We start from the raw sequence: 72,089 nt of genomic DNA on the forward strand, positions 1-72,089 counted from the left end.
TTTCAACCGAGAGTACTGTTAATGTATGCAGCACTTTAAACGTTTTGTTAGAGAACATAGGGCCTGATTTATACTTTTTTAGCACACCATTTAGTGTTATTTTTTTATGCAAAAGCGGTGCAAACCTACAAAATATAATTGAATTTTGTAAGTTTGTGCCACTTTTACGTACAAAAATTACACAAATGTGGTGCTAAAAAAGTATAAATCAGGCCCTTAATACCCTAAAAAGCTTTATATATTAATATACAATTCCATTTAATAAAAGAATGCAATTTTATAATAATATGCGCAAAGATTTGCAGGAATTAATTTGCTCAAAAAAGTCATTTGTACTTTTAAAAGGGACATAGTCCCTCCCTCACATTGGAATATTTAAAATATACTTGACTGGCGCCACATTTGTGATGTGATTTTGCTTTTGTTGTGTTTTGATGTACTTAGCTACTTTGTGAAACATTGTTGTGCGGCTGTATAAGTGTGCAAGTATGTTATTCCAGTGTATTTTGCCAGGGTGTTCTGTTGTGCTGCAGTATTTTGTGCTGTTGTAATTGGGTTAAGTGTGTTAATGTGGTATTTTGAGTTATGCTACTGCATTGTTCTGTGCTGCATCATGGTTTTATGTTTCTGTGTAGTGTTGTTAGGTTTTTTTGCTGTGTTGTGTTATTGTGTTACATTTTGTTGTGGTGCTTGTGTGTTGTGTTGTATTTGTGCATATTTGTGTTTCTGTGTTGTGTTATGGTTCTGTTGTTGTGCGGTACTTGGGGTGTTGTGTTGCAAACTGTTCCTATGTTTTGTTGTGTCCTGTAATTGTTTTTGTTATTTTGCTTTAATTTTATGTAATGTAGTGTGTTGTTCTCTGTTGTTACTTTAGTGAACTTAACAGCTGCTGCTAAATTTCCATTCATAGAAGCACATTGCCTTAAATTCCTGTTACAAACAACCATTTACTGCTGTGTAAAGTGGTAACATCCAGTTGTTTGGTTTTTTTCAGCTATTTAATACACAGCAGAGGCAAAAACTAGGCAATTTCATGTCCCTGGATGTAAGTTAAGGAACTGCTTGCTCCAAAAACCTTTTACTGTAATGTGTGACAAGCAAATTTGTGCATATTGTTGTGTGCCATTTTTTTGTGGTGGTGATGTGTTCTGCTGTTTAATGTGCTGCTGTTTTTTGTGCTGCATTATTGAAATGTGATTTTGTTGAGTTGTATTGTGGTTGTTGTGTACATTCTGTTTTAACTCTTTTGTTGTCATGTACACTGTTATGTTTTCATTTGTTTTGTTATGTTGCTTAGTATATGTTACTGATTTATGTTCAGATGTTTACTATAGATATGTCAACAAGTGTTGCTACTTTCCAGCCAAAAGTAGCACATTCCCTGAAAGCTCCTGTGACAAACATCCATTCAGTTTACCACTGTTTATGGTGCTAAAGTTGTGCTGCTTGAGCTCTTAACTACTTAAGACTCTAGCAGTCAAAAATCATGACACAACCTGTGTCTTGTAATAGCAATTGCAGTGCTCAGTTTATGTAACACAGCCCTAGGTGCAGGGGCGTAGTTTCAGGGTGGGTGTTTGCAGTGTTGCACCCCCTTAATAAATGTATGTTCGGTTCAGTATTTGAGTACAGCTGCTGTCAGTCAGGAATGGTGAGGTATCTGTCGAATTTCAGAAGGCATTGTTTTACTTCAAACACAGACAAACATATAAACACACCCACTCCCCCCTCTCTGTTTTGAAATTCTTCAAAATTGTTGGTTGTTTTACCACATATTGCATTTTCTCTCACTTAGTACCCCCACCAATCCATAATCTTCTCCCTTTCCACTGCCTCTAAAGACCCCCTCATGCGCCCTTCCTGTCTATATTGTAAGTTAACAAGCTATCCCAGAGTAATTGTTGGGAAATCTGAAGCTCACGTCCCCACTCTCAGTGGCCAAGCCATGCCCCTGCCTAGATGCTTAGTTTATGTGCTCTGGCCCACCATGCACTGGAGTCAATGTATTTATGCTGTCCTAGAAAAACTTATTAAAACTGCATTTGCTGTAAATGTCTCTCCTTGAATTGAGCCAAGGTAGGCATTGGACCTCAAATAAAGAACAAGAAACAGTGATAAATAACCAACATGTCATTTCTCAATAAAAAAATGTGTAACCATTTCTAAAAAAAACATCTTAAAGAAAAAGATGTCTTGATTCAAAAGTGAACAGGAGTGGCATGGTCAGTGGCAAAGCAGAAATTAGTCAAGGCCTCAAAGTTCAATTAGTTGAACAACAAAATAATCAGTTAGGTGACAGGACTGCACAGCTCTAAATCAGCTCTGAGAGTTTTTTTTAGAAATAGGGTCTCTAGTTGGCAGTCAGTATACACCCTGTCCAAGCAGAGACCCTCACTCTATCCAGGGTAAGGGAGATACACAGCTCAGATAATCCCTGCTCACCCCTTTGGTTGCCTGGCACAAGCAGTCAGGCTTATTTCAGAGGCAATGTGTAAAGTATTTGTACAAATAAACACAGTAACACAGTGAAACCACGACAAAAACGCTTAGTAACACAAAAGCTTCAATTGGGTGCTATCACAGCGTAGTGACAGAGTTGCTCCCAACAATCCGATGCCCATGACGCCGGTCATGGAGTCGCATGGACCTCCAGATACAGTACCTTTGATAATGAGGAAACAAGTTGGCTTATGGAGTCAGGCAGGTGAGGTGTTGCTGGCGCCGGTTCCTTACAGCAGAGCAGGGAGATGAATCCGTGTGGATGCAAAGCACCAGCTCCTTATGCTCCAGCGGGTCAAGATGCGGTGGGGCGACCTCTCGGGGTCATGGTCATGCCACAAGGCTGCAGGTGCCACAGCGGAGTCGAATGTTACGAACGTCGGTGACACAGCACTCAGGACTCACAAAGTGACGGGATGTCAGCGGGGCTGCGGGGGCATCGGGCCTGTAGAGTCGGATGCGGTCTTTGCACTCCAGCGGTGACCATGGCTTCGGGTGCAGGCAACATCATGGAGTCAGTCAGCGGCATCAGTCCTGGAGTCGTCCAGAGCCGGTGCACCTAGTTCTTCTTGTTTTTGGGCCAGCTTTCACTCCCAATTGCCCAGAAATCGGAATAGGCACCACCTGGCGAGATAGGGCCCACAGCAAATGAACACAGAGGCTGGTAGGTGAAGTATGTGCTGTCCCTGAGACTTCTTAACAGGAGGCAAGCTCAGTCCAAGCCCTTGGAGAAACTTGATAAGCAGGATACACAGCAAAGTCCACCCTTTGTTCTCATTAAGGCAGACGCAGCAACTGCAGGGAAAGCCGGCAAAGCACGCACAGCAAAGGGGCAGTACTCCTTATACAGATCTTCAGCTTTTCTCCTTGGCAGAGGTTCCTTTTGATCCAGAAGTGTTCTAAAAATTTGGGGTTTTGTGTCCATGACTTATAGTCATTTCTGCCTTTGAAGGAGGCAAACTTCAAAGAAAAATCTCTGTTGTTCACAATATCCACAGGCCTGGCCCGACACATGCCAGGGAGTAGGAGACTCCATTGTGTGAGGACAGGACCATCCCTTGCAGGTGCAGGTGTCAGCTCCCCCCTCTCTACTCTAGCCGAGGAAGACTCATCAGGATATCCAGGTCACTGTCTAGAGGGAATTCACAACCAGCCAACTGACAACTTTCAGTCTGACCCAGACGTGAATTCCACAGGCAGGCAGAGGAACAGAATGGCCAAGCAACAAAATGCCCACTTTCTAAGAGTGGCATTTTCAAACTGACAATCTAAAAAAACAATTCTAGAGATGTATTTTTCAATTGTGAGTTCAGAGACCCCAAACTCCAGAACTCTATCTGCTCCCAATGGGAAACTGCACTTAAACGATATTTAAAGGCAGTCCCCATGTTAACCCATGGGAGAGATACGCCTTGCAATAGCGAAAATTTAATTTGCCTGTATTTCACCATAAATACACTGCACCGTGCCAATTGGGCTACCTGAGGCCTACCTTAGGGGTGGCTAAGATGTAGTAAAAGGCAAGGTTTGGGCCTGACAAGTGGGTACAGTGCAAGACTGCAAACACAGACACTGCAGTGGCAGGTCTGAGCCATGTTTACAGGGCTACTCATGTGGGTGGTAAAATCAGTGCTGCAGGGGCAATAGTAACATTTGATTTATCTAGGCACCTCCAATGCACTTTACTTTACTGGTCACCAGTGGTAAAGTACCCGGAGTACCAAAAGCTAGCAAAACAAACTCAGCACACAGTCAAAAATACAGGAAGCAGAGGCAAAAAGACATGGGAAACCACACCAAGGATGCCAGGTCTAACAGGGTTCACACTGGGTACTCTAAATTTTGTGTTAAATATTTTTCCACAAGTAATCACAGAGACAAGATGAGAACCGCTCTTTACAAAGGATAACATCCGAGACTGCGATTCCCTAATAAAACAAAAAGTAAAAAAGAAATGAGCATTAGCAAAGCCAATATGTCTAGCAATGCCTGCCAAACTTTTCGCTTTGTCAGTGCTTGAATTTTTGTCAAAACGTTTCCAAATATTATTGTTGAGGAGCTTCCGGGTCTTATTGATCTAAAAAGCATGTCTAACAGCGGAATTATTTTTAGTCACAAAAAAGTTCATATTGCCATTGTATTCTTTGGCACTGAAGGGAATTCTTTGTGTGGGAATGTGCTCTTTGTGAAAGTGTAGAGTGCTGCCACTCACAGTGACTGAAGCGGTTAGCCCACTGCCGATTCTGTGTGCTCTATTGGGTGGGGGAAAATGTTAATGATACAATAACAGGCCAATGGATGAAGAGGTGTAGATGTATTCAACATATTTTTGTAGCAAAATCAAAAGGTATTTGCTAACGCCAAACCTACAAAGCATTATCTGAAGTCATAAGGCCCTGAATAGGGAATGTAGATATTTTAAATTAATGTCCATCCATCCTAGTTTAAACCGTCCTTTTTCAGATAGCTCTACCTATGGTGACAATCAAGGTTATAGGACTAGATTACTTGAATCCATTCCTGGGTTCCTTAGGTATTTCATCTGTTCCTGGTAAACCTGACTGTTGTCACAGGTAGCTTTATTTATCTAAGTTACTTTCTGATGCTGCTTATTAAAACACCTACAAGCAGTGCTATGCTGTAACTTTATGGAACATTCTACAACACCCGTACGCCCACAGCCTTGCCTTCAGGCGTATAGTACCCACAGGCTATACATTCTACAGTCAATACTAAAGAGAAAATAAAATTAAGGATTAAATTAAGGATACTGTTAAAAAATGGAGAGGACACAATATAATAACGACTAGAAAATCAGTATGCAACTGGAAAAATCAATAATATCTCATAATGTTCTAAAATCACTAAGGCACGGAAAATCCATAAAAATTTCAGCTATACGCTCAGCCCAGGACATGTACTCAGGAAGAAGTGAACAAAGTGTTCCCCACCCATGTTTTCAGAAAACTGAGAAATTAGATAAAACAGTGAGAATGCTGATGGTCCCCTGGGTGACTGACCCCAGGCCTCAACAGTGGGAACATCAGCTCACAACCAACTCAACCTCTAAAATAAATCCTTTATACTACCACACTGAAATCTAGCTGAATAGCACCTTAATTACAATAATGCCCTCCTCATAGGGGACCTAAACAACAAATGCCACATGCAAGTAATACAGTGCACGGCAGTCAATAACATCTTCACCCCAAAGAAGGCACCCTGCCTCCTCACATCTATGAACAACATACTGGTCCTTAGATTGGGCTTGAATAGATTTCAGTGTGGTCTGCCTGACAAATACATGTTAAAGAGCACACAATCCAAATATCTAGGAAATGATTGAGTGCTACCATATTGTCAAGGCACTGTGCTTCACCGTAGGTGGGTTCAGGGCATGGGGAAGACCAGTTGCCAAGGATAGGAGACAAATTGTTGCCTACTATTACACAAAGGCATGACACTGACTTACTTTCAGTGGCAGCTGCCACAGATATCAAGGGGAGGGGTGGGGGGACGACAGGGATCGGGGGAATAAATTAAATTTAAAAAAAAACGTACTGTTCGTCGCCGCCACTGCTACTGCCATCCTCTCATGCCGCATCGCTCATCCTCCTTTCCTGTTCTGGTGTCCCAGCATTTGCTGGGACACCAGAAGAAGCTCCCCAGAAATCCTGGTGCTGCTTACATGCTAAACATTGCATGTAAGCAGCATCAGGACTGGTCTGAGCAGCGGTGACTGCCGCTCAGACACAACCCTGGGGCCTGCGCAGTTAAACTTATGTGCGCATGTGCTTTTGGATGGTCGTCTTGGGCCGTCTAAACACACACGTACACTTAGAGCACGCAATTCATCATCCCCCTTCCCACCTTCCGTGACACAGCCCCACCCCACCCTCCCTGCACCTGCTAGATGACCCTGCAGCAGAAAAATAAAACGATATTCAAATATCGTTTTTATTTTTCTGCTGCTGGCTCTTAGCCAGTGGGGCGGAGCCCCCACTGCTCACTTTAAGAAAATCTGTCTTTCATCTGTGTTTCCCCTGAAATCTTTAGACTTGTGGCCTCTAGGTAGTTTGGGCCTAAAAACACACGTCCTAGCTGCATGTAACCTTCCAAACATGGAAACTGTTTCCCTAAACCAGCTGTAATCTGCACACATTTAGACTCTAATGACGACCTTAAGCGCTATTGAGCACATCAGATAATAACAATGCCACAGAACACGTTATTTTTCTGTGGGATAAATAGCACCTGTTATGGGGAATACCATGCACATTCGGGTGTTTAACACACCAAAATTTGAATGATAAGGTAAATACAATGTGCTTCTTCCCTGTTAAATTGCTGCAGGTTTCACCTGCCGAAACGTAACCAGCTTTGAGTTATTTAATACATCTGAGAATTCAAATACCCTTAATTTATAATTCCAAACCGTGCATAAACAGGGGTTTATGAAGGAGTGAGAATATACTGTCCACATCATAATCAGCCCCTTAGTGTAAGCTGTTTAAAAGTGAATTTCCATATGTGAAACAGCAGAGGACGCTTTCACTTCTCATATTTGGAGTGAACCCCACAACATAAGTGGAGAAGAACCTATGTAAGGATACAGGCAAGACTAAAGTGAAAATGAATTCCTTTTTTTAAATGACCACTTTGTAAGCCATTTAAACGTGATGCAGAGCTGTATGCTAGTGCAACTAAAACGCATAAATGAACCTATTGCAATATTTGTGCCAACAGCAGAAGGCTTTTAAAAATGAAAAACCTTTTATTGGTTTTGAACAAACACAGACATAAAATACATATTTGCACTGTGGTGCTGGGGCAATTTTTAGAATGGGAGAGCTGCCCTTAATGTAATCTGAATGAAGTCATAGGAACTGTCAGAAATGCAAGCGTCACTGGAACAAACAAGAGTAGCAAATTTGCAGTGCCAGTTCAGCAGAATGGTAAGAGTTGTAATATGTAGATAGTGTGATTTTTGAGCACAGGTGAGGTAGAGAACTGTCATTTACAGACAGCACATTTTCAGTTGAAATGGCCACTAACTTTGCATAGACATGCAGTTTTACAAGTAAAACTGTGTAGCTCAAAAAAGATAATGCATAAAATCAGTTTTCAGCAAATATTTAACATTTGCACATTATGAAGTAAAGGGTCATGATTTGTTTTGATCCTATTAAAGTCTTTGATTCCATCACAGTTCAGAATTACAAAAGATGGGTTTCATTTGTGTTTTCCCAATTTCTGACATAATTTGAGTATAGTTCATTTCCCAGTAGTTAAATGTTGTGTGTTAGAAAAAAACTGACATCCTACAGCCTTTCTTGTAACCTCCTGTACCCCAGCAGGATTGTCACCCAGATCATTTTTACAAAATTCTCCCACTTTGCAGCCAGACAAATAAAAGTAAACGCCAGTTTCCAAATAAGAAGCAATATGTCAGAGAACAGAGACTGACATTTTACGTTTGTCTTTGTACTGCAACAAAGGTGACAAGATAAACTCAAATTTTTAAGGCATCTTTATGGCACATTCTCCTTCTGAACTTAAACATGATTATTTCTGGGGATGCTACAGCAACCCTCTCCAACTTCCAGCGTCCATGCATTCACATCTTGTAGATACACTGTTAATACATGTGGTAATCACCTCAATCGCAAAACCACAGTTAATGCTGTCAAGAAGTGATCCGGTCAGCACCGAACAAAGACTAGTGAAGACTGCTATCCAGTGGCTCCATATCTTTACTAGGGGTGGGCGGAATATGTTTTTCCTCCCACGGAATTGGCGGAAATGTAGCAAATCCACATTACTCTTGTAAAGCGGAGTTCAGGCCAAATTGTACTACATGGCAGAATATTTTCTCGCACATGGCCCCATAAAGGTAAGCTGGTGAGTGAGATTTTGAGTCCTCTATCGTGATTTCCGGTTGCTAGGAGGACACCCGGCAAGATTTTTCTAACATGGGCTGTGATGACCAGCCTAAGTGTAAATATTAAGAGCCATCTCTTGCCTTCAGTAACGGTTTGAATACAGTCTTCAATCACTCAACTTCATCTGTAAAGAAATCTATTCTTTTTAACAAACCAGAGAATTGACTGTTCACATCTGAATTAAAGCAGGTCCTACAAACTATAATTAAAACAATACAAAAAGTGTCAATATTTTAGGCCAAGGTCTCTTACTATGAAAATCAGATTCAAGAGACCACAAACTCTCCAAGTGCCCTGCTTAAGGGTGTTAGAGGGCTGGCCAAACCCATTGTGTATGTCTAGTACTGTACCGTCCTCTCAAGGACTTGTAAAAACGTGCTGATTTTTCTAATAACAAAAAATAACAACATTCTGCGGCTCTAGAACAACCTTCAAAGTGACTCAAGCCACTATAATCAAGTAGAGATGAACACAGTGATACTGAAGAAAACAGTATTGGTGGAGGTAATCTCTCCTCTCCAAATTCTCAAACTAGCCAGTTGCTTGCCTCTATTAAATCAGGACCTTTAGTCAACAAATGTCTTTCCATAGTGTTACATGCCATGTGCCCCACGGTCACTGCAGCCTTTTCTTCGCTCTTGATTGCCTTTTTCTCCCAAGTCCTGCAATTCACTAACATATATAAATGATTTAGGTTTAAGATTGACTAGTAAATGTGTAAAGGTTTTGGTATTATGGAGAGAAGTGAATAACAAATTTTACTTAGCGCTGGCCCTGGAAGTGGTCAAACGGATCTCTTGTTAAAGATAGCTTACGTTCTAGTTATAGTGCTTCTTTTTCTTCTGGGCATATAGTTATGGGTATCTGACAAAACCCAGACAGAGGTACTAGATAGGTTGAATGTGGCTACACATTCACATGTGGCTTTCTAGACCAGTTTTGTTTGGAATTGAATGGCTCCAGGGGATTTAGTATCCAGAGACCCCATAAATGAGTGGATTGCTTTTCTTGTGCCTCATTTAGTTGAAGGAATCATTTACAAAGAAACCATCTCTAAGGAGCTGCTGGTTCATTGAAGATATGTTAAAATCTACAAGCTGGAATGACTAAATAAACATACCAGGCATTCTTTATAGAATTTTGGCTACCTGCAGAGGCAGGAAAAACATATGATGTGATAAGAGTAGGGCAGGTTATTATGAGACTATGAGGAAGAAAGACTAATGGCCTAATTACAAGTACGGATGTCCTAAGACTGCCATACTCGCGATGGTGGTCCGACCCGCTGCAATCTTGACGGTCTAATCACCAGATTACAATACTGGTGGTCAGACCACCAGGAGATCGCCATCACCACCACTACCACCAGGATCATGGAAGATGACAGGTTGGCGGCAGTGCAAGTTGTGGTCAACCACGGCAATGCTGATGGTGATTGCGACTTGCCTTTCCGCTAGCCTTTCCATGGCGGGACCACCTCGTGAAAAGGCTGGTGGAAACGCAAAGCCCAGACCACAAAGAGGCCCCTGCATTGCCCATGACCATTTTGTGGGCAGTGCAGAGGTCCCCCTGTCAACACCCTCGGAATGAGCGCTGTCTACATGATAGTGCAGTGGCATTGGCCTTGGCTCTCCCTGAGAGCTGAAGCCAATGCTGCTGTGGTGTCGGTGCCAGCTGGCCCAGAGGGGACATCATAATACAGTGGTTGAGTACTTAGAAGTACTTACAGTTATTGCAATTACTAACAGGACACATACACATTTAGTAATGTTTTCAAGTATGTGTAGGAATAGTATTTTGTACTGGAAGAATACCCTAGGTCTGTGCTTAACAGCATGTAAGCACAGACCTAATTCAAAAGACTAACAAAGCACTATAGACAGTCACTATAAATAAGAAAATGCACAGTCAGTTTGTAAATATTGAAAACAATGTGACCCTGGAAAAGAAAAAAGAAAAAAATACCAATACTCAAGATGCAGAATAAGATATAAAGAAACAGCAAAAAACACAATTGAATAAAAACCTCAACTAATAACCTGTTCATAAGAAGGATTATAAAACTTAAAAATATTTTATAAAATAATAAAAAAGAGGGTAGTAGACAAAAGTCAAAAATGTATATACGAAGAGGTAAATTAAAAATCTTAGCTGCCGTGACTGTTCTATAACATTTAAGGATTGTCAAATTCTGATTTCTAAATCCTCTGGTACCAATTGAAATCTTTGAAATATCAGTCAAATATTTAGCACAGCCTCGGCATAAGGTTGTTTGAAAGTGTAGCTTGACTTCAGCGAGTTCCTATTGTTAATGAAGAGATTGAGAAAAAATATAGCGCTTGTTAGACTTGGCATCCTTGGTGTGGGCTCCCCTGTCTTTTTTGCCTCTGCTACCTATGTTTTGACTGTGTTCTGGACTCTGTTTTTGCTGTTTTTGGGCACTTTACCACTGCTGACCAATGCTAAAGTGCAAGTGCTCCTGTGTACATTGTATGTGTAAATGGCTTTTCCATGATTGGCACATTTGATTTTCTAGTAAATCCCAAGTAAAGTGCACTATAGGTACCCAGGTCCTTTAAATCAAATGCTAGTAGTGGACTTGCAGTGCTGGTTGTGCCGCCCACATGAGTAGCCCTGTAAATATGGCTCAGACCTGCCACTGCCGTGTCTGTGTATGCAGTTTTAAACTGCCAATTCGACCTGGCAAGTGTACCCACTGGTCAAGCCCAAACCTTCCCTTTTTATACATGAAAGGCACACTAAGGTAAGACCTAGGAAGCCCCATGGGCAGGGTGCAGTGTGCAGTGTATGTAAAAGGTGGGACATGTACTGATGTGTTTTACATTTCAGAACAGTGAAATACTGCCAAATTTGTTTTTCACTGTTACAAGGCCTGTCTCTCTCATAGGTTAACATGGGGGCTGCCTTTAAATATTCATGAAGTGCAGGTTCCCTTTGAGAGCAGATAGAAATAAGGAGTTTAAGGTCTCTGAGCGCACAATTTAAAAATACATCTGTTAGTGAAATTAATTTTTAGATTGTTAGTCAGGGCAATGGAGATACACACTTAGATAACCCCTGCTCGTCCCCTTGGTAGCTTGGCACAAGCAGTCACACTTATCTCAGAAGCAAAGTGTAAAGTATTTGTACCAGCACACATAGTAATACAGTAAAAACACTACAAAATGGACACCACACCAGTTTAGTAAAATAGGCAATATTTATCTAAATCAAACAAGATCAAAACGACAAAAATCCAACATACAGAAATCAAATTTTGAATTTTCAAAACAATAAGAGTCTTACTCCATAGAAAACAATGGAAGAGATTTTATACAAAGTACCTGGTGAATGAAGACCTCTCCATAGCCCCCTCAATCAGAGCAATCTGCCAATATCCAGAGGTCACGTCAAAAGTACTAAGATATTTGCCAGCCCCTTACCGATCAATGAACTCATCAGCTTGGGGGAATGGGATGCGCGTCAGTCTTAGTGACCGCATTGAGTCCCCGGTATTCCACACAGAACCTGAGTTCTGGAGTGGCACCAGGAGGAGCAGCCTTTGGGACCACCACCACAGGGCTTGCCTAAGGGCTACTGGAGAACTCAATTACCCCAAGGGCTAACATTTTGGATACCTCATCCTTTATGTTGGCACTAACGTTGTCAGTCACTCTGTAAATCTTATGTTTAAAAGAAGGACTGTCCCCGGTGCCCACACAATGTACACACAGATGAGTGGCCCATGAGATCAAGGAAAAGAGAGAGGCAAACTGCCCCAACACTTGGCGACAGTCCCTCTGTTGCTCTGGGGTCAGGGAGAGGGAGAGGTTCACACCCTCCACTGAACCATCTTTCTCATTGGCAGGCAGGAGGTCAGGAAGAGGCTCACTCTCTTCCTCCACCCCATCATCTGTTGCCAAGAGCATTGTTACCTCTGTCCTCTCAAGATGAGGCTTGGTCAGTTGACATGTAGGACCCTCAAAGGGTTATTGGGAGTCCGCAAGTTTACCAGATAGGTGACATCACTCTTGCACTCCACTATCTCAAATGGCCCAGTCCACTTATCTTAGAGAGACCTACGATCCACTGGGGCCATCGCCCAAATCTATTGGCCAGGCTGGAACTCAACCAGAGTGCCATTCTGGTTGTATCAGTGCTTCATATCGCCTCAGCTTGCTTCCAGGTTCTCTTGGGCAAGCTTACTGAAGCGGGCTGTCTGGTTCCTAAAAGCCAGCATGTAACTGAATACATCCTGGGGGCCTTACTAGAGGCCTTCCTCAAGCCTTCCCTAACCAGACTCAAAGGTCCCTTGACAGGGTGGCAATACAGTAACTCAAAAGGGCTAAATCCAAGACTCTTTTGGGGCACCTCCCTGTGTCCCACTTACACCTCAAGGGTTCTGACAGGCCCATGATCATGCCCTTCAAGGTGTGGTTGAATCTCTCAACCAGAGTGTCACTTCGGGGGTGGTAAGGAGTGGTAAACTTATATGTAACTCCACACTTTTTTCATAGGGACTTCATATAGATTGATATGAAGTTGGTACCCCTATCAGCTACCACCTCCTTGGAGAACCCCATGCGGATAAAAAAACCCACCAAAGCACTTCCTATCACAGGGGAGGTGATTGACCTCAAACGAATGGCTTCTGGGTACCGTGTGGCATGGTCCACCAAGACCAGGATGAACATGTTACCCATGGCTGCCTTCGGATCCAGCGGCCCCCATATGTCAATACCACCGCTTTCAAAGGGGGTGATGACCAGAGGAAAAGGTTTGGTGGGGAGCCTTACATTTCCTCCCTCTCTTGCCACTTGCCTGACACGCTTGGCAAGACCTACAGTGTGCATCTGACTGCCTGCGCATTTGGGGCCAGTAGAAGTGGGTGACAAGCCGTTCAAAGGTCTTGTCCTGCCCCAAATGACCAGCTAAAGGCACAACATTAGCCAGACCCAGTAGGAAGGCTCTGAAGCACTGGGGTACTACCAGCACACGAAGATTCCTTGCTGGGTCGCAAATACACACAACCTGGCCTGAGGTTGTGCAGCACTTACATATACCTACCAACCCCATTAATTTCTGACCACTAGACACCTGGATGAGTCCCGACAGGTGTGGCTTGTGACAATACCATCATGTTTTCTAACCCAGAGATCCCTATAAAGGCCACTTAGTTGGGTGAGGGTGGTCTTTCTCCCTCAATAAACCTTATGGGGTGGTGACATGTTTCCAAACAACCCAATGGTGATTTCTATGTTTTTAACCAGCATTTTGCTTTTATTAAATGTCTACATTTCCCAAGCACATACCTCTCAGTTAATCAGCTATGGCCACTATGCCTTCATAGTAATCTCACACATGTCTGAAATCCCTATGCTCAGAAGACCCAGAGGAACAAACCTTGGGGTCCGGTTTTGGCATGGATACGTTCCTATGCAAGGGAGATTGGTGTGAATTATGATGTTTTGCAAAACGAATTCTAAAACTCTGACAAATACCATGTTCAGGGAAATCCCTCTGTGATCCAATCGGGGTGATGGAGGCATGGCACACAGTAAAAGAAACCTTTTGATGTGTAGCTATCTAAATTATATAGTTGTTGTATGTTTCCATACGGTCCAGTGATGATATCTGTAATGAAAAGATAGGTACCCTACACAGGCATTTTGCTTGTAGCTGCTTGATGAATTTTGATAATGCACTGCACCCTGTGTACTGATTGTGGCCACACTAAACCCACAGAAAACCCATGTATGTTGTATATTGTTTAGTCCTATGTCCATGGGGTGGTTTTATATGCTGATGAAACATCAGCAGTGTTTCATCAGCATATGAAACCACCCTATGGCCATAGGACTAAACAGTTATAGCTTAATGGGCCCTGTAAACATTAGATAATGTTTGACTCAGTGAAGAGCCCTGTGGCACTTCATAGTTTATCTCTTTTGATTTTGCACAAGTAAGTCATAGACAATCAGTGATAATTTCACGTTTCAAATAGGTGGCTGGATGGGGCTCAATACACACCCACAAAAGAAGGAACCAAAGTATGGTGACACCCTCTTGATATGTCATCCCTCGTTCTTCTTTACAGGAGAGCTGAAGGGCACTATGCGGAAGCCCCTAAAATACTTTGTAGTATCTATTTTCTTCTACATGGAGACTTGTGATGTTTGTGAAACCCCAAACCACACCCTAACTAGTGGATGTCATGCAATTATCATTATGGCCCTCATTGTGACATTGGCGGTAAATTCTGAATATATCGCCACAGTGACTGCGCCAACCTACCACACGGAGGCAAACATCCGTCTGCCAGAAATTGACAAATACACACAAAACGTACAGAAAACAGCCACAACCACAACCACAAATCTGCCAGACACATAAACTGTCACAACTACCACCCATTCCGTTACGCCACCAATACTACGCCCTCCAAATAATGACCCACGAATCACCACAGCGGACATTTAACGGCGGTAAACCATTGGCGGTGAACACTGCCGCAATGGATATGGCCACCCAAATCTAAAACAAAACAACATTGGCCAGAACAAAAAAGCCACACCTGACAGAAATACACACACCCCACCCACCCACCAACAGCACTATAAAACACATACCCACATCACCCACAATCCTATGCTAACACGACAAGACGGCTACACTTTGCAATGCAAATCCAAAAGAGAATTGCACACACATATCACAACTTCCAATTCATCCGACACACAGCACACACCACGGACCCCACCACATCACACATCACTCTCTGCACAACCTACACATACCACACAACACCCATGTCCCCAAAAAGGCACCCCCATTTCACTGATGATGATTTGGGGGTTGAGAAAATAGTCAGGGTAGAGCCACAGCTGTTTGGAGCACAGGTACAGCACATATCCATTGCCAGGAAGATGGAGCTATGGCGGAGGATCGTGGACAGGGTGAACGCTGTGGTACTACATCCATGCACAAGGGATGAAATAAGGAAGAGGGGGAACTACCTACAGGGGAAGGTGCATTCCATTGCAGCAAGGCACCAGCTCGCCATCCAGAGGAATGGTGGTGACCCCCACCTTCTCCCCCACAACTGACAGCATGGGAGGAGCAAATCTTGGCAATCCTGCATCCTGAGGGACTCACTGGAGTAGGTGGAGGACTGGACACTGGTGAGTCAACATTTACTATCTATCACCCCCCCAAGCCTGCATGCCATCCTGACCCCCCACCCTGACTCCCATCACCCCACTCCATCCCACACAATGCACCACCCCAATTAACAAACCTACATGCCAAGCCCTGCATGCCATACCCACTGCATGCACATCCCTTCCAGCCCTGCATTTACACCCACCACCAATGCATGCACAGCATGGTGAACTAACAATCCCACAATCCATCACTATTTACAAACAAAGGAGGCAGGGTAACAGCAACAATATGGGGGAAGCTAGTGATGCAGAATATGTCACAAACATGTTGCTTAATACACCACTTACATTCCCACAGGTGCCCCAGCCAATCTCAGCGGCGAGGAGGTGCCACGGCTACCCAGTCCCCCACCAGAAGATGCCCCCATTGATGACAACAACTCTGGAGCTCTCGATCTGGATGAACTACCTAGCCCATCAGGGACCACTGGTCAGTCTGCTACCCCAGCCCACACCCAGTCCATTACAGAGCCTCCCCCACCACCCATCGTCCCGAGACCTCTGTCCCCAGGACACATCAATCAGTAGTGTGTCCACCTGTACAGGGACCCCAGTCCACACCTCACAGGCAAGACAATGAGGGTCCTGGGGTCAGTGGGAGTGGGCACACTGTTCAGGGGACACAGGCAAAGGGGGCCAGGAACGGTCGGAGGACAGCTGTGCACCAGGGGGAGCACGGCCTAGGGAACCGACTGCCCAGGAGGCACTCACTAATGTCCTGGGGGCTTACCAACAATCCGAGGACAAGATAGGTCAGGTGATAAACATCATGCAGGAGAACCAGCGGCTGCAGGGGGAACACCACCAGGAGATCAAGCAATAATTGCAGGCCCTGAACACCACTATGGTCTCCATTGCAGGGGTGCTGGGTGATATGGCCAACATCATGAGGGACTACACAGCACACCAGGAGGCCCATTCCACTAGCCAGTGTACTGACCAGCCCCCCACATCTGCTGCAGCTAGTGGACAGGATGCCCTGCCATAGCACCCACAGGCCACCAGCACCCCTGCCCCCACAGAAGATGAACCACCCCACAAACGGTCCCTGCGAGCCAGACAGACACCAGATACAATTGCCAAGACCAAGACCACCACCAGGAAATAAGGCCCCCCTGAATGTCCCCTTGTGTTCCACTGTGTCACCTTGTCCACTTTGAACTGCCAGTGTTCTCCTTCCTAGGCGCCTTGGATACTGGACCTGTGCTACAAACAGTTGGGCCCACAACACTGGAATATTCCCGACCATCAACCCAGTCCATTGCACCTTGCATTGTATACAACTCTTTAATAAACTCCCTTGGACACAACTTGAGTAATAGTGCTTTATCTGAAGGAAATGTACAATGTATTGAACTGTAATAAACTGCATGATCCTGTGTAACTGTCCAGTAATTTGTTGATCCATCCTACAAATGTGCCTCAACAGTCTGCACACATCACAGCATTACACTGTTGTAATCACACCAACATTTGCAATAAGGGAAGGCATAGGTGACAGTCAGGTGGGATGAAAAGGTAATGACTTGCATTATTGGCATTATGCTACAGCCACACAGCACAACACTGAAATGGAGAAATGTTTAGTTCAACAGTCTTATCTGAGTGTCATTAGAAGTACTGTTGGATCATATGTGTCCTGTTGTCCACATACTCCTCCTTTTCCTCCTTCTCACTGTCCTCAGTGTCCACAGCTGCCACAGCTGCATTGTCACCCCCCTCCTCCTGCAGATAGGGCACATGCCGTCTGAGGACCAAATTGTGCAACATGCAGCACACAACAATCCTGCAGACCTTCTCAGGGGAGTAGCATAGGGATCCACCTGTCAGATGTAGGCACCTGAACCTAGCCATCAGGAGCCCAAAGATCCGTTCAACAATCCTCCTGGTACGCCCATGAGCATCACTGTACCTATTCTCAGACCCTGTTCTTGGTTTTCTAATGGGGGTGAGGAGCCAGGACAGGTTTGAGTATCCAGAATCACCTGCAAGAAGTGAGGGACACACATTAGCCATGCACAATGACATGAGGTATGGCTCATGAAGGCATACACTGACATACATTGGGTGGGGACTCAGGCTCACATATGAGCCACACTCTGTGCCTCTGTAGTTGTGCCATCAGCTGTGGGACACTGCTGTTCCTCAGGACAAAGGTATCATGCACCGGGCCAGGATACTTGGCAGTAACGTGGGAGATGTACTGGCCAGCAAGGCACACCAGCTGGACAATGAGAAGTGGAAACTCTTCCTATTCCTGTACACCTGTTCATTGGCCCTGGGGGGGGGGGGGGGGGGGGGGACTAAGGCATTATGCCGTCGAGGGCCACAATAACATGTGGTATATGTCCCATTGCATAGAATCCAGCCTTCACAGTGGGTAAATCATCTATCTGAGGAAATGTGATGTAGCTGCATATGTGTTTGAGCAAGGCAGCTAAAACCCTTGCAAGCACAATAGAGAACATTGGCTGTGACACTCCTGCTGCCAAGCCCACTGTCACCTGGAAAGAGCTAGTTGCCAGAAAATGGAGCACTGAGAGTACCTGCACAAGACGGGGTATTACTGTGGTGCAACGGATAGCAGGTAGCAGATCAGGCTCCAATTGGGCACACAACTCTGTGATTGTGGCTCTGTCCAGACGATAGGTGAGTATGATATGCCTGTCCTCCAGTGTAGCCAAGTCCACAAGGGGTCTGTACACGGGTGCTCGCCGCCCCCTCTTATTCCTTTGTAGTGGTTCGTACCTAAATGACCCAAAAGTAAAAATGGAGTGACAAAAGGAACCATGTACAAACTACAACAGTGTACATAGAGCATGCTTGTATGTTGAACACTACAATTGTCTAGGTGTGTACATTTGATTACAATGACACACTTATTAATCTGTACATGTGTACTAGCACTAGAAAATGGCAACCGCCTGCATGCAGGGACAGGTGGAAGTGACCTCACTCCGCCGGCTTTTGCGTCATGGTGGGAGGCGGTCTGCACCACCATGCAATTCTTTATTGGATAACATGGCCCTCTATGGAGTACGGGAACCAATGATGATCAACTCCGGCGGTGACGGTATTCACCGCCACGGACCTGACCGCCATTTTATTGCTACCACTTCACTTGATTCCTGACCTTCCACAGGACAACATCTTCACTGCGTGTGCTGCTGTGACATGTGTCTGGAACATCCCATGGCCCGTGAAACAGGGGAAAGGGCCCCAACCTTCCCGTCGGAGGAGTTGGAGAGGCTTGTGGAGGGGGGCCTACCCCTGTATGGGCAGTTGTATGGGCCTCCAGACTAACAGGTGAGTACCCCATGGGTACGTTGCATGCAACATGGCTGCCCTCTAGATGTGTGTGCTGGGAGTGTGTCATTTGAGGGGGTATAGCTGATGGCAGTGTTAATGCAGGGGTACAGGTCATGAGTGTGCCTGAGGAAGGGCAAATGCAGTTTGTAGGCCATATGTGTGACAGGCTGGATTGTCTGGTTCATGGTGTCTCACTGTTTGTGTTTCCTCTGCAGGTCAGTGCCCATCAGAAGGGGCTCAGGCATGCCATCGCCAAGGACGTGCCTCTATAGCAGGTGGAGCACCCACTGCAGGAAACGGTGGGAGGACCTGAGATGCTAGTCCCGGAAGACCACGGAGGCCCAGCTAGGGATGGCCTCCCAATGAGGGAGGGTTGCCCATTGGCACCTGACCCCCGATGGCCAGCATACTGGCGGTGGCCTACCCAGAGCTGGATGGGCACTTGAGGGCATCACAGCAGCCACAAGGGGGTGAGTACAGTGTGTTTGACAACCATCTCTGTTGCCTGGCATGGGATTTGGGTGTGGGGTAATAGTCAGTGGATGCCCCAATATGCCAGTTTAGACACTGCTGCATGGTCCAACTTGGGTTAATAGGGTGAAATGCATGCTTTTGATAGCTAGGTAGCTGGCTTTCCATGGCAGACAGGGCTTAGTTGGTCCCAGTTGATGTGCAGCTGGCAGTGTTTGGCTCCTGCTGTGGTACTTAGACAATGGTTTGCCAGTGTGGCACATACTGCTCATTCTCAGTCTCAGCGTGTGACAGTGATGTGTATGCCATCTGTGCTGTTGGTGCTGTGATTGACCCTGTACTCCCTTTCTTTCTCCCCCTCTCCTTTTGTCATCCTGTCCATGTGTGCATTAGCATTACCTGGCGAAGGAGCAGGGGCACTGGCGAGTGAGGGAGCTGCAGCCCAGAGGACCCAGGAGGCAGAGTCCACTGACACCTAGGGGACCAGTGGAAGGGAGGGTGAGGGGAGCACCACGGGCGGGGACAGGAGCTGGTACCACTGACTGATTCCTCCTCCGATGGGAGCTCCCTGGTGGCGACGGACCACTCTGGGACCACCCCAGCTACAGGTTCTACCGCCTCCCCCATACCAGTACCACCCTCCCAGTAGCAACCCATCGAGTTGCCCGATCACCCAGAAGAGTGGGCATCTCCTTCGCCTTAGGCACCTCAGGCCCTGCCCCAGTCAGTCCTACTGCCCTGAGTGAGGAGGCTATTGACGTCCTGAGATCCATCTCTGTAGGGCAGTCAACCATAGTAATTGGCATCCCAGATGCAACAATGCAATGCCTTCCTGGAGGGCATTCACAGTGGCTTGGCAGTCCTACAGAGATCATTTCAGGATCTGGCCTCTTTACTGACGGCAGCAAGTGTCCCTGTTTCTTTCGTTCCCCCCTCCAACTACCATGTCCCAGTCTCAGGCTCCTCACCCCCAACCCATCCCACGCACACATTCAGACAAGCATGCACACAAAACATCACACAAGACTCTCACAGACAGAGACAGCACACTTCAGTCCACAAGCACCCACACAGCAAACACCCAGATGCACACCCCACATCATACACTGTCTCCACTGTCTCCCCCTCCTCCTCTTCCCTCACAGTCACATCCGCACTCACATCTGCATGCACTGCATCAACAGTCCCTGACCCTGCCACAAGCACAGCCTTTCCCACAGTCCCCACAACAGCAGACCTGCAGACATGCACCCCACACAACACATGTGCGGTCACCACCACCACCATCACCACATCATACAGCACACCCACCTCACTTGCAGACACCACCACAACATCCATCTACACGTCCTGTTTGACCTCCCCCACCCTGTCTGCCCCCTCCAAAGACACAAACGCCACACTCAGACCCCCAACAGCCATCCACCTCACACATGCACACTATCCATGCACCTGTACCCAAGTCCAGCATACCTCCTCCTCCTACAACCACTCCCTCTACCTCCACTCCCATCCCTCCCCCTGTCCTGCCCATAAGAAGAAGGTTCCACCTCCTCAGCCCAGTACCTCAAGCACCCAGTCTGACACTGTTCCACCCCCAAAGTCTCCAGCTGCCACTAAGGGGCACATGAGTGCGATGCCAGCCCCCCACTCCAATGACACTCCTCTGCCCCCAAAACAAAGGGCTAACGTGCAGCCCCCTCCCAAACAGACTACCAAGACCATGGAGCCACCTCCAAAACCTAGGGCCGAGGAGACCCCTCCCATGACAAAGGCCAAGGAGACCCCGCCCAAGGCAAAGGCCAAGGAGACCCCTACCAAGACAAAGGCCAAGGAGACCCAGGAGGCCCTTCCCAAAACTACGAGCAAGGAGGCCCTGCCTAAAACTAAGGCCAAGAAGGCTCCTCACAAAACTGAGGCCACGGAGCCCCATCCTGAACCAGTGGCCAAGGAGCTCCCTCCATCACCAGAGGGCAAGGAGCCCCCTCCAGAAGCAGAGGGCAAGGAGCCCCTTTCACCCCCAGAGGGCAAGAAGCCCCCTCCAGAAGCAGAGGGCAAGGAGCCCCCTCCATCACCAGAGGGCAAGGACCTCCCTACAGAACCAGTGGGCAAGGAGCCCCTTCAATAACCAGTGGACAAGGATCCCCCCTCCATCACCATTGGGCAAGTAGCCCCCTCCAGAATCGGTGAGCAAGGTGCCCCTCCAGAACCAGTGAGCAAGGAGTCCCCTCCAGAACCAGTGGGCAAGGAGCCCCCCCAATGAGAAGCCCCCCCACCCCCTGAGGTGCCTTTCCATTTCCAACATGATGCCCCTGAACAGTGGAGTCCCGATGTTGTCAGGAGTCAAGTTGGGGCTTGGACTTTGCCCTGTGGGCATTAGAGACTTTGAACTGGCCTTTGGGCATGCATGTAAATTTGCAGTTGTGTATGTTTTTGGATTTGGGATTTTCATCCAACATGATTACAGTGGTTGGAACAGAAGTATGTATACTGGCTTTCTTTGGTCCTGGGAACTGCTACCGTCGATTTACTCCTCATCTGGTTCTGGTTGTGTGGTATGTGTATATGGTGTGTGTTGTGCCTGTGTCTATCACTCTCCCCTCCCTCCCTCCTTTGTGTGCTAGGCGGCTGTACTCACCGCCTCCGTCTTCGTCGGCATTTGTGCTCCAGGACGGCCATGGCATGTTTCAGCATTGGGAAGACTTGCAGTTCAGGTTCCATGGCTGCCGGGGACTCCTCTGTGTCACTCGAGGTGAGTGTCTCCTTTTTATATGATGTGTTTCTGCCAGGCTTTTAGTGTCGTTGCTACCGCCCCAGATATCCTGGTGGTGTGCTATGTCATAGTGTGGTGGGTGGATCCTTGTCTTCAGCCTGCCTGTAGGTGGCTACTGCTGTGTTCAGTGGTCGTACTGCACTGGCAGTTGGTGTGGTACACTGGCTGTCTATGGGAGAGACCATGGCAGTCAAAATGACCACCTATATGTGTCCAACATGTTTTTCAATGATTTGTTGCACAGCTTTCTTGCAAAGTTAAAACAGTCCCTATGGCTGAAAAAATAGGAGCCACCTTGACTTAGAAAGGTGTGTCAGCTCATCCAGAATTATAAAAGACCATGCCAAGACAAGAAAAACCCAAACTTTTTCAAGGTCAAAACTTTGGACAGAGAAGGGCTAGCTCTTGTACTTTTAGGGGCCATGGTGGAAATTTAGGTCTTAGTCACATATGTGTGTCTCCATTGTTCCTACAGGATACATAACAAACTATTAGTTTCTTAAACCTATGAGCTTTATAGGCCATAAGCATTGTGCCATCAACATATAAAATGACTTGTATGTTCTTACTGCCTTGCTGTAGGGTATCTTAAGCCTCTCTCCTTAACTAGCCATCCAAGTTGTTTGTATACTATGCAAACAAAATAGGGCCAAAACAAAACCTTGGCACACTCCTTTAGGTAGGTCAAAACTGTTTGTACATTGCTTATCTGGGGCAAATGGAATTTTCTAGATGTAGGTGGGTAGAAGTGTCAATAATTCGCTATCCACACCCCTAATAATCGAGATGGACCAAAGTTTAAACCTATTGACATGGTTAAAACCTGAACTAAGTTCCATAAATGCAAAGTATAAGAAACCTCCAACATCCATGGCAGCTTAGATAGTTTTTTTTTCATAAGACAGGACTTTTCTCTCAGGCTTGTCTAATTTTTCACAGTTTCGTATTATACATCACTGCTTACATGGGAGATTGATTCATCTCTCCCATTTTCCTCCATTAGATTTCATTTTAAGACAAATGTATATTACTTAATATATAAAGTTACAGGTTCTTCCTTTAGCTTTCTCTTCAACCGGATTAAGATCAATAATTATTTTCCCTTTTTTAAAGAGGTTACATGTGCAGAAAGGGTGAAGCAGAAAGGCTAGGTTTCATGTAGACCTGGCAGCTTTAGGGTGGTCTACCCCCAAACCTTTTGCCTTCACACTCCTATTTTGCTGAATTTGTTCCTGTTGGCCTTATGAGATCTATGTGCACTTTACCACTGCGAACCAGCGCTAAAGAGCTTGTGCTCACTCCAGAAACCATTGTAAAATTGGCTTGCACCGGAAAGGCATATTTAATTTATGTATAAGTCGCAAGTAGAGTGGTATACTATATACCTAGGGCCTGTAAATTAAATGCTGCTACTGGGGCTGCAGCACCTATTATGCTCCCCATTTAGTAGCCCTCAAAGCATATCCCATGTCTGCCTTTGCTGCCTGTAAGCAGGTTTAAACTGACAATTGGGCTTGGCAAAATAAATCCCTTGCCAAGCATTCAACTCACCTTCTAATACATATAAGTCACCCCTAAAGCAGGCCCTGGGTAGCCCATAGAACAGGGTGCATTATAAGTGATAGGTTGGGCATGTACTTTTAAGCTTTAAATGTCTGGGTAGCAAAAACTCCTACATTTGTTTTTCAGTACCCTGATGTCTACCTCTCCCATAGGATAACATTGGGTTGCCTTGTTACAGTTCAATAAGTGCTAACTTTTGATTGGGAACAGGTAAATATTTTAGTTTCGTGTCTGAGAAAGTATAAGTACAATTCCTCTTTGATGGTAGAACTGGGTTATAAGTTACATTTTTGGAAACATTCCCTTTCAGATAGTAGCTTTTTCTTGCCCTATTTGGTGCCTGCAGCCTATTTCTGGGTCACATGGCCGGGTGTAGTTGACAGTTGGACTATATTTATCCACCGCAGACAGACCCACAATAGAGGGGAAGGTGGTCCTGAATGTGCCATCACTGGCATGAGGGGGTGCGGAGCGGGGCACAGCCCCACTTGCAATTGAATAAGCTGTGCCCTGCCTTCACACAAAGGACTTGTCACCACTGCATTGTTCATGCAGCCAGCCTGGAGCCAGGACATGGGAGGCAAGAAACTTCAAACTCTTCTCAGGGAATTCTCTAGAAACCTCTAATTTAGAGAAGGCACCAGGGATAAAAATAGGACTGTCAGACCAACTCTTCAGTTTACTTTTAGGACCTGTGGAAGGACTCTCAGAGGACAGCCAGCTACTTTGACTTTCTCTATGTATAAAAAAACATCTTTGCTGCACCTGGAAGGACTGCTTTCTGCCTGAAGCTTGCATTGCACCATCAGAGGCCTGTCATTCTACATGTTGCCTGTAACACATCTTGAACCAAGGACTACCAGAGTGACTCCCATGTTAGGTGCTGGCCTCTAGATCATAGTCTGAGGGAGAGAAAAGACTTCAACCATCTTTAATCCAACATGGGCCCACCCTGAGTGAGTCCTAATCTACCAAGTGAGGTCCCACCAGTCCTGGACCCTTGGTGGTGGTGTTCAAGGTAACCAGATAGCCAAACATCCATCACCTTTTGGCTAAAAACTGCTCTGAGAACCAAAAGGAGACAGGGACCAACCCGCGTGTCTATCTTCCCAAATGTTGGAAATGGCCTTTCTGCAGGGTCATCCCCAGAATTTTTGCCTTCCTCCTCTTTTTACTGACCTAATTTTTGCTGGCTTTAGGACTCTTCGCACTTTCCCACTGCTAATCAGTGCTAAAGTGCATATGCTTTCTCCTTAAAACATGGTAACATTGGATCATACCCAATTGGACTATTTAATTTACTTATAAGTCCCTGGTAGAGTGCACTATATGTGCCCAGGGCCTGTAAATTAAATGCTACTAGTGGGCCTGCAGCACTGGCTGTGCCACCCACTTAAGAAGCCCCTTAACCTTGTCTCAGGCCTGCCATTGCAAGGCCTGTGAGTGCAGTTTCACTGCCAATTCGACTTGGCATTTAAAAGTACTTGCCAAGACCAAAACTCCCCTTTTTCTACATATAAGACACCCCTAAGGTATGCCCTAGGTAACCCATAGGGGAGGCTGCTGTGTAGGCAAAAGGCAGGACATGTACCTATGTAGTTTACATGTCCTGTAAAACTCCTAAATTCGTTTTTCCACTGCTGTGAGGCCTGCTCCCTTCATAGGCTAACATTGGGGCTGCCCTCACACATTGTTTGAGTGGTAGCTGCTGATCTGAAAGAAGTAGAAAGGTCATATTAAGTATGGCCAGAATGGTGATATAAAATCCTGCTGACTGGTGAAGTTGGATTTAATATTACTATTTTAGAAGTGCCACTTTTAGGAAGTAAGCATTTCTCTGCACTTAGATCTTTCTGTGCCTTACAATCCACGTCTGGCTGGGTTTAGTTGACAGCGCCATGTGAATTCACTCAGACACACCCCAAACACAGAATTCTCAGCCTAACTTGTATACTTCTGCATTTTGCATGGGTCTTCCTGGGCTGGGAGGGTGGAGGGCCTGCCTTCACACAAAGGACTGCCACCCCCCCCCCCCCTACTGGGACCCTGGCAGACAGGATTGAACTGAAAGGGGACCTGGTGCACTTCTAAGCCACTCTTTGAAGTCTCCCCCACTTCAAAGGCACATTTGGGTACATAAACAGGGCCTCTGCCCCTACCAACGCAGACACTTCTTGGGGTAGACACTCTACCTCACAGACACTTCCTGGAGAAGAAACTTGTAACCAAAACCTGCATCCTGCCAAGAAGACCTGCCTGGCTGCCCAAAGGACTCACCTGACTGCTTTCTGTGAAGAACTTCTGCCTTGCTGTTGCCCTGCTGCATTGCTGCTCTCTGGCTGAGGTGAAGAAGTGCTCTCCAAGGGCTTGGATAGACCTTGCCTCCTGTTCCCTGAAGTCCAGGATCAAAAAGACTTCACCTCTTCAAGAAGGACTCATAAGGTGGTGAAATTCGACGCGCAGCGTGCCTGAAATGAAGCATAGCCCGCACCCCGGTGAAAATTTCACTGCACGCCAAACCGGAATGACACAGCCTGACTTCGCAACAGGAAGACCAATGCAGCGCCAGCATAGCACCTGGAAATTCGACGCACAGCCCACTGGATCGACGCATAGCGAGCCGGAATGACGCAGCCCGACTTCCAGAGAGGACCCAATGCCGCGCCTGCTGTGCGGTAGAAAATTTGACGCAATGCCCACCGGATCGACGCAGCTCCTGTGACTTCATCCTGCCAGCGCAGGAAATCACGCACTGTCCCCGGGGCATCTGAAAACCCCACAATGTGAAGAGGATCCACGACGAGCTCCAGAAATTGACACACAGCTGTCCCTGTGTGGAAACTAAACAACACATCGCTGTGTGTGGCCCGAGAAATCGACGCACACCCCTTTGTTTCCACGCTTCTCCTCCTCTGTGGCCCTTTGCGGAGATTTTTCACGCAAACCTGGTACTTTGTGCTTGAAAGAGACTTTGTTTCCTTTTAAAAGAATTAAGACACTTTACATCACTTTTCAGTGATATCTCTACATTTACTTATTGCATCTTTGATCGTTTTGACCTGCATTCATCCAGATAAATAATATAGATTTTTCTAAACACTGTGTGGTGTATTTTTGCGGTGTTATATGGTGGTATTGTATGATTTATTGCACAAATACTTTACACATTGCCTTCTAAATTAAGACTGATTGCTCAGTGCCAAGCTACCAGATGGTGGGCACAAGATAATTTGGATTGTGTGTGACTTATCCTGACTAGAGTGAGGGTCCTTGCTTGGACAGGGGGTAACCTGACTGCCAACCGAAGACCCCATTTCTAACACTGAGGTGCAATCCCAGTCAGCCTGACTTTGTGGCAGCTTCCAACACATTCTTCTCCACAGCAGCAAATCCTGTGCACTGGTCCTTCACAGAAGGGGTATCCGATATCGGTTACAACCTCCATCCTCGTCCCTCTGAAGATTTTCAACTCCCAAAAAAGAGACTAAGGGCCTGATTTAGAACTTGGCAAGATTCCCATTGGCCATCAGTGGTGGAGTTTACAAGTGCTCTCTCAAGCTGACTGATTTTTGCCGGCACTATTTAGATGTCTACCAACTGAATCTCTGTCCGCTTTGACAGATGGTTTCCCATCACTTAAGCAGAACACTGCCGATGACGTGGCAGACTCCTCTGCAGGCTAACATTACTCCATCGCCATCAGGGTTGCGGAATTGCACCAAGCATACTTAGATTTACCAGCTGTGCAGGCATTGTCATAGCGGGGGATTCCTGGGACACGTTCAACATTGTACTATGCCTGTGGCTTTTAGATGGATACTAGAATCACACACCTAATGTGTTTTGGCTAATTGTTTTCACCTGCATACCACAATATAAAACCTTTGCCATTCCACTGCAGCAGATCATTTTCCAGCAAAAGTTTTGACAGAGAAATCTGTTTTTTTTTGCTCCTTCTGTTTCTTGTTCTTTTGTCTTACTGTCTTTTCCTTAACTTGTGCATCCCCAAATACATTTAAATTAATTTACTTGTCATGGCAATGAGGAGAAATCTACATTTCACAGAGGAAGAATTGTCAGTCATCGTGGATGAAATTATTAGAGTAGAGCCAAAATGGAGCACACGTAAAAAACACAGCTGTAGCAGAAACAAGGCAAATGTGGTCCAGAATAGTTGGCAAGAATGCCCAAGCAAACAACCTGCACACACATGAGGAAGTTAGGAAGAGGAGGAATGACCTGTGGGGTAGAGTGCATTTCTTGGCCTTCAAGCATTACCTGGAGGCCTAAAGGCCTGGTGGTGGTGGTTCTCCCAGCCCTCCTCACAACTATATCCCTGGGAGGAGAAAGTCTTGCCACTTCCTAAAGGCTTGAAAGAAATTCCTGAAGAGTGGAGACTGGTGAGTTGTACTTTTGAATGTGTCACTAAACCTAAATGTCATTTTTACTTTGAATTTAGCTGTTGATAATGTGTTTTTCACTGTTTACATTCATACAGACCTATAATATAATTTTAAGTTTGTTATAGTATACATTTGTAGCATTATTGTTGTTTATCCTGTTTAACAACAGTTAAAATGTTTTGTCAATATTGGATTATTTCTCCATGTTTCACATTGCCTTTTCCCTTGCATGTTTGTTTATTTCTATCAATTAATTCTGTTTAATATAAACTTACAGGTTTCAATCTCCATAAATTTCTATGTTATGTATGTTATGGGGCAGGTAAACATGTCTACACCTCTAAAACAAATTGTTGTATGTGTTCCATATTGGAAATGCCAGTTCATTTCTACTGCATATATTTACTAGGTATGTTTCACTTACAATTTTGCAGGTGTTGTTAAAGTTTAATAGAATTGACAACAACTACCACAATGCTTCTTTTTGATTTTTCTAATAACATTGCAATGTTATTTTGATCAACCTCTCTTACCCTACATACTTTCACATTGGTGAAAGTGTAATGTATTTACCAATCTCTATGTAATGCTATGCTGGGAAATGTGGTAATTAATTGTGTATATTTTCATTTACATTACATTTATTTTATTTTATTGTTTTGTTTCACCAATCAAAGTTTGTTATATTGAAATGATTAATGTATGGTATTTCGTATTTTGAATATAAGATCTTTCTATAAATAAATGTCCTTTGCAATGTTCATATGATGACCAATGATATTTATCCTACAAAGTTGTTTAATTCTCATATCATTACCCTGCTATGCCTTTCAATGGTTTTCTCACATTTCTACACTCTATTGTGTTGTGGTGAAAGTTTGGTATATTTCATGTATGCTTCATATTTTTTTACATTTCAGCACATCATTTTACATGCTTTTCTAAAGAATTTTTGTGTGCAATTCATACTGTTATGTAATGTAGTAACAAACAATTGACAGCGATAATAATGGTATTGTCTTTTACCTTTTCAGGTTGTTTAATTTATTCCCTCAAATTCGTTTGAAGTACAATCCAGACTTCTACAAAAAAATTGTTTTTAATTGATCATAGGTCCAACACCAAGAGTACATGGACCACCATCTGCCACAACACCAGAGGATGTCTCCACTCCAGATCAGGAACAAGCCTTCAATGAGGAGTCTACTCCTACAAGTCCGGATGATGAGGAGCAGCCTGGTCCATCTGCTCTGCCTGGGCAGACAGCTCCAGTGAGCCTCACTCAGCCCATAATTACACGTCCCACTCCAGCTATTAAACATCTCAGTCTTTAGAAACCTCCATTTCATGTGTTCAAAGGATCTTCACACCAATCCTGTGCCCCCAGGTCCTGAGTCCTGTTGCGCCAAACACACCACAACCTACAGTACAGCCAAGACTCAGTGATATGGGGCACACTGGGTGAAGGGTACAGGGTAGTGGGGGAAGGGTCCATGGGAGGGAATCTGTGGGCCAGCAAAGTGAGCCCACTGGGTTCACTGAACCCAGGCCACCATCTACCAAGTCTTGGAAGCCATCATTCGGTCCCAAGACATGATGATCCAGGTCCTCACAGAGCTCTGTGAGATGAACCAGTTATAGAGGGAGCATTATTTCCAGATAGAAAACATCAAATCCAATCTGGGCTTGCTCACGGGGGTGCTGCAGGATTCTTTTAACTGTATGTACAGGGCTTTTCCAGTACCATGTTCCCCTGTCTATTGTCCATCAACATCTGCCTTAGCTACAGACAGGGAGACCCTGCCACAAGAGGAAACACCTGCACCCACATCAGTCCCTGCAACTCTGGATCCACCAGTCACACTCAGGAGAGGATGTTCAGTTGGACCAGCAGGAGAGGATGGCAAGACTTCATCCACAACCAGCAAGAGACACAGAACCTAATTTCCTCCAGTGTGTGACTACCATTGCCTCTGCAGACTATTTACTGGACTCATTTACCTTTTTGATGCCAGTTGTATTTTGTACATGGGACTTCAAATAATGTTGGCTCTACAACAATAGTTTGATCCCCCTAATAATTTCATGATTTTTTCACTTTGTTCTTTCCCTACGTTTGCCTTAGTGCATATTGTTTTGTTGAATAAAAGCAAAACATCGCACATTCAAGAACTGTTGTTGTACTTATTTTCTCAATTTGTACCATTTGCATGTTTCATCACACATTAAAAAAATGTACTATCAATATTGTTGATATAATATTGGATAATGCTTTACTCATTGTTAACAAACTTCTAAAAAATACAAACATTGCACATCACAATGAAATATTTTATCAAATTGGACTAGAGAATTGTTCTTCATATTTTTCAATTACCTTGGTAAACGTGCATGATCATAATACTTCATATGTTCATGTACAGTTCCATACCTTACCGCCATGGAAGAATAGAATATGACTTAAAAAAACATTTTAAATAGGCAAACGTTAATTGAGTTATGTCATCAGCTGGAACCAGATTTTCTGCCTCAAAATAGGAATCCCACATCAATAACACTATCAGTGAAAGTAATGGCAGTACTTCATTTTGGGGCCATAGGATCATGCCATTACACTGTTGCAGTGTCTGGTGGAATACACACACAAAAAATTCCCTTTAGGGATATTTGCAATATAAAAACCCTACTTATGTTGCTGGCACACACCTAATCTTACCAAAAGTGATATAATGGTTGTCTTGTAGCCTTATATAAGCCTTATTCAAAATAAGTACCCTTCTCCATCCTCAATTTGTTTTATAATTTTTTCTTTCACTTTTATTTTCATAAATTTCAATAAATACAAAATACAATCACCAAATAATGATATTTCATATCCCAATAAAATACAAATAATTTATTATTATTTTTAAAAAAACATTTGTATACAAATAAAAACATTGTCTTTCATATAAAATCTAAAAAACTGTTGACGTGGCTTTTCAGTGGTATTTCAGATGGTTCACCCCACCTTCTTTAGGACAAGTTTATACGTTCACAAACAGTTTTTGTGTGTAAGAATTAACTGAAAAATACAAAAACAAAATTTACAATCTCATGCTATATAAATCTAAGGTTTAACAACGGCTATACATTATTCACCATCTAGCACTAACCGCCATCTCTACACCTCCCTTTCTAATAGAAAGGTAACATAAATTGTACAAACAGGGAGAATTTTGAGATACATGCCAGGACACTAGAAGAAAAATTATTGGATGGAGATTACCCAAAAAATGTAATACAGAAAGCTTATAAGAGGGCAAAATATTACAACATGAAAAGTTTATTTGAGGTGGGACGAAGAGTACAGAAAAATAACAGAATTGTTTATATTACAAATTACTCCAATATTAGTAACAAGATACAAAAATTGATAAATAGGAATTGGACACTTTTGAACGGTCTGAACAGTTTTTTTAAAAGTTTATAGAACTGAAGATGCTGGCTGATGAGGTCTTGACCCTATATAGCAAGCTCTATGGCTTACCAGAGGAGCAGGTACATGTTTAAATGGCAATTAAATTTTTAGTAATTATATATATATTTTTTTAAACACAGGCTAAAATGTCTTATTTAGTTCCTGAGTGCAACGTAGCAATTGAAATAAAGTTTCTGTTTATTTTTAATTAGTGAGGAAATTATGGTGCATATTTTAAAAATCTTTTTTTTTTTAATATACAACACCACAATATTAGTATGCATTGTGTGTTTGACGGAATTCTTTTTTATTGGTGTGTGTATAAATATATATATATTACGGACTGATATTTTAAAAAATTTTATGAATTGAAAAACATTAATTAAAACATGAACAGCTGTTTATTATTAGATTTAACATACATATTTGTACGTGCAGAACAAAAATACTTTTAGAAATTTTGACAAATGACAGCCTAGATAATATCAGTGGCCTGGATTAGTAAGTGAAGGACACAACAAAAGATAAGGTTACACAAATTTGTATGATTTTTATTTTGAAAAATAACAAAAATAAAAATTAAAACTAAAACAAATCAAGCTGGCTTAATGTTTAAAAATGTTTGTGACTGATTTGTCAAATTTGTGATTCATAAAAACATAAATAATTAGAATTAGCTAAAATGTTTTGCTCCTTGCTTTTTTGTTTCCATACAGGACAACTCCCACTAGAAAAAGGAGATCTGGAAAGTCATTGCAAAGAAGGTGCGGTCCCTGGAGGTCTACAAGCAGTGCAGCATTCATTGCAGGAAAACAAGTAGGACCTACAATGCTGGACTAAAAAGTCAGCTGAAGTCTAGCTCGGCTAGTACTCCGGAAATGGGAAGCACGTGCTCCGCACCCTGGCCCCCTTATTGGCCTGCATACTTGTGGTGGCCTATCCCCACTTTGATTGGCAGGTCAAAGCCAGACAGCAGAATGAGGGGATAAGTTTAGTTTTTAATTTTCTTTAAAAAAAAATATTTTTTGTTGCAGCAAAGGCTTGGACCGCCAGCCTCATAATGAGACCCTAAGTTTGAATGTGAAATCTTCACCGCAACCTTACCCAGCAGCTCCCCAACGATGGTGCCTCCTCCACTGACTCTACCTACAGCCTTGCCCCACTGAACGTCTACCTTTGCAGAACATTTGTACTGAAGTTTCTTCAAACTCTGAAAGTAAGCGCCGACCGGGCCGAATCCATTCTTTGTGTCCGACTCGTGAACCATCGCAGTTGGCAATATTTTTCCACTTTGACTCATTTTCTCGGGACTAGATGTCTGCAGTTTTGAAGTTTTAGCTTCTAGCTTTTACCGTAGCATTTAAAAATTCAGAAGTCCTCTACTGATTGGATTTTTGTTGTTTTGGTGTCAGATAATTTATAAAAATTTACTCTATTTTTCAACACCATCATATCATCTTTATTCAGTTATTAAACATAATGATTAAAGAGCAGCCATCACATAAAAAGGGACAATAAACATCAGCTAAAGCAATAACAATTACACTGGATAAAGGTAAACATTCACAAAAGTGCACCAACTTAATGCATTTTTTTTTAAAAAGCCCTGAAGAAGAACAGGGAGCAAAATCAGCTACCATACAAACATAGTAAAAAGTTGGCCTACATTGCTGGAACACACAAACCTTTTATAAGAGGTACTACAATTCTGCATCTAAAAGGTTCAAAATGCTTACAAAAGAATGCAAAGTACATAAGTGTGTATAGGAAGGTGCCATCACAGGGGCACACAAGTTTACTTTATGATCGTACTAGCCCAAGGGGAAACACAGATTGAACCTGGTCAAGAGTGATCTTTTCCAGACATTGTTAACCTGGTGAAAATAATTCACAATGCCCTGACATGTCTTATACATGATGTAAATTCTCAGAGATGTTTTTTCAAGTTCCCTCACCTCTTTAGCAGCAAATACAAGTCTCAAAAAATACTTTTTGAACCAACTAGCCTCCCTTTCATTCAACAAATGTGGAGATAAAAGCAACTATGGGCTTCCCAATCTGTTGATGATATACCTAATGTAACTCAGCCATGGAACTTTATGACAGCAGTCAGCAGTCAGACAGAACCTCCGTGTTAAATTTGGTGTGCGTAGTGCCCCAAACTGCAATCCAGAGGAGAAGTGGAGCAAGTTTGATGCTATCCTCCACCAAACCTATGCCTAATTCTTCATGTAAGAAAATGTGAGGACTATCAGACCCTTCTCCAAGCAGTCACTTACAGAAACGATTCTCCTCCTGCTGTGAACTGAGGCAATCTCAATACCCTCACAGGTGTGCCTCAAAAGTTAAAATAGGTAGACATTTGAGTTTAAACACCTCTAGAAGCAGCAAAATTGGTTTATTGCCAACTCTTGATGCCAGCTCAAAAACAGCCCTGGCAGAGGTGTTGAAGCGACAACACCTTTAAAAGGCAAGGCAACCAGTTGCTTCTGGAATCAAAAGATACCCTCAAATATGAGAACTCACTGACCTGACTAATAAATTGCCCCTTTATCAACTTGGGCCCAATTTTGCAATGGAGTGTACTACATACCATATAACGTGTTTTTGATATTAACTTCCAGGTTTAAGACAGCCATGTATTTAACAAAGGCATCAATGAGGAGACATCAGCCATTAGGAGTCCACAAAAGCAGAACTATATCATCGGCGTACAGTAAAGCTGGCAGATGTTTGCCTTTCACAATCAGGAGGTCCTGCCCCTGAGAGACTAAGAAGGGGTACAAACTGTTAATACATAAAAGAAATAAAATGGGGACTAAAATGCACCCACATGCCACACCTAACAGACACACTAACCTCCTCATGTAATGTCTGCAAACATTTAACTATCACATAGGACAGCTTCGATTACATAATATTCCCCAGAGTTTTGAAAGTTTTATCGAATCAAAGGCAGTACTAAGGCCCGTAAAAGCATGATGTAGGATTCCTTTTTTAGCAATCATATATTTCTCTATATTCACATGTAGGTTTAAGCACGGCCCCTGGGTCCCAACACAACAAGTAGGAATACGAGAGATGGCTGTGGGAAAAGAGAAAGTAAACTAGGTAGAGCCCTTTCCAGAGAAGCCCCTACAAATCCAGGGCAAGTGGAGCAAGAATGCACTTGTTCTAATTCTTCACAGTTCAAACACTCATTTGAAGCAAAGTTGATGGGCTAGGCATGCATTGGCACACTTATTTTTCATTTATGATGGACTCACCTGAACTCTGTTGTTGCTGGACAGAAGACTCAATTCCTCACAAGTCATCTTGCTCCAGGAGGAGGGGCTTCATCACCTGCCAGCGCTGATAATGCATGAGGACCCGTAGGCACGGGACACGTGTGGGATGCACTGGGGCTCATGCCCAGGTGAAGACGGGGCCAAGAGCAGGCCCGTCTTCGCCCGTCATCAGCAAGAAGAGGCTGGGCTGGACCCCCTCTTGCGCTTATGCTGCAAAGACCAGCTGGGTGAGTGGTCTTCTCCGTCACTGTTTTTCATGTTCAAATGACTTTTGCTTACTGGCTGCCACAACGGTAACTTTTTCCTAATTAGTAGTTTGCCTGTTTGGTGGGTCTCCTATTGCACTCTTTGGACACCATGGACCGTATCTTAGCTTAGCTTACCTTCATCTTAAGTCAAATATTGGGAAGAGAAAGATTCTGAAGCCAACAAACCATGACAGTTCTCTTCGAGAACTCAAAAGCACAACTCTGGATTCCTTTTTGGCTACAGCAGTAGTGGTGGTCACTAAGGAATAAGACCTGGCAAGGCAACAGTTATCTCTTGAGTTCTGAAAATGTCAAGATACCCTGGGCTGACCTCCCCAAGTCAGTCACATTTCTGGGAGGCTCCCAGTTTCTGTGGCTGTTTCTAGGTCTGTCTTGGAGGGCCTGGATTGCTGGTCAGGAAGACTAGAGGCCTGATTTAGATCTTGGTGGATTTGGGCATGCTGTCGCTCTTCCGTCAGATAACCTGTCCACCTGCTAAGCAGTCAATCCAGTCTCTGCCACAATTTTACACTTACATCAATGATAAATTAGGCAAAAGAAGCTGGCAGCGGGACCACAGCCAGTTTGTCCGCTGGGCCTTCACTATACGCCTTCCCAAAAACCTAACTGTGGTGGGGAAACATCCACACCTGAGATGGTGGATGGGAAGGGGTGTAAGGTCGAAACTTACTTTTTTCCCACTTCTCTTTCTGTCATGAACCCAATCGTCCAAGTCCTTCCTTTGCTGCAGCTACGTGACCATGAACCAAATTAACCCTGTCGTCGCTGGAGTTAAAGGATACCTTTTTACCTGTTACCTTTTGAATTGTCTGTTTACATTAGCTCTATACTTGCGCATTTTTACTTCACTCTTGCAAGCAATATTTTACTAATGTGCAATGCATATGTTTGTAATGTGTTTGGTTAAAAAATGTAAATAAACACATCTGTATAATGTTATTTTATTTACAAATTTGGTGCAAGCTGCCTTCATGATACTGGACACTCCTCACTCAGAGCAGCCGGGAAGACAGGGGTTGAGGTGTCTGTGGAGAAAGAATTCAAGACCTTTTAAGAGGGTGGGTTTAATCAACTGAGGGTGGGGAAGTAAGAGGGAGGGTAGAGATGGGTCTCTGGGTGGCAGACAAGGATGGAGTTTGTACATTTCCAGTAGGGTCCGCCACCACTAGGGACTGCTAACTTGTGGAGGCCTCCGAAGAAGATGATGAGCTGGTGGCCTGCTTCCAGTCCCTCTCCCTCCATGCCACTGTGTCCATCAGTATCCGAAGTCTCACCACTCACACAATGGCAAACTGCTTTCCAACTTTGTAGCTAATGCCCCCTTTGTCTGCTCCTGAAGATGCTGCAAAGATATATACAATAGTTTTATTGCATCTGTGTAATGCAACTGATCATGAACTATTTTTACAAAACAATTTCCAATTTTTCATATTTCACCTGCTGCAAGTGTGCCAAACTTAGGTTTAATTTACCATTATCTCATGCATGTAGGGAACATCTTTAGAAACCATTTGGTCACAGTTTTGTAATATCCCATTAATGCTTCTATATTTTTTGATCATTTCTCTTGACCCTTTCAAATTTTCTCTATGAACTTTTTAACACCTCTGAATTGTTGACGGTGGTTATTTTGAACAGCAAACTTTATCACAAACATCACTCTAAAGCAAGTAATCCTTTGCACATTGTCTCTACAATGAAAAAAAGCATTTTTTAAATTTTATGTGTGTTAATATTTAAAGCAGTGTTGTACCAATAATTTGATAAAAAGAACACCTGTTTCTTTTGTTTGTGCATTTCACGATGGTAACACTTACTTCACATATCTTAAGTTGTTTTTTAAATGTCAAAAATGATGTTATAGATTCATTACTTAAGTTGCTTATTAATGTATCAAGCCCTAGATACTTACTTATGCTTTTGAAGAAATTTACAAACAAATGTGTTGGTATTTACAAATGACTTCCATATCATAAACAAACATGTAGGCCTTGATACATTTCTGATCCACTTTAATACACAGCAAACATAATTTTACATTTGACTCCAAAAAATCTTAAAATATTTCAGTTTGTTTTTACCATTGTGGAAAAAAATGTATAGTATGCTGGCTTTCACTATAGACAAACAAATGTATAAGTTTACTGTTAAAATGTAATACCAATACAAATTAAATGCAAATCACAATATGCTACAGATTAAACCATGGTGCATTGCTAAAATTTCCTAATGAGTCATGAATAATTCCTGATTTTGAGTTTTTGAGATTGGATACTACAACATATATGTGATGGGATATTCTGTCTGCAACGTCCCTTTAACTAATCTATTTTCGTTCATTATTAATTTGTCTGGATATAATAGAGGACATCAAAATGATGTGTTTTGGGTACTTAATACTCTGTCACCAATGTGTACACATTCCTGTCAATATTTTTAATGGACGCCTATCAAATTCATTTTTCAAAAAACAGACTGGCTTACATGCACATTTGTGAATGAGTGAGACATCCTGGAAGTCACTTTTAAAGTACATTGATGTTTATGTTTTAGTAAAAACATGTTTCTAATATATTCTTTTAAATGTAACCATTTATTCTCATATTTCTAGTCATTTTGGGTCATATGCTCACTATTGTTTGATTATAATAACGACTCACCAAATTGACATTTGAAACATCCACTGTATCATAAGTGCTTTTTATGCTGTCACCTGTAATAGGGCCAACATAACATCCTTCACAATTGTGGCAGATCATCACACCTGACACAATTATAAATTGTGGCCTGTTTCGTACAACTGTCCCTTATAACATCAAACAAGCTCATGTATGTTTTTAGGCAGAAATGTGTCTGCTCAAAAAAGTCCTTTGGTAGAGATCAGTATTACAGTGGTATTATTTTCCAAAAATTCTTATATAAAACACATCATCATACACCTTGGAAAAAAACGTATACCTTCAATAAATCTTCTTCTGCTTTGGATATGTGTCAACCTTTATGTTGATGCCATAATTTGTTGCTGTAACACAAATTAGTTATGTAACACAAAAAGCCCAAAAAAGAACTTATCTTCTTGATGCTGCTGTTGAGCTCGTAACTGCCCATCAAGCTGGGAATGGGTCACTGCAAGTATGCAGGCCATTGGGTGGTCAGGGCGCGGCGCACATGCTTCCCATGTTGGGAAGACTGGCTGGGATGAACTTCAGCTGACTTTTGGTCCAGTGTCATAGGTCCTCCCATCTCTTCCTGCAAGGGATGCAGCACCACTTTTTGACCCCCATGGTCTGCACTTTCTTTGCGATGGCCATCTAGATGGTCTTCTTCTGATGGGCACTGACATTTATGAATGAGAAAATTGAAAACAAGATTATGTTTCGTGAGTTTTTGTTTGTTTGTATTAATGTAACACAATTTTGAAAAATCAATCACTAACATTTGTAAACAGTTAGAACAGTATATTTATAATTTTACATTTTATTACATAATAATCAAAATGTTTAGTGATCTGTTGAGTGCCCTTATCCCTTCTCATGTCCTTATTTTACTAATTCAGGCCAGTTACATCATCCAGGATGAATGTTTACCAATAGTAAAAATCTATATTATTTAGTATGTTAAAAAATGCATATGTTAATATGTATTGCTGATTTGATATATTTTCAGAAATATAATAAAGATAATTTTGAAGAGTTCACGTCAAATTATTACATAAACAGATATATATAGTGTCCTATACCTCAAAAAATAAAATAGGGCGTCACACATACAACACATACTCCTGTTTTGGTGCTGTCTAATTATAATATGTTTCAAAATACACACCATCATTTTTCTATTTCATTTAAAAAGAACTGAAATTTCACTTTAATCTCAACACTTCACTCTGGAATAATAGAGACATTCTAGCCTGTGTTTAAATAAACAAAACAAGTTAGTCAGAATTACATTTTCATTTTAAGCATGTACTCTAGTGAGCCATACAACTGGCAGTACATGGACAGGACTGCCATTGCTAGCAAATCCAAATCTTCTGGTGAGAAGTTAGGGCCCCTGTCACCTGCTTTGACTGTCATTGTGGCTCCTAAAGGTTGAAAACAGTTGAGGGGGTGTTGTTGGCTACAGTGTTGGGAGGCAAGTGATCTTTCTGGAAACAGCGTGTACATCTACACAACATGCACGATTGTCAATGGATATGGACACATCTATTGGCTTTCATATGTTGCTGTCACACACGTTAGCCTATGGCTGTCGTGGACATTTATACCCTCTATTTGGTCAACTTTCTCTGACAGCCATCTGATTGCAAATGTCCTGATGGCAAGGTCAGGTGCCCACCATTTTAGATTGTGAAACAGAGTGTTTGTGAATGTTAAGTGCATCACCAACACTCAAAAGGGTGGCTCATTTGTTTACATATGCAACATGCTAATGTTCTTAAATTTTTAAAGAAGACTGTGTGTTACTGTGGCTAAATGAGATAATTGCACGGTTTTGTTAATACTTTTGTTCAGGTAATTTTTGTTGAGAATTTCTTTTTTTTAAAAGATTGTCTAAATAGTACATTTATAATGTATCATTTACTCATTTAATGTAAAAATTAATAGACAAGACAAAAATGTTAATTAAAATAACAACATCACTAATATATTTGGTGTACAGATATGGTGGGTAACAAAATTGATTTTACAAATAAATGACAATTGTGTTAAATATCATAGAAAGCTTGTAGTGCAGACATATGAACCCAGAGGGAGGTAGAAGACGACAGCCTAAAGTTTTTCAACCGTATCCAGACCTTGCCACCATGGAAGAATGGGATATTATCAAAACATTCAGATTGAATAGGCAAACTATTATTGATTTATGTCATCAGCTGGAGCCAGATCTTCTGCCAATCGAAATCCCACATTAATAACACCAATAGTCAAAGTCATGGCAGTACTACATTTTGTGGCCACAGGTTTATTCCAAAACACAGTGGTTGTCTGTGGTGGAATGTCATTACCAAATCTCATTGGTGTGCTACAAGTTCTTCAATGATGGGATACATCAATAGTTTCCATGAATTCCATGATTACAGTTTCCACGAAATGAGGATTTTGCTTTTGTGAAGAGAGATTTTTATGCTTTGGGTCATGTACCAGATGTGGTTGAGCAACTGATGGCACATATATTGCCTTAGCGCCACCACACAACTGAGAACAAGTCTACTGCAATTGTAAGAAGTTCCATTCCATCAATGTGCAAGTTGTGTGCTTATCAAATTTCTACATTACTAGTGTGTGTACGCTTTTTCCTGGATTAACACATGATTCCCTTGTACTACGGAACAGCAGCAAAATATGAATAAGGGGGGGGGAGATGTGGGCACATTATGCACTAAGAGGGGTAATTTTGCTTGAGAATGGTGGATTTCACAGAGTGTAAACATAATGCGTTATCATGGCAGTTATATTCCAGTCCTTTTGTAGTCTTTGGCATAGGGGGCCATGTCAAGGCACTCGATTAGTAAAGGATGGGGTCAGGGGGTGGGGGTGGTCCCGGATTGCCCAGACGGGAGGGCTCCAGGTGTCGGCTACCTGAGGGATGGGATGGGAACTTAGGGGGGGTAGTGGGAGGGGTGGTAAGGGGTACAGGATCCTTTTTTTCCATACTAAAACGTAGCTATGCGCAATGCAGAATGATCAAGGTTACAAAGTGGATGATATTATTTGGATCAGGCCAAGGCTCAAATTCTCTGGTGGGTTCAGATCACTTACTTCTTTGCCAATATTTTGTAAGAACTCAATGGCAAGGTTGAACTCCTCACTAAGAATAGTTTCCTGGAATGTCAATGGGCTAAATAATCGGAGAAAAAGGTCTGCAATTGAAGAGAGGGTAATTGCTCCAAATCCCTCTGTTATTTTATTACAAGAAACTCATATCCCAGCTAAAAAAGTAACGGGCTTCCACATGTTTAAAAAAAAATTGATTTCAAGGTGGTTGCCGCAGCCCCAGTTTCTCACAGAGACGTGGCGGTCTTTTTAGCTAGAGGCCTCAGTGCTCGGACACTTAATTTTCTTTGCGATCCGGAAGGATGATGGTGCTGGGTGCACTTCTTAATTGCCAAAGAAAGATTTATTTTTGTTAGTTTTTATGCACCCTTATTAGATGACCTGGCCCCTTATGTGGGACTGTTTCAATACCTTTTGCAACTTTCAGGTAAAATATTTATTGGTGGGGATTTTAACTTTCTTCAGGATCCAGTCATGGACACCACTGTTAGGGGTAAGAAACAACACAAACCTAGAGTTGCCAAAATCCTTAAAGACTATGCCAAAGTGCTGATGCCCTGTGACCCTTGGAGAATGAGTGCCCCAAATGAGAGAGCGTATACGTGAATCTCAACTCGGTTTAAAAGCGCCTCCCGCATTGATTTTTTTCTGATATCCAAAACATTGCGCTTTAAGAACCAGTCAGTGAGGCATTCTGGGTTATCTGACCATGCCTCCCTGGTGCTGGAAGTGTCTCTTTTTTTCAGAATTCTCCATGCCTCAGTCTGGAAGGTGGGTGTTTAACCAAGAGGAGGGATGGGTACAGGTCTCAAAGGTCGAAATAAGTGAATTTTTCAAACACAATCAGGGCTCTTCAACTCCAGCTATGGTTTGGGATGCGTTTAAGGCCTATTTCAGGGGCTTGGTAATCGCTAAGGAGGCAGCAGATAAATCTTCTCAGAGACAACAAGCCAGAGCTCTGGAAGAAGCAGTGCAGAGGTGTTTAACTATTTACCTTCACGCCCCCACGGAAAGCAATAGACAGTCTTTTGAATTAGCTAAAAAGTCACTGGCCAACAATCTTTATAAGAAGGTTGACATAGGATATCAGACCTATAGACAAAAGGTATATGAAGAGAGTAATTTTACAGGCAAATTTTTGGCCTGGAAAGCTCGAGATTGGATTGCTAGCAATATGATACATGCATTGAGGTACCCTGTAACCGGGGTTAGGCATACTGACCCCAGAGTTGTGGATAAAATCATGCTAGAACATTATAGGTGAATTTACAGCCATACTCCGGATATTGACCTCAAGACCATTAAGGATTTCTTGGGGAAATTGGATATTCCTAGTCTCACAGAAGAAGACAGCGATGCTCTAATACAGCCATTTACGAAGTTAGAACTCCTTGAGTTTGTCAATAACCTTCCCATGGGGAAGGCTTGTGGACCTGATGGCTTTCCGGCTGAATTTTATAAAGGTTTCATCAAGGTATTTATTGACAATTTTTTGTCTTTAATTAATGGCTTGTTTAAGTGGAGCAGATCCCCAATTCTTGGTACCCAGAGAATGTGGTTAGCTTTCCCAAAAAGAATAAGGACAGGGACGACCCTAATGCATATCATCCAATTTCTTTGCTAAATACGGACTATAAGATTGTCACGAAACTTCTGGCTAACAGGCTTAACGGGGTTATCAATAAACTAGTGCACCCCGATCAGAACGGGTTTATTGCTGGTCGGCAACTTGCAACCAATACCCACTATTTAGCCGAGGCTCTTGATTTTTTCGCTTCTAATAAAATTTCGGCCATCATTCTTTTATTAGATGCGGAAAAAGCATTTGATTTTGTTGTGTGGGACACACTGTTTGCAATATTGTTTAGCTATAAGGTGCCCTCTCAGGTCTCTGCATTAATCCAAAGGCTGTATCTAAACTCTGAAGCCAATATCATAATTAATTCCGCTTGTGTTGGTCAACTTCAAGTTCGATGTGGGACCCGGCAAGGGTGCCCCCCATCCCCTATTCTCTTTGCTCTCTTTATTGAGCCTTTAGCGATTAAAATCAGACAAAAGAATTGGATTGATCCCCCTTTGAAGTCAATGTGGAAGATCAAACTTTATGCTGATGATATTATTATGTTCTTAGATGAAGAGCGATCCTCCCAGGAAGCGGCTTTTAAGGTGTTTGCAGAATTTGAGCAAATTGGTGGCTACAAGATTAATATGGGTAAAGCCGATATTATTCTGTTTGGTACTTCTTCTATAAGACTGCTCCCTGAATTAAAGCATTGTGTGAATACTAGGCCGAAGAGAAACCTTGGGATTAACTTTTCAGCCGACATAGGAGACCTGTATGATCTTAACTACATTCCTTTGCTCTTGAAAACCCAGGCCCTGTTCGCACGCTGGGGGCCTCGCCCCTTCTCTATACTAGGCTGAATTGCATTGATCAAAATGTCAATATTACCATTATTTAACTTTCTGGTTTCGGCCATCCCTTGTGTATTAACATCAATTTTTTTCAAGAAAATTAAGTCTATGTTTCGCCCATTTATTTGGCAAAATCAGAAGGCACGGGCTACATTAAGGTGGTCATTTCGACCTTGGCGGTCTTTTCAATAGACCGCCGAGGGACCGGCGTACGGAAGACCGCCAGTGCTGGCGGTCTTCCGCACGGGCCATTATGACCGTTGGCAGCGCTCCGCCCGTTTCCGGATGAAGAGCCGCCAACAGCCATACTGGCGGCAGGCGGGGAAGTGGAGGTAGCTCCACCTCCACCGCCACGCCAACAGAACACCGCCCAGCGAATCACGACCTGTGATTCGCTGTGGCGGTGTTCTGTTGGCGTGGCGGTGTCGGCGGAGCTGCCCCCATGGGTCCCGTTCCCTCCCGCAGGATCACCGGAACAGGTAAGGTGATAGTCTGTTAGCGAAGGGGGAGGGGGGTGTTGTGAGTTGTGTGCGTGCATGGGTGTGTGCATGTGTGTATGTTGAGGGGGCGTGTGAGTGCGTGCATGAATGCGGGGGGGTGTGTGTATGTGCATGAGTGCGTGCATGAATGCGGGTGTGTGTGTGTATGTGCATGAGTGCGTGCATGAATGCGTGCGTGTATGTGTGTATGTGTGTGTATATGTTGGGGATTGGGTTGGGGAGGGGGGTCCTGCAACCTTTTGGGGGTGGAAGGGGTGGTGGGGGGGTAGGGGAGGGAGTCGGTGGGGGTTTGGGGGTGGGGGAGACCCCTATCAGTGCCAGGGAAGGGATTCCCTGGCACTGATAGTGCTTACCGCCATGGATTTCATGGCGGTCCCAAACCGCATGAAATCCATGGCGGTAAGCCGGGGTCAGGCGGGTTGGAATACCGCCGGCGGTATGTGACGACCGCCGGGTCGGAACGGTGAAGCGGCGGCTGGCCATGGCGGTAACCGCCATGGTCAGAATTCATGAAAAAAGCCCACCAGCCTGTTGGCGGTCTTACCGCTGCTTCACCGCCGACCGCCACGGTCGGAATGACCACCTAAGTATGTTATACGCTGATAGAGAAAAGGGGGGTTTAGCACTACCTAATTTTAAAGATTATTACTTTGCCTTTTTCGCACATTATTTCACTAATTTTAAACCTAATCAACCTATAGGCTGCTTATTTACTAAAGACTTTCGTGAATTAATATGCAGGGAGCACGATATTCTGAATCCAGCACTATTGGTGAAATCTCCAAATTAAGATTCTTAAATGGCTCTTCAAAAGAAAATCAGATTGTTTTAGAAGATATTCAATCCCATATTTGCATTTTCTTACTCCTCTCACTACGTTCTGGCTCTCAGCTCAATTCAAATTTAGTAAGGAGATGGGATCATGCAGGATTTAGTAAAATTGGGGATTTTCGCATCAATGACCATTGGGAAACTGTCTTAAACATTCAGATGGTTGTCCAAAATGATTTTCTCTTGGTGGGATCCTATAGTACTATGCTTCATAGTTTAAGGGATCTGGATATCGATTTAATTATTAATACACAGGCGTTAGTTGGCGAACTGGTCGACCCTCCTGTGATACGAGTGTGGATGTGCATGGGGAAGGTTACTCCTAGAGCAGGATAAGGCCGATCTTGAGGCAAATGCGGCGAGAAAATGGGCCAACCAGGAGGGTCTCGACTTGTCAAGGGAGTGCTGGGAGAGGATCAAACATTTAAACTTCACAGTACTTAGAGGTGCGAATTGGCCTCGGATGATACTTTTTAGTAAATGGCTATTATATCGAACCCCGCAAGCCTTATCCCGTCTGGTGCCTACCTGTCCTGATCTCTGTTTTCGCTGTAAGGCAGTAGGGGTGGCTGGTTGGATACATGTGATTGGTACATGTCAATTTATACAGGAATATTCAAGATACTAACAATTATTGCTCAGGGCATTATAACTCCCAGTATTTGGTTGATGTGTTTGGGCTTCGACTCCGAGGCTCCCACCCAGGTGGGAAAAACTCAATTTTATTGCCTTTGTGATTGCCAGATCTCTCCTGTTAAGAAACTGGCGATCTGATTTAACTCCCTCCCCTCAAGAATGGCTGAGTAAAATGGTGCAAGTCAGAAATCAGGAAATGAGATATGCTAGAAGAGTGGGCGCTGGTAAAAGGTTTTCTCTGATTTGGGGCAAATTCTTTTTAGACAATAATGGGTAATCTTTTTTAGGTTAAATCACTAAACAAACCTGCGTGGCTACCTAGCCTGATTCTAATCATTTAGAGTTATCTTTTTGGAAACTATTGGGAAAGTTATTAAAGATAATAGTATGGAATTGTAATGTTTTTTGTTATCTCGGTGGAACCTGATAAAAATTCAATAAAAAAAAAAAGAAAAAAAAAAAAAAAAAGCCTAGACCCAGTGGGGCACAGCACAAAACCAGGTAAGCAGGTCCCCTTACTCCACCTGAGAACCAGTTGGGGAAAGACTGGGATTTTGCGCAAGGAGGGAACACAGCACAGAGAGAGAGGCATCCAAATGAAAAGCTGGCACAGTGAGTCAGTGAGACTGGCTCCCTACCAATTTGGGGACCTTCAAGGACAGGATGCCTGAGGAAAGTGCGCTAGGTGGCAAGGACTCATCACCAGCTGCAGAAGGAGACCATGATCACCCAAATTGGCCAATAGGGGCCTGAGATGTCCCTGAGGGAAGATACATGACCTTTGATCCCCAAGGATGACCAGCGACGAAGCACCGAGGGCTCCACCGCTGATTTCCACATGCCTCCAGGGTGGTCCGGGGCCCGGGAGCTGCCCGCAAAAATGTGAAGTTGGCTGGGGGAAGCACCTTTATGCTTCCCTCTGAAGAAGAGGAGGGGCCAAGGACCCCATCCCTGGGCCCCGACCAAAGAAGACAAGCCGAGGAGTGCCATTGACCTCCCTGTGAAGATGCCAGAGGAGGGGCCCAGGACCCTCTTCCATGGCCCCAAGACTGAAGTAAAGACAGAGAGCACTGTTGCGACCCCCATTAAGATGCTACAGGGGCCCTGGACCCCATCTCTGGGCCCAAGCCAAAATAAAGCTGGGGAGCGCCATTGTGCTTCCCCATGAAAGTCAGCCAGGGGCCCAAGACCTCATCCCTGAGCCCGATGGTTAGAAGTAGAGGGGGGAGTCCTGTCACACTCTCCATGTGGCCTGGAGGGCCACCACTAGCATCACGCTTAGACAAAAGAGAAGAAGCTGAGGAGTGCCAGTGTGCCTCCCCCATCTGGAGCGGTCAGACTTTCAAGGTGGGAGACGAATGCTGGCTCCTGTGGCTGCACTCAAGTGTGTAGGCTGGGCAGGGTACCGATGGGAGTAGCCAAGGGTGGGCTTCCTGCACCGTTCCCCAGTGAAGCTTACCTCATATGGGGTGCCCGAAGCCAGGAAATCCTCCATAGCACAAGGCTGCCCATGAAAAAAAAGGTCGAGCGACGGGACAGCGGGAGAGACACTCATTGCTTATGCACGCTACAGAGGGAGCGCCCCATAAAGCCTTGTGAGGCAGATCCCAAAAAGGCAGAGATGTGGCTCGTGAGAGCGGGACCACCACCAAATTGATTCCAAAGTACAGGGGGAGTTGCAGGAGGAGAGACAAGAATGATTACGCAATGCCACCCAAAAGTAATTTCATGAGGTTGTGTATATTTGAGTATTAAGTAGTGTGTGTGTAATACATGTATGTTTCCTATATCAAAAGAAAAAGCACAGACTGGACAATTATTTATATGGTGTTATTCTTGATCTTAGTAATTACTAGCCCACACCACCTCCCATGAGTAAGCCTTGGACTGCTTTGCAACGCTACCCTATGAAAGTCAAGTGCTACAATGGGGTGTTCGGTTCCCAGTGGTGGTTGAATGTGGGCCCATTACTTGTGCAGACTACACAACTAAGAACCAACCCTCCAACACTTGTTTTCTGTAGAATGTAGTCACCAAGGCACTATGCACTGCAGATAGCATTTCTTGTGGCACAGCATTGAAAGTGGGTTGTGACATTCCACCACATAGTGCAACAGCGCAGTGGAATTATTCTGTGGCCACAAAATGGAGTACTGCCATGATTTTTGTGATTTTGTCTATATGTATTATTGATGTGGGATTGCTATTGTAAGAGAGAAAATCTGGATCCAGCTGATGACATAAATCAATAATGGTTTGCCTATTTATTAATGATGCTTAGGTCATATCCCGTTCTTCCGTAGTAGCAAAGTATGGAACTGTACATGTGAAGATAGCCTGCATTATTGTGATAATACATTGTTATTTATGTATTTCTAAAATATGGAAAACATTTATTGATTCCAAGCTAATACAATCTTTAATTTTGATGTGTGATTTTTGACTTTGTTTTGGATTTATCAACAATTAGAAAAGCCTTAACTACATAGGGCCTCATTACAAACCTGGCAGTCTCATTACCTTGAGGTTCGTGGATGGCAGTTGGACCGTTGCCAATGCAGCAGTCCGAGCTCCATTTTACTACAGCGGCGGTAGTTGCAGTCAGGCCACCAGCACCGCCAGAATTTATTGTCCCAACGGGCTGGCGGTGCTGGCGGTGCTGGCGGTGCTGGCGGTGCTGGCGGTCCTAATCCACCTAACATTTCTTGATTTCAAGCTATACAACCTTTCATTTAGATGTGTGATGTTTGACTTTGTTTTGGATTTATCAACAATGAGAAAAGCTTTACCTACAAAGGGCTTCATTATGAACCGCCAGGTTCGCAGGTGGCGGTTGGACCGCCGCCAATGTGGCAGTCTGAGCGCCAAATTACGACTGCGGTGTAAGTGTTGCAGTCGGACCACCAGCACTTCCAGAATTCATCATTCTGGCAGCCTGGAGGTGCTGGAGGTCCTAAACCACCAGGGCAGCGCTGCATGCAGCACCGTCCTGGGGATTACGACTTCGTTCTCCTCTAGTGATTTCTCTGCAATGAAAAAGCGTGCAGAGAATGGGTGCAGAGGGCCCCAGGTGGGCCCCAGCACTGTCCATGCACTTGGCATGGGCAGTGCAAGGGTCTCCTGGCCAACACCATTGCAATGTTCACTGTCTGCTCTGCACCCTGCGCACTACAGCATTTACAAGCCGGAGACAATGCTGTAGGCCATTTCCCGCTGGGCCAGCGGGTGGAAACTGTGGTTCCCACCCACTGACCCAGCTGGAAAGCCGTAATATGCCCGGCAGGGAGGCAGCCACAATGGTGGTAACCTCCCTGTCGGGATTTCGCCGGGCTGGTTTTTCCATCCACCGAAATCGTAATCAGCTCCATAAAGTTTAATGATGCATTAACAATCTTTGTGATTGTACCTTTTCAACATATATGTGAAACATGTGATTGTGACAAACTTAGCCAAGAAATACAACACCAGTCTTTGATTGTGTGATGTTTTAGTTGTATTGATCCAAAAAATGGGCATGAATTTAAAGATATGGAAGAAAAAAAAGAAAACTCCTGCCATCAACAATGGTGGATGAAACAATTATTGTAAAACCAAAATTGTTTGATGTCCAATGTACACAATACACATCAAAAAGGTAAATGTGTCAAAAAATAGTCCACAGAGTGAATGATATTTACATGCTGGAATAAATTAGGTCCTGCGTCTCTTGGAGATGGCTGAGGATGTCTTGCCTACTTCTCCTGCTGGTCCCAATGAGCAACCCCTCCTGAGGGGGACTGGTGGATCTGCAGTTGCTGACACTGGTTTGAGTGCAGGTGTTTCCTCTTGTGGCAGGGCCTCCCAGTCTATGGCTGAGGCAGATGTAGTTTGGCCACATGTTAAAGGACCACAGACCAGCGATGGTTCTGGAAAAGCCCTGCACATGTGGTAAATCCTGCTGCACCGCAGTCAGGGAGCCCAAATTGGTGTTCAAGTGTTCCATCTGGTAATTGCACTCCCTCTGCAACTGCTTCATCTCACGGGGCTCCAGGATGACCTGGCCCATCATGTCTTGGGACTGATTGATGGCTCTCAAGACGTGGTCAACAGTGGCCTGGGTGACAGTGAACCCTGTGGCCTCATTTTGCTGGCCCACAGCTTCCCTACCATGGACCCTACATCCACTACCCTGTGCCCTTGACCCAGTGTGCCCCATCTCACTGGTTCCTGGCCGAAGGTGGTGGTGGTGGTGTTGGCTCAACAGCAGCTAGAACTGGTGGGCACAAGATTGTTGTGATGGTTCTCTGGACACAAGAAGTGGAGGTGTCCAAGGACTGACAGCTGGTGTGGAGGTGTAGGTGTGGGCCTGTTGAAATTCACTGTAACTATCCACCCAGGCAGACCAGATGGTCCAGGCTGCTCCTCATCATCTGGACCTGCAGGGGTGGAATCCTCACTGAAGGCTTGTTCCTGTCCTGGAGTGAAGGTATCCTCTGCTGCTGTGGCAGATGTTGCTCCACGTGCTCTTGGTGTTGGACCTATAATAAATTAAATTAAAAAGTCTGCATGGTACATCAAATGATTTTGAGGGAAAAAATGAAGCAAAGGGAAAGGTGAAAGACTAATGATATAATTATTATACCCTGATTTGTTTGTTAATTACTTACATTACAGTTTAAGATACACACAAAACGTCTTCAAAATAGCAGGTAAAATGATGTTCTGAAATGGTAGAAAATATGACCTGTACGTGTTATTTAGCAAACTTTCTGCAAAACACAATAGAGCTGAGAAATGCGCGGACCCATTCAAAGGTCTAGCATGGTAATGATCTGAACATAGAAACAACTTTGTAGTATGAATAGCAAGTCATCATATAAACATTTAAAAGTACATTTATTTTACAAAATAGTCTTCAATTCAGCATACATGTTAAACATTTAAAGTGAAAAATATTATTTGATTATTGAGCCAGAAACCATCAAGTCATTTTGATATCATGTAGAAGAGAACATACACAATTAACACATTTTCTGCTAGGTCCCCCCTTTTCTGCCCGCGCGCTGAGCCAGTTTTTGGCTAATTTGGGAGGTTCGCACTTAGGTCTCCATAACTTTTTGTGCAAATAAGCTATCCATGCCAAATTTGCGTCCTTGTTTTATCAACAACCTGGGGATTCAAAAGGTGCCCAAGTTTGTGGATTTCCTTGGAGAGGACTGAGAAAATAGGCAAAGTATAGCAAAGTTTTTACTTTTTGGAGAAAAATAGGTAGAAAGTGCTCCAGACAAAAGTGTCTGTTTTTTCCCTTGAAATTGGCATCCATGTATGGTTTGCTGTACTTAAGTCACCATCTTCCCAGCTTTCAGGAACATGCAGAACAGAATCAAAAAGCATATTTTGTACCACAATTGTAGCATTTTTTAAGAGGTAGCCTATTTGCCCTATTTTTTGTGATCTCAATCTACTTCCAGTTTGTGGTGAAACTCAGTGTGAAACCCATGAGAAAAGTAGACAAAACTCTAAATTCAGCATGGGGTCACATGTGTAGATCCCTCAAGGTTTTCCCAAGGAAAATAATTGCTGAAATAAAGAAATAATTAAAATGAGTGGGAAAAGTTGGCATTTGTGACAACATTTTGATCTGTAACGTTTTGTCCCAATGTACCATTGACCAAAGCAATATATCATAATGTCCGCTAGACCCTTCTTGTTGTGTAGATATATAGGGTTTGTAGGTTCTTCAAGAACCCAAGGTACTCAGAGCAAACAACTGAGCTACATCACACAAAGGCTTTTCATTGAGCACCAAGCATAGACCAATTCTTACAGCAAAATAGGCAGACTGAAAAATAGGTATCAAGGAAACTTATGCATTTCTGAAATAGGCACAAGATGTAGAGTTTAGGGGCAGTGTTTTTTTCAGAATTTTGGGGTACCCATACTACCATGTGATTTGGAAGGTATTTTTCATAATAATGTCATCTTATACACTGACTTACACTTGAGAGGCACAAATGCAACGAAATCCAATTGGTAATTACAAATGTTCTACTATTCTATGCTCCCACAAGTCCCCCGATACAAATGGTAACTCACTTGTGTGAGTAAACCTAGTGCCCATGACAGGAAACAGCCCAAAACACAACTAGGACACAGTGCATTTTTCCACAGAAATCTGATCCACTTTTTGTGATGTGGGTAGCTGTAGATTTTTGCACCCTAGCTCACTTGGCACCTAGGGAAACCTAGCCAACCTGTACATTTTTAAAAACTAGGCACCTAGGTAAATCCAGGTTAGGCTGACTTGTGCGTCTCTCACCACCTTTTATTTGCCCAGAAACCCCTGCAAACCTCAAAGGTTGACTACAAAACACTGGGGCATATTTAAGAGCCCCTGGGGCCACCTCAGCACCGCTATAGTGTCATTTTTTTTAATGCTAAGACGGCACTAAAGTGACTTTTTCCTTGCACTATGGCTACAAAGTGGCGCAACACTGGTGCCACATTATGGCAGACATAATCTATGCAAGGGGGGCATTCCGTCGCTGGGAGGCCAGCAAAAATGGTGCAGTGAAATTTAACAGATTTCAGTGTGCCATTTTTGGCATCATTTTTAATGCCTGCTCAGGGAAGGCATTAAAATGACGCTCCATTATAAACCTATGGGCCTCCTTCCACTTTGCTACACTAGTGTCAAAACCTTTGCCGCAAGTGTTGCAAACCGCCACAATAGTGTAAACAAAATTGACGCTATTGTGCTAACGAGCACCATGGTGTGCCATATTATAAATACGGCGAAACCATGGTGTCGTTAGGTGTTGGTAGAAGGACACAGAAATGGGGCATCAGCTCTGATGCCCTACTTTTTCTTAAATATGGGCCACTGTTTTCTCACATCTTTGTGGTGGAAAGTTCTGGAATCTATAGGGAGCCAAAAACGTTCTTCTACTGTGCATTCCCTCAAGTCTCCTGATAAAAAAGGTGCCTCACTTGCATGGGTAGACCCAGTGCCCACAACAGGAAATGGCCCAAAAAAGAACATGGACACATTGCTTTTTTCCACTGAAAACTGACCTTTTCTGATGTAGGTAGCGCTAGATTTTTGGCCATACCTCAGCCAGCACCTAGGGAAACCTAGCCTACCTGTACATTTTTGAAAACCAGACACCCAGGGAAATCCAGAATGGTTTGACATGCGTGTATCCCATTAGGTCTTTTTTTCACCCACAGGTGAGGTAATGCTGGGTGGTAGGACTTTTGTGGATTCCTGCAGATTCCAGAAGTTTCTATCACAGATATTTAGGGAGAATGCTTGACTTTAGGCAAAGTTGAAGGTTTGCAGGGCATTGTTGATAAGAAAATGGTGTCTGGTATGTTTTTCCAGATGGCAGCCTTCACAAGCCCAAAAAGTGCTACCGTTCACCATTGTAGGGTGTATGATTTTGGGAGTTAGCCAAGCTCTCATAGCCCATATGTAAAATCAACACCCAAAAGGGTCAAATGCCCTCTTGCTTGCTATTGGGATGAGATGTTTTAGTCCGCAGGAGGAGCAGAAAGATTCTTGGTCATTCAGATGGTGTGGAGGCATAATTATGCCCAGGGTGGTGGCAGCCCCCACCCCTCTGTTTTTTTGAAATTTCCTGGTGTCTAGTGGGCTGTCTGCCTGCTGGTGGTGGATCAGTGGTAATTACGTCCTCTGCCCCCCAAGAGGGCAGAAAGACATTGTCCCCATTTATTTGGGGTTGAGGCATGAGCATACTCCCACCCCTCTTTTAAAAAAATAAATAAATCTGCCCTGGTGTCTATTTGGCTTTCTGTCAGGGGTAATAATCCCCATCTGCAATTAGGTGCAGAAGGACTGTGCCCATTTGTGTTTGGGGGTGGAAGCATTGGCATGCCCAGTTTGGGTAGCCCCCTCCCCTAGGCATAAAAAAAAAATCTCTGGTGCCTAGTTGGCTTTCTGCCTCCCAGGGGGAGGGGGGAAGAAAGACTTTTTACATTTGTGTTTGGGGTCGTGGGGGCATTGACATGCCCATTAGCATGCCCATTTTGGGGAGCCCCTACCCCCAGGTATGAAAAAATAATCCCTAGTGCCTAGTGGGGCATGTGGGAACATTGGCAGGCCCATGTTGGGCAGCCCCTCACCTCAAAGTCTGAAACAAAAAATAATCCCTGATGTCTAGTGGGCTTTCTGTGCCCCCCCCCACAGTGGGGGATCAAGGGCTACTACCCCCCACCCCCCGAATGAACTTGCGGGGAACAAAGCCCTTGCCCATGATACCTCTTCCAACTGCCTAGGTGCTTGGTGCTGAAATAGCCCCCGAGCATCTAGGCAGTGGAAGTGAAATGAGCCGATTGGCTCATTTTACTTTCGTTTTCAGTGGAATGACATCAGAGAGCTGTGCTCTTTCCCAGCTCCAGAGGCTGTTTTTATCAAAACAGAAATCCCGCTGTTGTAAACAGCAGAGGGATTTCGTGGTCATGTGAAGATTGCAGTACGGTTCTGTCCTCAGCACACAACCACAAACTGTTCTGTCATGAGCACCAAAGGGGTTAAAAAACATCACATTTCACAACATAGCATTATATGGAGATTGATAGAAACATTACACTTTGCCCTATGTGAAAATATGTAACAGAATAAGGATTAATGAAAATCACATTCTCAATTTTTTTAGGACAAACCAAAAATGAGGCAACATGGTAGTTGTTGTCATTTCAATTAAACTTACACAACACATGCATATTTGTGATAGAGATATACCTAGTTAAACCATGCTGTAGAAATAAACTAAAATTTCAAATATGGGACACATATCACACATTTGTTAAGAGGTGTTGAAACACTTACATGCACCATGAGATCATGTAAACAATTGATGGATATTGAAACCTGTAATTCTAACTTTAGGAAAATACACTCATACACACAAACAAACAGCGTAAAAAAGAATGTTACATATGGAGAACAAATCATATTGAGGAAACATTGTTTTACTATTAGTTGAACAAGAGAGGCAACAACCATGCTACATAATCCCTAAATTAAGCAATAAAAAATATTTATATGTAGGTTTATATGGATGTTAAAGGTGAAAAGCATAGTATCAACAGTTAAATTAAATACAAAAATGAGAAGTATGTTTAATGAGACATTCAAAAGTATAACTTACCAGTCTCCACTCGAGCAGGGATTACTGTCAAGACCTTCTCCTCCCAGAGAAATAATTGTAAGTGGGATCTGGGAGAACCACCACCAGTCCTCTGGGCCTCCAGGTGATGCTTGGGGTCTGCAAGACCTTCTCCTCCCAGGGAAATGGTTATAAGGGGGATCTGGGAGAACCACCACCAGTGCTTGGGCTTCCAGGTGATGTTTGGAGGCCAGGGAATGCACTTTACCCCGCAGCTCATTATGCATCTTCTTAATTTCCTCCTGTGTGCACAGGTTGATTGCTACAGAATTCACTCTGTCAACTAATGCGGTCCACATTTGCCTTTTCTGTGCTATGGTTTTATTTTGTATTTGTGCTCCAAACAATTGTGGCTCTACTTTAATAATTTCATCAACCATGGCTCACAATTCTCCCTCTGCTAAATGGGGATTTCGCCTCCCTGCCATTATGAGTAAATAAAATTAAATGAAATAGCGGACCCACAACTTTTTTTTTCAAATCTTTTTTTTATTACATTTATTCGTATATAACACTTACAACCGACATCTGATTTAGCCATCTTAAGCAAGTCATCTTTTGTATATCAAGAGTACAACTTGGAGGGGAGAGGTCCACCAGCAGGAGGAGACCGGCACGCTTTAGTAACATTTAATGATACAATATGTAACATCTGCAAACAGAGATGAAATTTGAGAGAGGAAGAACAATCCCGACATCTCATCCCCCACTTGATACTGCAATGCAAAATGCAAAAAATAATCATCCTGTAGACAATATTTAATTTATACCGAGTACATGTGTTAGACCTCACACGTCCAACAACCTATACAGTGAGGATATTGCTGCGCTTTATGCATTATCTCCTATTTGTATGGTCAAATGGTACTCAATCCTGCCTGGATAGATGGTGTCATAATGCTTGCAGAACCACCATAACTGCATCGGTGGGCAAATGTAATTTTTAGCCTCAATTTGGATTATGAAATTGTTCCAGAGCCCCAGTCCTTTAATCGTCACGCCCCTGTAATTGAGGGAGTGAAGAGTGTGTGTGCCTCCGCCCTCGCCCATTTTAGCAAGTCACCCAGCCAGTGGCGTGTGTCTGGTGCCTCTGGTGCTTTCCATTGCATTGCTAAGAGGCTTTTGAATAACACAAAATCCAGATCTACACACTTGTGTATTTATCTATCGCTCTTCGACCTGGTGCGTATGCCTAGTAGGCAGGATTCTGGTTTAGTAAGCAATGTGTGACCAACAAGTTCCCCTGTCAGGGAGGTAATGTCATACCAGGTCAGTTGTATAAGTCCATACCATGTGGTAGAAAGTGGCATCTGGATCCCCGCAGCAGGGACAGACATGATTGGTGTGGGGGAACATGCAATGAAGGCAGTGAGGGGAGAGGTAAACTTGGTGCAAATAATTAAATTGAGTGAAGCGAAATCTGGGGTTGCGCGATACCTCTTTTATCATTCGAATTGCTGCGGACCATGCAGATTGCGTTAGTGATTCATAAAGGGCCCCATCCCATCGTGCCCGTGCCCCCTCCTGATCTTTGTCCAAACTCTCCAGGAGAGAGTCATACAGCTGGGATATTGTGTGGTTAGGACCCACACCAGAAAATGTATTATGCAATATGGGTGAGGTCAGGAGTTCTGCATCGTTACCTCGCCAGGTTTTATGTATGATTTGTTTTAATAAGCAATAAGTTAGAAATTGCTCCGGACCTATACTATAAGTGTTGACTAAGTCCGTGTACGTCCTGATGGAACCATCCTGAAATAGGTCACCTACAGTGTGTATCCCCAGCTCTAACCATGGTATTAAGGTGTGTTGTGTTTGTAGTTTCCTTGCACCTGGGATATCTTAGGCGAATAAGGTGGAGTCATGTTCTTTCCACGGACGTATCGACTCCAACACCACTTCCATCAATGTATTGCTGCACAGGGGAGGGATTGTGTGATCCTGTAACCATGTAAGCAGGCTCACCCCTCCCAAATTGTCATGTATTCTAAGTGTCTCCATGTGTGGAGAATTCTTTAACCATTGATTTGGCCACTGGAGTTGCGCTGCTGCATAATACAGTTCGAAGTCTGACATGCCCAGGCCCCCCTCCGTAATCAGGTAATGTATTTCAGTAGGTGCACTGCCTACCAGTTCCCCATATCAGACCAAGCATTAAGCCGTTCAGGGTTAAAGGAGTGAGGCAGTACTATAATGGAAGTGCAGTAAAGAAATATAACAGTCTGGGGAGTATTATCATCCTAGCAATCGGCACATGTCCCAAATGCAAAAGTGGCAAGGACCCCCAAAATGGCAAGGATCCCTTAACCCCTTCGCTGCCAGGCCTTTTCCCCCTCCTGTGCCAGGCCTTTTTTTGCCTATTTGGGGCAGTTCGCGCTTAGGCCCTCATAACTTTTTGTCCACATAAGCTAACCAAGCCAAATTTGCGTCCTTTTTTTCCAACATCCTAGGGATTCTAAAGGTACCCAGACTTTGTGGGTTCCCCTGAAGGAGGCCAAGAAATTGGCCAAAATACAGTGAAAATTTCGTTTTTTTCAAAAAAATTGGAAAAAGGGGCTGCAGAAGAAGGCTTGTGGTTTTTCCCCTGAAAATGGCATCAACAAAGGGTTTGCGGTGCTAAACTCAGCAGCTTCCCAGCTTTCAGGAACAGGCAGACTTGAATCCGAAAACCCAATTTTTCAACACAATTTTGGCATTTTACTGGGGCATACCCCATTTGTGCAATTTTTTGTGCTTTCAGCCTCCTTCCAGTCAGTGACCGGAATGGTCATGAAACCAATGCTGGATCCCAGAAACCTAAACATTTCTGAAAAGTAGACAAAATTCTGAATTCAGCAAGGGGTCATTTGTGTAGATCCTACAAGGGTTTCCTACAGAAAATAACAGCTGAAAAAGAAAAATATTGAAATTGAGGTGAAAAAAACATCAATTTTTCTCTACTTTTTACTCTGTAACTTTTCCCTGCAATGTCAGATTATCGAAAGCAATATACCGTTACGTCTGCTGGACTCCTCTGGTTGCAGGGATATATAGGGTTTGTAGGTTCATCAAGAACCCGAGGAACCCAGAGCCAATAAATGAGCTGCACCCTGCAGTGCGTTTTCATTCTATACCGGGTATACAGTAATTCATTTGCTGAAATATAAGGAGTAAAAAATAGCTATCAAGAAAACCTTTGCATTTCCAAAAAGGGCACAAGATAAGGTGTTGAGGAGCAGTGGTTATTTGCACATCTCTGAATTCCGGGGTGACCATAGTAGCACGTGAATTACATGGAATTTCTCAAATAGATGTCTTTTTTACACACACCCCTATATTTGGAAGGAATAAATGTAGAGAAAGACAAGGGGCAATAACACTTGTTTTGCTATTCTATGTTCCCCCAAGTCTCCCGATACAAATGATACCTCACTTGTTTGGGTAGGCCTAGCGCCCGCGACAGGATATGCCCCAAAACACAACGTGGACACATCACAGAAAACAGAGCTGTTTTTAGCAAAGTGACTACCTGTAGATTTTGGCCTCTAGCTCAGCCGCCACCTAGGGAAACCTACCAAACCTGTGCATTTCTGAAAACTAGAGACCTAGGGGAATCCAAGGAGGGGTGACTTGTGTGGCTCGGACCAGGTTCTGTTACCCAGAATCCTTTGCAAACCTCAAAATTTGGCTAAAAAAACACATGTTCCTCACATTTCTGTGGCAGAAAGTTCTGGAATCTGAGAGGAGCGACAAATTTCCTTCCACCCAGCATTCCCCCACGTCTCCCGATAAAAATGATACCTCACTTGTGTGGGTAGGCCTAGCGCCCGCGACAGGATATGCCCCAAAACACAACCTGGACACATCACAGAAAACAGAGCTGTTTTTAGCAAAGTGACTACCTGTAGATTTTGGCCTCTAGCTCAGCCGCCACCTAGGGAAACCTACCAAACCTGTGCATTTCTGAAAACTAGAGACCTAGGGGAATCCAAGGAGGGGTGACTTGTGTGGCTCGGACCAGGTTCGGTTACCCAGAATCCTTTGCAAACCTCAAAATTTGGCTAAAAAAACACATGTTCCTCACATTTCTGTGGCAGAAAGTTCTGGAATCTGAGAGGAGCCACAAATTTCCTTCCACCTAGCGTTTCCCCACGTCTCCCGATAAAAATGATACCTCACTTGTGTGGGTAGGCCTAGCGCCCGCGACAGGATATGCCCCAAAACACAACGTGGACATATCACAGAAAACAGAGCTGTTTTTAGCAAAGTGACTACCTGTAGATTTTGGCCTCTAGCTCAGCCGCCACCTAGGGAAACCTACCAAACCTGTGCATTTCTGAAAACTAGAGACCTAGGGGGATCCAAGGAGGGGTGACTTGCGGGGCTCGGACCAGGTTCTGTTACCCAGAATCCTTTGCAAACCTCAAAATTTGGCTAAAAAAAACACATGTTCCTCACATTTCTGTGGCAGAAAGTTCTGGAATCTGAGAGGAGCCACAAATTTCCTTCCACCCAGCGTTCCCCCACGTCTCCCGATAAAAATGATACCTCACTTGTGTGGGTAGGCCTAGCGCCCGCGACAGGATATGCCCCAAAACACAACGTGGACATATCACAGAAAACAGAGCTGTTTTTAGCAAAGTGACTACCTGTAGATTTTGGCCTCTAGCTCAGCCGCCACCTAGGGAAACCTACCAAACCTATGCATTTCTGAAAACTAGAGACCTAGGGGAATCCAAGGAGGGGTGACTTGTGTGGCTCGGACCAGGTTCTGTTACCCAGAATCCTTTGCAAACCTCAAAATTTGGCTAAAAAAACACATGTTCCTCACATTTCTGTGGCAGAAAGTTCTGGAATCTGAGAGGAGCCACAAATTTCCTTCCACCCAGCGTTCCCCCACGTCTCCCGATAAAAATGATACCTCACTTGTGTGGGTAGGCCTAGCGCCCGCGACAGGATATGCCCCAAAACACAACGTGGACATATCACAGAAAACAGAGGTGTTTTTTGCGAAGTGCCTACCTGTAGATTTTGGCCTCTAGCTCAGCCGGCACCTAGGGAAACGTACCAAACCTGTGCATTTCTGAAAACTAGAGACCTAGGGGAATCCATGGAGGGGTGACTTGCGGGGCTCGGACCAGGTTCTGTTACCCAGAATCCTTTGCAAACCTCAAAATTTGGCTAAAAAAACACATGTCCCTCACATTTCTGTGGCAGAAAGTTCTGGAATCTGAGAGGAGCTACAAATTTCCTTCCACCCAGCGTTCCCCCAAGTCTCCCGATAAAAATGATACCTCACTTGCGTGGGTAGGCCTAGCGCCGGCGACAGGAAACACCCCAAAGCGCAACGTGGACACATCCTAAATTTTGGAAAAAAACAGAGGTGTTTTTTGCGAAGTGCCTACCTGTAGATTTTGGCCTCTAGCTCAGCCGGCACCTAGGGAAACCTACCAAACCTGTGCATTTCTGAAAACTAGAGACCTAGGGGAATCCAAGGAGGGGTGACTTGCGGGGCTCGGACCAGGTTCTGTTACCCAGAATCCTTTGCAAACCTCAAAATTTGGCTAAAAAAACACATGTCCCTCACATTTCTGTGGCAGAAAGTTCTGGAATCTGAGAGGAGCTACAAATTTCCTTCCACCCAGCGTTCCCCCAAGTCTCCCGATAAAAATGATACCTCACTTGCGTGGGTAGGCCTAGCGCCGGCGACAGGAAACACCCCAAAGCGCAACGTGGACACATCCTAAATTTTGGAAAAAAACAGAGGTGTTTTTTGCGAAGTGCCTACCTGTAGATTTTGGCCTCTAGCTCAGCCGGCACCTAGGGAAACCTACCAAACCTGTGCATTTCTGAAAACTAGAGACCTAGGGGAATCCATGGAGGGGTGACTTGCGGGGCTCGGACCAGGTTCTGTTACCCAGAATCCTTTGCAAACCTCAAAATTTGGCTAAAAAAACACATGTCCCTCACATTTCTGTGGCAGAAAGTTCTGGAATCTGAGAGGAGCTACAAATTTCCTTCCACCCAGCGTTCCCCCAAGTCTCCCGATAAAAATGATACCTCACTTGCGTGGGTAGGCCTAGCGCCGGCGACAGGAAACACCCCAAAGCGCAACGTGGACACATCCTAAATTTTTGAAAAAAACAGAGGTGTTTTTTGCGAAGTGCCTACCTGTAGATTTTGGCCTCTAGCTCAGCCGGCACCTAGGGAAACCTACCAAACCTGTTCATTTCTGAAAACTAGAGACCTAGGGGAATCCAAGGAGGGGTGACTTGCGGGGCTCGGACCAGGTTCTGTTACCCAGAATCCTTTGCAAACCTCAAAATTTGGCTAAAAAAACACATGTCCCTCACATTTCTGTGGCAGAAAGTTCTGGAATCTGAGAGGAGCTACAAATTTCCTTCCACCCAGCGTTCCCCCAAGTCTCCCGATAAAAATTATACCTCACTTGCGTGGGTAGGCCTAGCGCCGGCGACAGGAAACACCCCAAAGCGCAACGTGGACACATCCTAAATTTTGGAAAAAAACAGAGGTGTTTTTTGCGAAGTGCCTACCTGTAGATTTTGGCCTCTAGCTCAGCCGGCACCTAGGGAAACCTACCAAACCTGTGCATTTCTGAAAACTAGAGACCTAGGGGAATCCAAGGAGGGGTGACTTGCGGGGCTCGGACCAGGTTCTGTTACCCAGAATCCTTTGCAAACCTCAAAATTTGGCTAAAAATACACATGTTACTCACATTTCTGTGGCAGAAAGTTCTGGAATCTGAGAGGAGCCACAAATTTCCTTCTACCCAGCGTTCCCCCAAGTCACCCGATAAAAATGATACCTCACTTGTGTGGGTAGGACTAGCGCCCACGAAAGGAAAGGGCCCAAAACACAACGTGGACACATCACATTTTTTTATAAAAAGCAGTGCCTACCTGTGGATTTTGGCCTGTAGCTCAGCCGACACCTGAGGAAACCGAGCAAACCAGTGCATTTTTGAAAACTAGAAACCGAGGGGAATCCAAGATGGGGTGACTTGCGGGGCTCTGACCAGGTTATGTTACCCAGAATCCTTTGCAAACATCAAAATTTGGCCCAAAAAACACTTTTTCCTCTCATTTCGGTGACAGAAAGTTCTGGAATCTGAGAGGAGCCACAAATTTCCTTCCACCCAGCGTTCCCCTAAGTCTCTCGATAAAAATGGTACATCACTTCTGTGGGTAGGCCTAGCGCCCACAAAAGGAAATGGCCCAAAACACAACGTGGACACAACATATTTTTTCACAGAAAACAGAGGTGTTTTTTGCAAGGTGCCTACCTGTGGTGTTTGGCCTGTAGCTCAGCCGGCCCCAGGGGGGGGGGGCAGAAATGCCCTAAAATAAATTTGCCCCCCCAACCCCCACCCTCCCCCGCCGGGAGCGACCCTTGCCTACGGGGTCGCTCCCCATCTCTAAAAAAAGAAACAACAAAAAAAAAAAAACACAAAAAAAAAGTGCCCTGGCGCCTAGAGTGTTCTGCCCCCCCCCCCCCCGGGGGCAGTTCGGCCTAATAATAGGCCGATCTGTCCCCCGGGGGGGCAGAAATGGCCTAAAATAAATTTGCCCCCCCAACCCCCCCCCCCCCCCCGGGAGCGACCCTTGCCTACGGGGTCGCTCCCCCTGCGTGACATTGGCGCCAAAAAACAAATCCCCGGTGCCTAGTGGTTTCTGCCCCCTTGGGGGCAGATTGACCTAAAATTGGCCAATCTGCCCCCAGGGGGGCAGAAATGGTCTAAATACAATTTGCCCCCCCAGGGGAGCGACCCTTGCCTGATGGGTCGCTCCCCATCTCTAAAAAAAGAAACAACAAAAAAAAAAAAACACAAAAAAAAAATTGCCCTGGCGCCTAGAGTGTTCTGCCCCCCCCCCGGGGCAGTTCGGCCTAATAATAGGCCGATCTGTCCCCCGGGGGGGCAGAAATGGCCTAAAATAAATTTGCCCCCCCAACCCCCACCCCCCCCCCGGGAGCGACCCTTGCCTACGGGGTCGCTCCCCCTGCGTGACATTGGCGCCAAAAAACAAATCCCCGGTGCCTAGTGGTTTCTGCCCCCTTGGGGGCAGATTGACCTAAAATTGGCCAATCTGCCCCCAGGGGGGCAGAAATGGTCTAAATACAATTTGCCCCCCCAGGGGAGCGACCCTTGCCTGATGGGTCGCTCCCCATCTCTAAAAAAAAGAAAGAACAAAAAAAAAAAACACTAAAAAAACATTTGCCCTGGCGCCTAGAGGTTTCTTCCCCCCCTGGGGGCAGATCGGCCTAATAATAGGCCGATCTGCCCCCAGGGGGGGCAGAAATGGCCTAAAATAAATTGCCCTTCCCCCCAGGGAGCGACCCTTGCCTAAGGGGTCGCTCCCTTTGCGTGAAATTCACGCAAAGAAAAAACTCCCTGGTGTCTAGTGGTTTCTACCCCCCTTGGGGGCAGATTGGCCTCATCAAAATAGGCCAATCTGCCCCCAAGGGGGGCAGAAATGGGCAAAATATAATTTTCCCCCAAGGGGAGCGACCCTTGCCTAAGGGGTCGCTCCCCACCAAAAAAAAAAAAATGAAACAAAAAAAAAAAAATGGTCCCTGGTGCCTAGAGGTTTCTGCCCCCCCTGGGGGCAGATCGGCCTAATAGTAGGCCGATCTGCCCCCAGGGGGGGCAGAAAAGGCCTTCCCGAAAATATGCCCCCCCTGGGAGCGACCCTTGCCCAAGGGGTCGCTCCCTTTTGTCAATAACAATAATAATAAAAAAAAATCCCTGGTGTCTAGTGGTTTCTACCCCCCTTGGGGGCAGATTGGCCTCATCAAAATAGGCCAACCTGCCCCCAAGGGGGGCAGAAATGGCCAAAATATAATTTTCCCCCAAGGGGAGCGACCCTTGCCTAAGGGGTCGCCCCCCACCTCAATAAAAAAAAATGAAACAAAAAAAAAAAAAAAAAAAAAAAATGGTCCCTGGTGCCTAGAGGTTTCTGCCCCCAGGGGGGGCAGAAAAGGCCTTTTCAAAAAAATGCCCCCCCTGGGAGCGACCCTTGCCCAAGGGGTTGCTCCCTTTTGTCAATTTCAAAGAAAAAAAAACAAAATCCCTGGTGTCTAGTGGGGTTTCAAAAGCCGGATTGCAAGCAATCCGGCTTTTGAAACCCTCGGAGGGACTTCAAAGGGAAGGAAATACTTTTCCTTCCCTTTGAAGCCCCTCCGGGCCTCCCAAGTGATTGAAAAAGAAATGCTTTTGCATTTCTTTTTCAATCGCGCTGGAAGCAGAGCTTCCAGCGCGACGAGGGAGGCCCCTGTGACACATCAGCGTGCGGGGGGGGGGTCGGGGGTGGAAGGGGAAGGTCTTCCCCTTCCATCCCCGACTTGGGGGGGGAAGGGGGGTGCACGGGGGGCGCTAGCGTGCCCCCAAGTTCCCCTGTGCCATGGACGAGATGATCTCGTCCAAGGCACAGGGGAACTGTAGCCTTGGACGAGATCATCTCGTCCAAGGCACAGAAGCGGTTAATCGCACGTGTCGCTCGTTCCAGATTACCTTCTTGTAAATTTTCTTTAGTATGGTAAAGGTGGACACCAAAGTACTTAAACGTGGAATGGCACCATGGTAGCCTATGAAGTGGGAGAGCAGGCCGCAAGTGTTCCGGTACCAGAGTCAAGGGGAACAAACAGGATTTTGACCAATTGGCATGCAATCCGGAGGGATGCCCAAAAGTGATCTAGTAATTGTAAGCGCTCTGGAAGGGACGATGTGCATCTGCGCAAGAATATTAATGCATCATTTGCATAGAGGGATACTATGGCCCTCATTATGACATTGGCTGTAAATCCCACTTACCTCCATGTTGACTGCTGCCAACATACCGCAGCCTCGACTGATATCCGCTAACCATATTATGACACACACACACCAATCAGTCACTATACAGCCACACACAGAAGTCCGCCAGCCCAAAGGTTAGTGATAAACTGACGGTATCAAAACCCACACCGTTACGCCAACAGAACAACGCCCACAACATTATGACCCACAAATCACCACGGTGGACATTGAATGGCGGTAAACCATTGGTGGTACATACCGCAGCGCTCAAAATACATACACACATACAAAACAACACCACATTAGACAATTCAAACTACACACACCTGACACCCATACACACACCACACCCACACACCCACACCACTATAGAACACACACCCACATTACCCACAACCCTTTATGAATACCAATAATTGCCAGAAGAGAGAGACAGCAAGAACACCCACACAACCAGAGTCACATACCACCATCACCTATACACCACCCACGCACCTTACATCACACACCCCAGCACATCACCATACACATCCTCACTCACACCACTCACACTACACCCATGGCACCACAACGACACCCCAGATTCTCTGAGGAGGGCAACCCAGCTATGAACAATATGTCACACACAGAAACAATAACACTGCATTTACATTCCCACAGGTATCCCAGCCAATGTCACCGGAGAAGAGGTGGCAGAAACATCCAGTCCCCCCCAGAAGAGGCCCACTGTGATGACAGCAGCTCTGGTCACCTGGATCTGGATGACCAACCTGGCCCATCAGGGACCTTCGGACAGTCGGTTACCGAGGCACAGTCTCACACCACCACTGATCCTCCTGCCTCAGGAAACACCACCACAGCACCCACCCAGCGGGCCCATACCTCTGTTCCCAGGACACATCAATCAGCAGTGTGTCCACCACTACAGGGATCCCAGGGCACCCCACAAACCCAAGACAATCAGGGACCTGGTGTCAGTGGCAGTGGGCACACGGTTCAGGGGACAGAGGCACAGGACAACAGGGAAGCTGGGAGGTCTGCTGTGTGCCGGGGGAGGACAGGCCCAGGGAACCGACTCTCCAGGAGGCACTCACCAACATCCTGGGAGCATACCAACATTCCCAGGATACACTGGGCCAGATCCAGGACAAGATGCAGGAGAACATGTAGCTGCAGGAGTGACAATACCTGGGGATCAGAGAGGACTTGAAGTCCATTAACATCACCCTCGTCTCCATTGCAGGGGTGCTGGCAGACATGGCCAACAGTGGCACACCAGCGGGCCCCTGACACTAGCCAGACTACTGAACAGCCCTCCACCTCTGCTGCCGCTAGTGGATAGGAGGCCCAGCCACAGGACCAACATGCAACCAGCACCCCTCCCCCTGCAGAAGGAGAACCACCCTGCAAACATTCCCTGTGATCCAGGCAGAACCCAGAGACTATTGCCAAGACCCCGCCAGGAAATAAGTCTCTCCTGATTGTCACCCTTGTGTCCCACTCTGTCACCCTGTCCACCTTGAACTGCCATTGCTCCACTTCCTATGCCCCCTGGACAATACACCTGTGCTACAAAAAGACTGGACATTTATCCTGGACTTTCCTCCATCATCACTCCAGCCCATATCACTTCCCCCTTTTCGTCAGAGCACTGCAATAAACACACTTCGAAAATATGGAGTATGTCAAATGATTTAAGTGTGTATTCGTTTAACAAGCTTTAAACATTGCAATTCGACTGTACAGTAATGTTAACACAGGAAAGACCTGTGGTTGGCTGCAGTGAACACAGCAGGAGCAATAGTGGGGCACCAACATCTGCAAAAAGAGATGCCAATGGGTACAGTGAGTGGGCATAGAAGTAGGAATTCACAACCTGCCAGCGACAATGTCACACATCAAACTGTCTATGAAATGTGAGATAACACTGTCTTAGCTGTGTGTCATTGGAAGTATTGACAATTGACTGCACTTCTGTTGTCCTCATCCTCATCCTCTGCCTCCTCATCTTCACTGTCCACAGGGTCCACTGCTGACACAGGGACAGGTGGAAGTAAGGTAATTCCGCTGATGTTGTGTACCATTGCAGCAGGCGCTCGGGAACCGCCGTGCAACTCCTCATTGGTTATCCTTGGGCCCTATGGGGTACAATGGCCAATGGTGAGGTACGCCGGCAGTGACGGTATGCACCGCCACCGACATCACTGCCATTTTGTATTTGTTCACTCACTTGCTACCTGACCTTCAACAGGAGAGGAGCTACACTGGATGTGCTGCTGTGACCTGTGTCTGGAACCTACCATGGCTCGTGTGACTGGGGAAAGGGCCCCTGCCTTCATCTTGGCCGAGTTGCAGAGACTGGTGGATGGGGTCCTACCCCAGTACTGAATGCTGTATGGGCCTCCAGACCAACAGGTGAGTAAAGTGTGAGTACGATGCAAGGGGCATGAATGCATGGAGTGCTGTGTGTGAAAGCCTCGTGTAGGGGGGTGTTGGTGGATGGGCCCTGGGCAGCATGCAGCATGTATGCTGGGGCATGTCTGTGCTAATGGGGATGGTAAGGGGCATGGTGGGTCATGAGTGTAACAGGCAGGACAGTCTGACTAATAGCTTTCCCTGTGTGTATGTCCTCTGCAGATCAGCGCCCATCAAAAGAAGGGTATATCTCCAAGGATATGCGGACCCTGGGTGTCTACGGCAGGCAGAGCACCCACTGTCGCAAATGGTGGGAGGACCTGAGACGCTGGGCACGGAAGACAGCAGAGGCCCTTATGGGGATAGCCTCCCAATGAGGAAGGGGTGCCCGTCAAACCCTGACCCCCCTGATGGCCCGTATACTGGCGGTGGCCTATCCGGAGCTGGATGGGCACTTGGGGGCATCACGGCAGCAACAAGGGTGGTGAATACAGGGCACTTCATTACTACTTACGCCTGGTGGGGTGGTATCCGGGTGGGGGATGTGTGCCTGTGGGTGCCCCTAGGCCAGGCCTGACATTGCAGAGTAGGTCCCGTGTTGGGCAGGGTTCTGATGTGAAATTCCTCCAACCTACCTAGGAGGCATCCACTACTGGACAGGGGTGTGTGGGTTCCAGGTATGCTGCAGCTGGCGGTATCTGTCCCTACCCATGGCCTTGCGACTAGCATTGTAACTGGTAGTGCATTGCCTAGTGCGTAGGGCTGTCCCCAGTGTGTTGTGTACGCCAATGGTATTCCTGAGGGGTACGGGGTAAATATGTTATGTTGCTGCATCTGCTTGTGTGTATGGTGTTGGGGGTGGGGGTGTTGCATGTTGCATGTGTGTGTCACTCTCCTTTTCCTCCCTCCCTACCCTGTGTTCTAGGCGGCTGTACTCACTGTGGTCGTCTGCACCGTCGTTGGAGTTCGTAGTGGAGGAGGATGTAAATCAACATTGGGAATAAGTGCAGCTCGGGCTCCACAGCATCGTGTTTCTTCCATGAGTATCAACAGATGAGTCCTTTGACTTCTGAGCTCTGTTTCCACCAGGCTTTTGATGTCGTTGGTCCCGCCCCGGAAAAGGTGGAGGTTTCCTGTGTCTTAATACAGTGGGCAGAACATTGACCTCTGCCTGGCTGTAGGTGGTTACAGCCATGGTGCCTGTTGATTCTGCCCTGGCGGTTGGTGTGTTAAAGTGGATGTCTGTCTGAGCTGTTTCCGCCATTGTCATAATTTGGCAGTATTTACCACCAGCCTGTTGGCGGTATTACCACCACTTTATCACCAACCGTCAAGGTTGTAATGAGGGCCTATATGTTGTGTGCTAGCGTCGGGAATCCCCCATTGTTGCGCCCAAAGTCGGAGCTGAGCCGCTAATGGCTCAACCGCTAATGTAAATAACAGCAGCGATAAGGGACACCCCTGTCTGGTGCCACAACAGATGGGAAAACTTTTGGAGATGACTTGGCCTGTTTTAACTCGGGCAATGGGATTGGTGTATAGTATACTAATCCAATTTAAAAATCCTTGACCAAATCCCATGTTACGTAAAGCCTCTTTTAGGAAAGGCCACCCAAGGGTGTCAAAGGCCTTCTCGATGTCTAATGATACTGCAACTCTGTCATTGTCTCCCTCCGGAGCGTCTGCCATTAACCTCAAGTATCGTCTGATGTTTAGGAAAGTGTTCTTACCTGGAATGAAACCTCATTGGTCCTCCTGCACCAAGTGTGTCAACAGCTGATGCAGCCGATTTTCAAGGACCTTGCCTAATATTTTGCAGTCCTGGTTGAGCAATGATAAAGGCCTGGAGGATCGCACATCTAGGGGGTCACAGCCTGGTTTGGGCAGAACCACAATCAGTGCTTCCCGTTGTGAGTCCGTAAGTTGCCCTCGCTGTTGTGCTTCACGTGTCACCTCCAGGAATGGTTTAGTTAATTGTGTAGCAAACATTGTATAATATTCCACCGGTAGGCCGTCTGTGCCGGGGGTCTTATTGAGAGCTGATTGTTGCAACGCTGTTTGGATCTCATCGATCTCTATAGGTACATCCAGTTCCATGCATTGTACTGGAGTAAGGCGAGCAAGGGGAAACAAGTAAAAAAACTCTGCTAATTGTGTAGCTGTGGGGTCCGGTTTTGCCGCATAAAGTGTGCTATACTAGAATCGAAAGGCATCATTTATGGCCATTTAAGAATTAACCACAATTCCTGAGTCAAGCCTTATTGCCCCAATAGGAGCACGGTGCTGCTCACCCTGGGTCAGTCACGCCAGCAGCCTGCCAGAGTGATCACCCTCTGCGTGTGATCTAGATATATAACGTCTATAATAATAAAGTTGCAAACGCTCTTCTACCTCTCTGAATCGAACACATTGTTTGCTGAGAGTATCAACATCAGATGAACCCTGCACTTCTGCGCATTCTGTTCTGCGTAGGCATTTTTCCATTGTGGCTAATTCCCACACCAGCGTACGCCGTATTCCTCCTGTGGCCGTGAGGCAATGGCCTCGCACCACCACCTTATGGGCATCCCATTCTACTGCGGGTGTTGTGGCTGTCCCTCCATTTAATTCAAAGTATTTTGCAATGCAACCAAGCACTTCCTGGTGAAAGGGAGGATCCACTAGTATGTCAGGCTGTAGACGCCAAGTAGGTATATAGGCACAATATCTACCCCACTGCATGTTGACCACAGTGGGCAGTGATCTGATAGCGTCTTGGTTAAGTAGTCTGCACTCAAAGCATTATGAGTTAGACAGATAGGACTTAACAGCAAGTCTATACGGGTGTACAACCCATGAACTGGGGAATACAAAGAGTATTCTCGATCATGGGGTGTAAAAGGCGCCATATATTCTCGATCATGGGGGTGTAAAAGGTACCATGTATTCTCGATCATGGGGGCGTAAAAGGGGCATATATTCCAACTATGGATAGGGGATTACCATCTAGGGAGCCCTCCAGCAGCACATATCGGCGCTCCCTGTCCACTGTAGAATGCGCAACGACATAAGGAACCTCTGGAGTCAACCATATCAATACTCCTTTAGAAAATGTCAATGTTGCTATGCCATGCACTAGTCAGTGCCATTTGGTTTTAATGTTGTGCAGGACTCTGTCTGTGAGATGTGTTTCCTGCAGGATTGCTATGTGGAGTCTGTGACACTTTAAATACGTGTGTATCCTGTTGCACTTGATGGGATTGGCCATAACTCTAATATTCCATGTTACTACGCTATACCTATCAGTCTGCATGAGCGCATGATTATATGGTGCAATGCGTGGGCTATTATCTTGTGATTTCTCTTCTTAGCGAGAGACAATGAAACCAAGAGGCCCCCACATCCCACCCACAGTGCCCTCCCCCCACCGGTGCTCGTCATCAGTGTCAAAACCAATACAACACTGGAAAAACAACAAGCAATATTCAACCCATCAGGTGTATGGCCAACAGGGCTGAGACCACCCTGTAACATATCAGCAAAACAGGTGCAATAAATGGTAATGTTATGAACAGTGTCCTTTCGGAATTCCATTCGGAGTGAGGAGGCGTGAACGTATAAGGTGATCATCGTGTACCCACCAGCCCTCATCCGTTTACACACCCACCCTGACCCCTCCCTCGCCGGCTGAAGGCGCATTCACTCAGGTCATCACTTCCCTCATGAGTACATCACACCGGCCAGCAAGTGCAGCCTCAAGGCAAGCAGCAAAGCCACCCAGTTCTGCACAGGGAATGCAGGACCTGAGCTCCATCGTCCAGGCTTCCGAGGGTCAGCTGGACCTCACTCATGATTTAGGAACAGAGTTATACCATCCAATGGGAACCTGTGATATTAGAGGTCATCAGCTGTGCGGTGGGTCACTTCCGGACCCTATGTCGAGGGAGCTGTGGAGTCACTAGTGAAGCCCATCGAAGAGTCAGAATCTGATGCTTTGTCATCGTGAAGGGTGGCAAATGGATTAGATGTGAGTTAGGTTGCCTCAAGTAATGGCTGTGCCTGGCCCTCGGCTGCTTGTGCTCTGGATGGGCGCATCCTGCTGCCAGATTTCTTTTTATGCCTGGGTTGAGGTGTCAACCATGCCCCCCCCGGAGGATCCTCACAGTGTGGTTAAACCAAGCCCTTGGCGTGCAACCATGTCCTATCGTCCTCAGGTGAAGGGAAAATATGTGTCTTCTCCTCGTCCACTACTCGCGGTATGCCGGAAACAACAGGCAGTAGGTGATGTTGCAATCGCGTAGGAGCTGTTTGACTTTTATGTATGAAAATCGCTTACGTTGCACCTCCAAGGTGTAGTCAGGGTAGGCCGTGATGATAGTATTCTCGAACTTCCAGGGGCCCAGTCTGCAGAAGCTTTGGAGGATCAAGTCACGGTCTCAAAAATTGAGGAGACGAGCTATTAACGGCCTAAGCGGTGCTCCAGTTCGTGGTGGCCTTCCCAGTGTCCGATGTGCTTGTTCTATTGAAAAGAAAGGCAGTACCTTCTTTTCTAACACCGTGGTCTTCAGCCATTGTTCAAGGAATAATTCAGCAATAGAAGCTTCCACTTTTTCTGGAAACACTAGAAAATAAATGTTGTTTCTCTGTGATCGTCCCTCCGCATCCGCCGCCCTGCGTTGTAGAGATGAGACCTCCACTGTCAGCTGTTTCAAATGGTTCTGAAGGTCTTCAACCCCTGGATGTACAAAAGCCAATGAGGCCTCATTCTTGGACAACCTGTCAGCTAGTTTGTGATGATCTACTCTAAGCAGATTGACCTCCTGCGCCACTGAGACAATTTTCACCTCCAAAGATGAATGGTAGTATCCAATACTGCCTGTAGGACCTTATCATATTGTGTGGAGTGTGTCCATAGTGCTTCATTCATCTTTTGGAGGGTCGCTGCATTATCCTTAGCAGTGGTAGACAGGAGTGGCATTGTTTCCTCAGCAAGTGGCGGCAACCGTTTTGCTTTTGGTTTGGCCATGATTACTGCTGATTGGATGGGTTCTCCAATGAGTATGTTACTCCCCTGTCTTATAATCTCATCAACCTGATGATTAGGAACAAAGTCCAGTAGTGTTCTTATAATAGTGGGCCTATTGTGGTCCTTCTAACGGCTTGCTTCAATGTACGACTGAGTCGATTGTAAGAAGTCACCCCCAATGCTCCAGGGGCCGGGCCGCAATTTCCAGGCCCACGATATTGTGTTGGCCACAAACAGTTTAGCAACAGTGCCCTGCTGATCCCACAGCCAAGGGGTTCCTAACTGTGATTCCCCTGGTGGCACAAATTCCACGTCCTGTGCAACCAAAGGAGTCCAGTTCCTTCTCCT

At 45.0% G+C, this 72,089-nt stretch overlaps 1 protein-coding gene across 1 annotated transcript; it reads left to right on the forward strand.

The window, feature by feature from the left end:
• Positions 1-21,167: 21,167 nt before the first annotated feature.
• On the forward strand, positions 21,168-21,572 carry LOC138278367 (uncharacterized). Its single transcript, XM_069219251.1, has one exon. The coding sequence runs from the start codon at positions 21,168-21,170 to the stop codon at positions 21,570-21,572; it is 405 nt and encodes a 134-aa protein (XP_069075352.1).
• Positions 21,573-72,089: the final 50,517 nt, after the last annotated feature.

Source organism: Pleurodeles waltl, chromosome 2_2, assembly GCF_031143425.1.
Source record: "Pleurodeles waltl isolate 20211129_DDA chromosome 2_2, aPleWal1.hap1.20221129, whole genome shotgun sequence".
Classification (NCBI taxonomy): domain Eukaryota; kingdom Metazoa; phylum Chordata; class Amphibia; order Caudata; family Salamandridae; genus Pleurodeles; species Pleurodeles waltl.

What these genes read in the sequence shown, in the direction of transcription:
- LOC138278367 (XM_069219251.1), top strand. Translation starts at nt 21,168, where the DNA reads ATGGAGCCACCTCCAAAACCTAGGGCCGAGGAGACCCCTCCCATGACA.